The 72,089-nt window shown below is 45.3% G+C and overlaps 1 protein-coding gene across 2 annotated transcripts; it reads right to left on the reverse strand.

Annotated features, from left to right (window-relative positions):
• Nucleotides 1–41,714: 41,714 nt before the first annotated feature.
• Nucleotides 41,715–53,376, reverse strand: LOC125543088 (ABC transporter D family member 1-like). Of its 2 annotated transcripts, XM_048706340.1 has the most exons (26): nucleotides 52,989–53,376; nucleotides 52,893–52,954; nucleotides 52,481–52,772; nucleotides 51,705–51,929; nucleotides 50,745–50,942; nucleotides 50,168–50,622; nucleotides 49,496–49,634; nucleotides 49,335–49,413; nucleotides 48,163–48,401; nucleotides 47,759–48,063; nucleotides 47,562–47,667; nucleotides 47,317–47,478; nucleotides 46,675–46,774; nucleotides 46,492–46,600; nucleotides 46,195–46,285; nucleotides 45,845–45,969; nucleotides 45,596–45,745; nucleotides 45,428–45,500; nucleotides 44,189–44,369; nucleotides 43,943–44,101; nucleotides 43,306–43,452; nucleotides 43,014–43,214; nucleotides 42,703–42,857; nucleotides 42,568–42,620; nucleotides 42,398–42,476; nucleotides 41,715–42,240 (listed from the first exon to the last, which is right to left on the reverse strand). In XM_048706340.1, the coding sequence occupies exons 2-26, from the start codon at nucleotides 52,952–52,954 to the stop codon at nucleotides 42,154–42,156; spliced, it is 3,972 nt and encodes a 1,323-aa protein (XP_048562297.1). In that variant the 5' UTR covers nucleotides 52,989–53,376; the 3' UTR covers nucleotides 41,715–42,153. The 2 variants fall into 2 exon arrangements, with proteins under 2 accessions (XP_048562297.1, XP_048562292.1); XM_048706335.1 differs by having other exon boundaries at nucleotides 52,893–53,376.
• Nucleotides 53,377–72,089: the final 18,713 nt, after the last annotated feature.

Below are 72,089 nucleotides of genomic sequence, written 5' to 3' on the forward strand. Positions count from 1 at the left end.
GTCACGGCAAAAACTAGACGCACTTCGTGTACAAACTGGACAATCTCTTTTGGAGTATCAGGGTTTCGGACGAGAACTCATCTGTTACATGGGCATTTCAATGTTTTTTAAACTTATTTGAACTCCGGACTTCTTTTGCGTTCAGTATGCAGCATTCAAAGCGACGTCATCAGTTTCCAACATGTTCTGACATCATTTGCTATTTTCAGTCATTTACCTAATTGTTTAGAGAGCTAAATGACCGTGAAATTGAAAATCACTACAAAATGAACTGTGAAAATGTTGAAACTTGGCATGGTATCATCATTTCACCCGCATAGCATGTGCGAAAGAGTAGAGAGGGTCACGGCAAAAACTGGACGCACTTCATGTACAAACTGGACAATCTTTTTCGGAGTATCAGGGTTTCGGACGAGAACTCATCTGTTACACGGGCACTTCAATGTTTTTTTAACTTATTTGAACTCCGGACTTCTTTTGCATTCAGTATGCAGCATTCAAAGCGACGTCATCAACTTTCAACCATCAACTTGGCATGGTATATAAAAATAAATGAATAGAAAAAAATAAATAAAGCAGAAAAGAAAAATAGCAGAAAAGAAAAAATAGCAAAAAAGAAAAAAAACTATAGCAGAAAAGAAAAAAACTATATAAAAACTACTTAGAAATAAATAGAAGAAAATAAATATAGCAGAAAAGAAAAAAACTACTCAGAAATAAATAGAAGAAAAAATAAAGCAGAAAAGAAAAAAACTATATAAAAAAAATTTGGGGCGCTGCCCTGTGGGCCTGTTAGACCACGGGCGTGCAATTTCAGGCCCACAAGGCCCAGCAGACTCACAGGGCAGCGCGCCATAGTTAGGCCCAGAAGCCTGCTTTATAGAGGAGTTCGAAAGGGCAGCCACGGCTGGGTTTATAAACCAGTGCGGCTGCCCTTCGCCCGGCGAGGTGGGACTAAACTTTGTGCACCGCGGGTGGCAGCGCACAACCTTTAGTATCGGTTGGTGGCTCCAACCGGTACTAAAGGGTGGTCTTTAGTACCGGTTGGTGGCTCCAATCGGTACTAAAGGGTGCTCTTCCCGCCTCTTGGCCTGGCCAAAGTTGGCTTTTATTACCGGTTGGTGTCTCCAACCGGTACTAAAGGACCATCCTATACAAGAAAACACTTTAAAAAATTCAGTTTCTCATCTGCTTTTTCTCCTCTGTCCCATCGCCCGCCGCCCCCGTCACTGCCCCCGTCGCCGCCCCGTCCCTGTCCCCGTCGTCGCCGCCCCGGCCGTCCCCATCGCCGTCGCCCCAGTCGTCCCCGCCCAGTCCGTCCCCGTCCCCGTGGTCGCCGCCCCGTCCCCATCCCCGTCGTCGCCATCCCCGTCTTCACCATCCCCGTCGGCGCCGCCCGTCGCCTTGCCTCACCGGTGAGATCCTGCCCCGGCCGCCATGTCCACACACACACATTGTTTTTTAGTTTTTTAGTTATAAATTTTAGCTATAGAAATTTTTATGTTTTTTATTTATAGAAATGTTAGAAATTTTTCTGTTTTTAGTTATAGAAATATTAGAAATGTCAGTTATATATAAATGTTATAAAATTGTCTACTTTATATATTTTAGTAAGAAAATTAATAGAACTAGTTTATTTTTAGTAAATTCTTAGTTGAATTAATAGAACTAGTTATTTTTAGTAAGAAAATTTAGGTATATGAGATTTGATGATCTAATCAAAATATTACTATATAGAACTACCTACTTTATTTTAGTAAGAAATTAATAGAACTAGTTTATTTTTAGTAAATTCTTAGTTGAATTAATAGAACTAGTTTATTTAGTTGAATTAATAGAACTAGTAAGTGTTTAATGTTTCACCTATATATGAACATATGTTAGATATTAATGTCAAACGTTAGATGAATTAGATATAAATTATATATTAGATATATATTTAATTTAGTTATATGAGATTTGATTATCTAATTAACATTTTATTATATATAACTAGCTACCTTATTTTTAGTAAGAAAATTAATAGAACTAGTTTAGTTGAATTAGTTGAATTAATTAGTTGAACTAGTTAGTTAAATTAGTTGAGCTACTTTATTTAGGTATATTTTTCCTAAGTGCTTAGTTGAATTAGTTCAATTAATTAGTTGAACTAGTTGATTTACCAGAATTAGTTGAATTAATAGAACTAATAAGTGTTTAATGTTTCACCTATGAACATAGGAATGTCGTCTGACGACGAACACGGTTTCATTATGTGCGAATACTGCAAAGACCAGCGCGGCCTGTGTGGCAGAAATTTTCTAGTTGATGATAGATGCTTCAGCATCAAGCTGGATGAGAACTTCGAAGTGGATACAGTAAGTCATAACGACAAGTTTTTTTTCGTAATTAAGCATGACTTATGCTTCATTTGCTTCAACTTTTAATTTTAATTTTTCACTATTCTACTAGCGTATCCCCCTCCATGCAAGAATTTTTGTCTTGGATAAGATAGGTTTCAGTCGTAACGAAACTATGGAGGTAAAAAGAGTTTACTTGAAGACCGAGCATGGTTATACCTTCAACGTCAAATTATACAATGCAGACACATACACCTATTTTGAATGCAAAACTTGGGAAGCACCATGCAAGGCTTATGCATTTGAGCCTGATATGGTTATCACCTTTGATATTCGTCCGGAAGATGATATTGAAGGTAATAGAGACATCTGGATCGATGTGCAGACGCCTCCAGTTCTACCATTATGTGAGTTTCTCAACCATATTTATGTCTTCGATATGAGATTATTTGAACCAGTTGAATAATTAATGGATCTCAATTTATATTGACAGCTTATTTCCAATCAAGCAAACATGTCCGGCGCTTGGTAGACAGGACCGTCCACTGTCCCGGGGCTGAACTAAACTGCGAGGAGATAAGTCATTATGTTTCATGGCTTGAGGATCTTGATGCTGTCAAGACAAATTTTTTATCTGCACTTAGAAATGTTAGTACTCAAAACGTGCGACCAATAGTGTTCGTACTGAACTACGGTCACATATATTTAGAGAAGATGGTAAGATTTCTACTATTTCTCCTCAGTGCGTCTTTTCATACATTATTTTTTTAAGCTAAACTTCATTGCTAAGTATGTTACTATACGATGTTCTTCAACAGGGACTCCCGATGAATTTTGTGCCTGATTGGATCGAGACTAAAGGTACCATGAATATTGTTAGCTTACGGCCAAGATATCCTACAATGCACTTTAGTGCATTCAGGATTCCTAATAGCGAGGAATGCTTAATAGTAAAAGACTGGAGCAAAATTGTGAACGATCGCATAGAAGTACTAGGGGGCAGCAATCTGAAGCGCAACCCACGATTAGGAGACAGGTTCATCTGCATGCTCCAATATGATGAATCAGGAAAGCTATACATGTTCTATGCTATTTTACCTGAGAGAGAGTAGCAGGAGTGATTAATTAGCTAGCTCATGCTCTTAGTAATTGTCCTCTCATGTCCGTGTTCTTCGTCCTGAACTTAATCTCAAAGAGTGATTTGCTTTTGTGGTGTTATGAACACTTATAATATCATTACCATGTTGAACTCGATGATATTTTGCTTCTGGTACAAGTGAATGTTTCTTCTTTAAGCTAGTGTTGGTGGTGATTAGATAGCGGTAATGACTATATGATGATTAAGTAATGGTAATGAGACGACTATTATATGATGATTTTTAGCTAGCTATGAAAACTGTTGTTGGTGATGATATATATGATGCAAGATTTTTTATATTAATATGATGATGATGATGATGAGTTATTATATCATTTATGAAAGAAACCGCAGATTAGTTTCAACTGGATGGATTCTAGCTAAGTGATCAAGTATATGCCATATCCATATTACCTCGATCACTTAATTAGGTGATCAAGTATATATAATATGGATATGACATATACTTGATGACTTAGCTAGGATCCACATGCATCCAGTCAAACTAATCTGCGGTACATTCACCTAATGATTTAACAACTCATTATAATGTAAAACAATCACTAAATTAAATTGAAAACACAAAATTAAAGTAAAAATAAAAATAAAACCAAAACACACCCAAACATTTAGTACCGGTTGGTGTTACCAACCGGTACTAATGTCCTACGTGCCCACGGAGCTGGCTCGTGCCACGTGGTTGCCCTTTAGCAACGGTTCGTGCTGAACCGGTACTAAAGGGGGGGCCTTTAGTGCCCACACTTTAGTACCGGTTACCGAACCGGCACTAAAGGGCCTTACGAACCGGTGCTATTGCCCGGTTCTGCACTAGTGACTCACCAAGACATCCATTTCATCAAGATCGGCAGCTCCAGTTTGATCTGACAAATTGACTTGGAGTTGCTTCATGTACTTTATTTTATCATCATCGTTCCAGCCGTGGAACAAGCTTGTAGGCTCGTATGCTTCTGACTCTCTTGTGACCATGTTGTTGAACTCGCGAATCATCTCCTCTTCACTCATGACATTGGCTATTGTTCTGTTAGAGATCAACCTAATGGGAGAGGAGACATAGGGTATGAAGATTATCAGTTATTGGATAACTTGCGATTTCTAAATGTTTTAGATTCAACTTGCATACATTGCAAACTCGACCAAATGTAGAAAGATAAAAATTAACTACAGGTCCATTAACTTGCACTGGCGTTAGCTTTAGTCCCTATGGTTACAAATACCCGCAATACGGTCACCAAACTTGCTCTAGGGGGTCATCTATGGTCCAAAATACGATTTTCTATACGTACGCGCTGAGCTGGCTCGAGTCAACGGCTGCCAACGGTGCGCTGACTGCCACATGCGCTTGCTCGCTCGAATACGCAGGCAACTAGGGGGGTTTTGCAAAACTGGCATTTATTAAAAGATCTCCTCCCCACACCTGGTCGCCCACCTGGTCGGATCGAGCCACCTGGTCGGGTCAGACCGAGCCACTCCCTTCCCCAACCCTAGCCCACCCGCCTCCCTCCGTCGCCGCCCTCGCCGCCGCCGCAGCAGCCATTGCCGCCGCCCTCTCTCCACCGCCACAGACATTGCCGCGGCCTCTCTCCTCATGTCATCTTCGAGCTCTGTTCGATCTGGGCTATGTGGCCGCTCCGTTGTGGTTCCTTTGATCCCGTGCCCGGATTGTGGCGAGCAGGTCAAGTTCTACCGCTCTGGCACGGACGAGCACGAGGGGTGGGTCTTCTACAGGTGCAGCAAACACCAGGTCAAGTTCCTCTACCTGTGTGGTAGATCTTTTCTTCACTGGTTCTGCATCAGATTGATGTGTAAGACTGCATTAGGGTTTTGTCAGATTGAACTTAGTTAACTGGCATTAGGTTTGTACTGCAATTGGTTGGTGGTAGTTAAGTGAAATTTGTAGTTAACTGAACTTTATAGTTAACTAAAAATGCTCTGTTTCTCTGTTTTATAGGTCACCTGTGATTTCTGACGTTGGGAGCTAGAATATGTGTAGCATCTTGTTGAACATAGGGTTCTTGTTGGTGATGCTGCTGTGGATGCAATAGGAGCAGCTGAGGATAAAAGGGAGGAGCTTGAGTGGAAGAGGACTGAAGCAATGAACACAAGAAGCATAGCTGGAAGAGGCATGGCTGGGAGAGGTGCTGGCAGAGTTGATTTTGGGTCATTTGGCACCCCTAGTGAGAAGAACTTTGCTACCAAGCAGCAAGTTGCTATGCTGCTTGGATTAGGTAGAGAAATCCTACTGCTGCTGAAGCTGGTGATGGCTGCTGTTATGGTGCTTTGTGTGTTGTGTTTCATAGTAGTCATGAAGAAGTGAGATGTACTGGAATCAGTGAGCATAGCACACTAAGTAGATCAAGTACTTTTTTTGGGTTTGGATGCATGCTTTGATGGTTGTAATGGTTGCATGTTGTGATGGTTGTAATGGATAACTGATCAAATAATATGAAGACTGGAGTTATGTACCAATGTTGTTATGTTACTTCTTTATTTAGACAGCAACACAGCATGTCTCAATTCAATTCTAATCATTTGACAACATATTACAGTTGAAAACCAAATCCATTGCACTTAAAATTCAGTTGACAGGCAAGATAAAATCAGTTGACAACCAAATCCATTTCACAACATAGTTGGTCAAATTAAGTTTACACAGGGACAAGAACAAGATAAGTTCAGTCAAAATCATTCAGCATCCCCTTAAGTTTCTTTATCTTCTCCTTGGTCTCCTCTTTGTGTTTGAATAAGTCACCTATCATGTACTCAAGCTTTCTCTTCTCTTGCTTCAATTGATCCCTCTCCTGCATGACTTGGTCCCTCTCTTTCTCTGCCTTAGCCCTGAATACCTGATGAATGTTTATTACAGATTTGTCAGTGCTCTTCTTCTTCTCAAGCTCTTCCTTCAGATAAGCCAGAGCAATTTGTGTGTTTCCTAATTGACTCATTGCCTTCTCCTTTTCAGCCACCATCTTGGCAAAATCAAGCTTGAAATGTCTCAGCTCATTCTCCATTTTTGTCTTCTCTTCCATGATCTTCAAGTTCTGTTCAGCACTCAACACATTTTCTTGTAGCCTTTGTTTTGTCTCCTCTTCATACATGCTCCATATGGTAGCTATGCTCATCTTCAATGCTTCAAGCCACTAAGGGTCTATCCATTCCACATAGGTGCATTTAGGTACTTCCTATCATCCAAAGAAACATTCAGTTAAGTGACATTATCCAGTTATTTGCAAATCTTCAGATAAAAGCCACTGTCACTGTAAATTGGTGATAAAATGGCATTATTATCTGGATTTGTACAAACCTTGTGTGCACAAGTCAGGAATCTTCTTCCACTGTCAATAGATTGAAAAGCCACATGCTTCTTGTCGTGGTTCTAACTCTGACAGTGATGTAGGGGGGTGAGTATGGAGAGGCGAGATCCTAGCTATTGGGAAGTTGTTACACGCGAGGTTTACGAGTTCAGGCCCTTCTCGGAGGAAGTAATAGGCCTACGTCTCGGAGCCCGGAGGCGGTCGACTGGATTTATACGTGTATGGATTACAGGGGTGCGAACCCTTCCTACTAAGGAGGGGGGTGGCTTATATAGAGTTCGTCGACCCCCTCCTGCCCTCAGTAATGCAGGGTTTAAAGTACATTTAAGATGGGGCGTTACTGGTAACGCCTCTAATAAAGTGCCGTAATGACCATGAAGACTACTTAACAGCTGACCGTTTGCCTACGGAGTGACTGTAGATCTTCTGGTAGTCGAGTGAATAGCTTCATGGTCGAGTGGTAGCTTCTTGGTCGAGTGTTTTGAACCTGTCGAGTGGGATGCCTTTAAGTCGATTGAAAGGTAATTACTCCCAAGGGTGTCCTAGAGTAGGACTCTTCGGTCAGGTCCGTGTCCCTACCCTAGGTACATGTCTTCATCATTAGCCCCCGAATGGATCGAGGTTGGAGTGGGGAAAGAGTTGGAGAACTTTCCGACTGGTTCTTCGGGCTATGTGAGCGCCTCGTTTCGGGACAATCGTCACGGATGGCGTTGCCAACTTTTTTCAGTCGCCTTGATCCATTCTAGGCCTTCCGTCGAGTGAATTTCTTTGTTTGTGCCATACCGAGTGCTGGCGCGATCGGGGTCTTCTGTTTTTTGGCAAGTTGTTCTGCGGCCCGCGGATGTCGCGGGATTTGGATTTTGGGAAGCGCGCGGGACGGGAGCAGCCGCAGTAATCGGAAGCGATAAAGCGGAAGTTCCTCGATCTCCGCGTCGCCTTTTTTGCCACGTACTGCGCGCGCGTCTGTTGCGGGATTTGACTGGATGGCCTGGGCCTACCGGTCAGCCACTCGGGAGCGGCCCCTTATAAGTTGCTGGATCGGGGTTTCCAGGCCGTGCGCTCTCTTCTCCTTCCTTCTTCCTCTCTCCCTCTGCCAGTCTCTCTGCTACCTCCGCTCTCACCCTAGCGCTGCGAGCCCGTGCGAGATTTCTCCGGCGACGATGGTGAAGGGCAATACCACTGCTTTGGAGCGCGCGAAGAAGGCGGCGGCGGCGGGGAAAGGGAAGAGATCTGCTCGGGGCGGATCCTCCTCCAGGACCGCCCTGCCCAAAGGCTGGATCCAGGGCGACTGGATGCCCTCGGTGCTCCGGCAAGACGATCTTGACGACATGGTCGAGGGGGGAGCCATTCCCCACGAAGTTGCGCGTCTTCCGGAGGGAGAGATTGAACCTCAACCCCGTGACGGTGAGTGTGTGCTCCTAGCCACCCACATCGACCGAGGGTTTTCTCCGCCGCCCCATCCTTTCTTCTGGAGTTTCTTGAATTTCTTCGGAGCGCAGCTCCATCACTTTACCCCCAACTCCATAGTCTATCTTGCCGCGTTCATTTCCATGTGCGAGGCCTTCCTGGGTTGCCGTCCGCACTGGGGGCTTTTCAAGCATATCTTCACTTGCCGCTCTCAGTCGGTTAAAAAGGCCAAGTCGAGTGATGAAAAGACGCAAGTGATCCAGCTGTGCAGGGGCCTGGCGATCCAGACGAGGGGGAAGAGCTGTTTTCCCTCTATCACCTTCCCGGAGTCGGTTCGCGGCTGGCAGTCGACCTGGTTCTACTGCCAGGACCAGGCGACCCCCGGACAGTCGACTGGTCTTCCTCCTTTTTCCCTCGACCGAGCCGAGAAGCCTGTCTCTCTGAAAGTCACGCCGGAGGAAAGGGCCCAGGTCAAGGTGTTGGCGGGCCGAGTGGTTGAGCTTGTCCGTGAGGGGGTGACTGGGATGGATCTGTTAGAGGTCTTCCTCCAGAGGCGCATTCAACCGCTCCAGGCGCGAGACCACCCGATGTGGCTGTATTCTGGCCTTGACGACACCACTCGGATCCACCCGGAGGAGGTCACCGATGAGATGCTGGCAGGGTGGCTGTCAAGTATCACGGGGAACAAAGACAACCCCCGAGGAGCCAGAAGGGTGATTCCACTCGACAACTCATATGAAGTGGATCAGGTATGTCTTTGTGTCAGATATCTGGCCTTCTGCGTTAGTCTTCTTTGTATAAGTCGACTGACTTTCGTCCTGTTCGTTGTCCTCCAGGCCACCACTGATATGTACTCGACGCCCAGCGGGGCACAAGGGTCGACCGAGGAAGGTGAGGGGAGCAGAGGCGAGAGCGGGGACGACCAGGTCGAGTGGGAGTCCGACGGCGAGGGAGAGGAGGGCGACGACATCTTCTCCAGTGAGGAGGAGGAGGAGGCTGAACCCTCCCGCCTGGAGGGACGGTCCAAGCTCGCCCACGATCCAGCGCAGGAACGCGGCAAGGCGGCCGCTCCCGTTGGGCAGTCGTCGAAACGCCCTCGGACTTCTTCTCCTCCGCCGACCGGGAAGGCTCCCAAGCACCCACGAACGGCGCCATCTAAGCCGCCCAAGGCCTTGCCCAAAATGAAGATAGCTGTTCCCACCATTTCGGGGTAACAACAATACTTGCTTTCCTTTGTCGACTGTGGATGGATCCTCGGTCGATTCACTGGGCCAACTGACTAACTCTCGAGATTTGCAGTGGTGCAACTTCTGAGGTCTCCGCCAGGAACGACGACCAAGAGATGGAGGACGCTGTCACCTCCAACCCTGGTACGATCACTGCCGACCTGCCTACGAGTCGACTGGAGAAGGTGTTGGTCGATTGAATGTTTTCCTTGCAGCTCCTCCTCATGTTATCGATCTCCCGGACGACGGCGACAACACACCACTGAGGGTGAAGAGGAAGAAGAAGGTGTTGGCTGGCAAGGCTCCGCAATCCACTCCCGCGCCTGAGGCTGCGGTTCAGGATGATGGCGAACCCACTCGGGCTTCCGTGACTTTCGCTGTTCCTTTGACGAGTGTTCAGCCTTCGGCGTCGGCTGCAGATCCGTCTTCGCTTTTTGCTGCGTACCCCGTCCCTGAGGACCAAGCGGCTGCTGCGAAGGAGGCTGTACGCCAGGCTGGAGTCATGATGGAGCAGGTAAAGGTGGCTCGGGAGGCTTGCCAGGCGGCTTACGACGCAAGCTCGGCTCTTCAGAGCAATGTCCAGGTCAGTCGACTTCAACACTTGGTCTGTTTTGGTATGTTCTTTGAAGAATCTCTTTTCCGAAGGTCTTTAAGTTTGTACACCCACTGGGTGTTTTGCCAATTCTTGGATGAGTGGGGGCACGCTAATTGCACCCACTGGGTGTAGTCCCCGAGACTACGGTCGACTGCTGGCAGTCGACTGGAGTCTTTTTAAATTGAGTCGTAGTTGAGTTTCTTCGCTCTGTCTAATCGGGTCGTGCCGAATGGAACCTCGTCGACTGCGGGCAGTCGACGTCTTTTCTCTTCTTTTTACTGTGGGGGCACGCTAAGTGCACCCACTGGGTGTAGCCCCCGAGGCTACTGTCGAATGTTTTGCTTCGGCTGTAGTCTTAGAAACTCTGTTATTGTCTCTTAACTGCTCGGAAGCAGCTTGTCTTGGACTCGACTTTCACGGAACGGTCGAGTGGGATAGGAACCGGTGGGGGCACGCTAAGTGCACCCACTGGGTGTAGTCCCCGAGACTATGGTGGACTGCTGGCAGTCGACCATAGTCTTAGTATTAACTGCCTTTGTTGCTTTTTCCTTTTTACTGAAACTGTAACTCCTCCTCTTTGACTTCAGAAATCTTGTGATCTTGGAACCCGCTTGGCTGACTTGGAGAAGCAGCAAATTCAAATGAACCTTGATCTAGAGCTGGCCAGGACAGAGCTGCAGAATGTCAGAGACGGCGCCGCAGGTAAGACACTTTTGTCGACTGGTTGGTTTTTAGGCTTGAGTATCTTTTCGCTTGCTCCGACTCAATCGTCATTTTTTGCAGAAAAACTGAAAGAAGCTCTGGCGAAGAAGGATCGGGACTTGGCTGCTGCCCGTAAGGAGGCTGATGATAAGACCGCTCTGGCCGCGCAGAAGCTGGCTTCGGTCGACCAATTAGAAGGGGAGAACACCAAGTTGAAGACCGCTCTGAAGGAAGCCAACAGGGAGTGTTCGCGTTGGAAGAAGGAGCACCTCACCCTGAGCGAGAAGCTGGAAGGCCTCGCTCGCGGGAGAAACGACCTGGAGAGCTACTTGGGGAGCCTCGCCAAGAAGTTGTACCTTAAGCTTGAAGGTGCACATTCAGTTCTGACTGGTCTTTGAGTCGACTCATTCTGTGAAAATTGTCTTATCCTTGAATCTTGTATACAGAGCTTTGCCAGAATTTTGAAGAGAAGACCAATCGAGTGGAGCCGAGCTTGGACCCTGTTAACTCTCTTGTGAAGGACGAGGCCGCAATGAACGTGCTCCGTCTGGAGTCTCGTGTTGACGGCGTCGTGGATTACTTAGCTCGACTGAAGGTTGCCATGACGCGGATCGACTCGACACTTTGGCCAGAATCTACCCTCCAGAACGATCTCGAGTCTCTGATGACTCGACTCAATGGAATCTCTGACCGAGTGCAGGAGTGGAAGAAGTCTTCAGCTCGGTGTGGCGCTGACGTGGCTCTGTCCCTGATCCGCGTCCATTGTAAGGAGGTGCAGGAGGAGAAGCTGGCCGCCATCCAAGTCGCTAACACGAGGAAGCACAACTTCCAAGACTTCATGGAGACATTTATTGCTGCTGCCACCCGCATCGCAGATGGGATCGACTTGGATGAGTTCGTGGCCCCTGCCAGTCCTCCTCCTCCTGAGGAATGAAAAAACTTGCCTTGGAATGCCGAGTGTATTTTGTAAACCGTTAAACTCTGCCTTAAATTTGCCTCGGAATGCCGAGTGGAAGTGTAACAGTTAAACTCTGCCGAGCCGGGGGCTTCGAGTACTTTGACCTGAGGTTTCTAGGACCTTTTAGGCTTTATCCGTAATTGGTTTGTCGTTGAATCTCTTTGTGGATGACCCGTCGAGTGGGATTTGATATTCACTCGAAGTAACTTTGTGTCTGTGGTGCAGCTCCGAAGGAGAAGGTGGCAGTCGACCTGCCCCTCGTCGTCCTTGGGACACGAGAAATGTTTTCACACTTAGGCGAGCGCTGGGCTGCAGCTAAGTCTCCGAGCGGGAGGTTTGCTCTCGCTCGGTAGGGTTTTAAACTTAGGCGAGTGCTGACTGCAGCTAAGTCTCTTCGTAGGAGAACTTAGGCGAGTGCTGGACTGCAGCTAAGCCCCCGAGTGGGAGGATCGCTCTCCACTCGGTAGGATTTTTCAAACTTAGGCGAGTGCTGACTGCAGCTAAGTCTCTTCGTAGGAGAACTTAGGCGAGTGCTGGACTGCAGCTAAGCCCCCGAGTGGGAGGTTTGCTCTCCACTCGGTAGGATTTTTCAAACTTAGGCGAGTGCTGACTGCAGCTAAGTCTCTTCGTAGGAGAACTTAGGCGAGTGCTGGACTGCAGCTAAGCCCCTGAGTGGGAGGATCGCTCTCCACTCGGTAGGATTTTTCAAACTTAGGCGAGTGCGGACTGCAGCTAAGTCCCTTCGTAGGAGGCCTTAGGCGAGTGCTGGACTGCAGCTAAGCCCCCAAGTGGGAGGATCGCTCTCCACTCGGTAGGATTTCTCAAACTTAGGCGAGTGCTGACTGCAGCTAAATCTCTTCGTAGGAGAACTTAGGCGAGTGCTGGACTGCAGCTAAGCCCCCGAGTGGGAGGTTTGCTCTCCACTCGGTAGGATTTTTCAAACTTAGGCGAGTGCTCACTGCAGCTAAGTCTCTTCGTAGGAGAACTTAGGCGAGTGCTGGACTGCAGCTAAGCCCCCGGGTGGGAGGTTTGCTCTCCACTCGGTAGGATTTTTCAAACTTAGGCGAGACGGATTCGCAGCTAAGTCACCCACTGGGGGATTTCGTACGTAAACAAAAGTGACAACAATTAATGGAACACTCTTGCCTTCGATAAAAACGAACTGCGGGAATTTTTCTTATTACATCTCGTGCAAGATTGAGCTCAAGTGTAAAAGGGGCGGAGTAGTTCCGCATTCCAAGCTCGAGGCTCGTCGATCTGGCGATCAACATTGAAGAGGTGATACGCTCCATTGTGGAGGACTCTGGTGATGATGAAGGGGCCTTCCCAAGTAGGAGCAAGCTTGTGTGGTTTCTGTTGATCCACTCAGAGGACCAAATCCCCTTCTTGGAAGGCTCGACTCTTCACATGCCGGGCATGGAATCGACGCAATTCTTGCTGATAAATGGTCGATCTGATCATGGCCATCTCTCTTTCTTCTTCCAGGAGGTCTACTGCATCTTGCCGAGCCTGTTCTGCTTCATCTTCGGTGTAAAGCTCGACTCGGGGAGCGTTGTGAAGGAGATCACTTGGCAGAACGGCTTCGGCTCCATAAACAAGAAAGAATGGGGTTCTTCCAGTCGACCGGTTAGGGGTGGTCCTTAATCCCCACAGAACTGACGGAAGTTCATCGACCCAGGCACCTGCTGCGTGTTTGAGATCACGCATTAGCCGAGGCTTTAGTCCTTTGAGGATCAGACCATTTGCTCTTTCAGCTTGTCCATTCGACTGGGGATGGGCGACTGACGCATAGTCGACACGAGTGCCTTGAGAGGCGCAAAAGGCTCTGAACTGGTCTGAATCGAAGTTTGACCCATTGTCAGTGATGATGCTGTGAGGGACTCCATATCTGAATGTTAGTCCTCTGACGAAACTAATAGCAGTGCCAGCATCGAGGTTCTTGATGGGTTTAGCTTCAATCCACTTGGTAAACTTGTCGACTGCCACAAGCACATGGGTGAAACCGCTGACCATGTCCAGTCCCCAGACAGCGAAGGGCCAGACGAGTGGAATGGTCTTCAGGGCTGATGCGGGCTTGTGGGACATGTTGGAGTAGAACTGACACCCCTCACACTTGTCAACTGTCTCCTTTGCCATCTCATTTGCTCTTGGCCAGTAAAATCCCGCCCGGTATGCTTTGGCCACAATGGTTCGGGAGGACGCATGGTGATCGCAGGTCCCTGAATGGATCTCATCAAGGATCATCTGACCTTCTTCCGGAGTTATGCACTTCTGACCGATTCCAGTCGCGCTTTCTCTGTACAACTGCCCCTTTATGATTGTAAAGGCCTTGGATCGGCGGACGATCTGTCGAGCCTCTTCCTCGTCCTCTGGGAACTCTTTCCTTAGGATATATGCGATGTATGGTATCGTCCAGTCGGGAGTGATGGCCAAGACTTCCATGATCAGGTCGACCATAGCGGGAACTTCGACTTCAGTCGGATCTGTGGCACTTTTCGGTTGTGGGGCTTCTTCTGTAAAAGGATCCTCCTGGACTGACGGCGAGCGGATGTGCTCCAAAAACACATTGCTGGGAATGGCTTCTCTCTTGGAGCCTATCTTTGCTAGATCATCGGCTGCTTGATTTTTGAGTCGGGGGATGTGATGAAGCTCTAACCCCTCGAATTTCTTTTCTAGCTTTCTCACTGCATTGCAATAACCAGTCATAGCTGGACTTCTGACGTCCCACTCCTTCATCACCTGATTAACCACCAAATCTGAGTCACCATAGACCATGAGGCGACGGACGCCGAGTGAAATGGCCATGCGCAACCCATACAAAAGTGCTTCATACTCTGCTTCATTGTTGGAGGAATCGAAGTGAATCTGGAGAACATATCTGAGCTTATCTCCTCGGGGGGAGACTAGAACTACCCCAGCACCGGAACCATTCAGCAACTTAGATCCGTCGAAAAACATGGTCCAGTGCTCCGAGTGAACTTGAGTCGGAAGTTGCTGTTCAATCCACTCGGCGATGAAATCTGCGATTGCTTGGGACTTGATGGCCTTCTTTGCTTCGAACTTGATATCTAAGGGAAGGAGTTCAATCGCCCACTTGGCCACTCGACCAGTCGCGTCTCTGTTATGCAGAATCTCTGACAGTGGGGCATCGCTGACGACTGTAATGGAATGGTCAGAGAAGTAGTGTGCAACTTTCTTCGTGGTCATGTAAATCCCATATACAAGCTTCTGGTAGTGAGGGTATCTTTGTTTTGAAGGGGTCAAAACTTCAGACAGATAATAGACTGGGCGCTGAACTCTGAAGGCCTTTCCTTCTTCTTCCCGCTCAACCATGAGTACTGTACTGACAACTTGTCCCGTGGCCGCAATGTACAGCAGCAGAGGCTCTTTGCTGATTGGGGCAGCGAGCACCGGCTGGGTGGAGAGCAGAGCTTTGAGTTCTGCAAACGCTGCGTCAGCTTCTGGAGTCCACTCGAACTTGTCAGACTTCTTCATCAGTCGGTAGAGAGGCAACGCCTTTTCACCGAGACGAGAAATGAATCGACTTAAAGCGGCCAAGCAGCCTGTAAGCTTTTGGACATCGTGCACGCGTACAGGGCGCTTCATCCGGAGTATGGTGCCAATTTTCTTAGGATTGGCGTCGATCCCTCGTTCGGAAATGAGAAAACCGAGTAGCTTTCTGCCTGGAACTCCGAATGTGCACTTTGATGGATTGAGCTTGATATCATACCTCCTGAGGTTGGCAAAGGTTTCGGCAAGGTCAGCTCGCAGGTCGGAACCTTTGCGTGACTTGACCACAATATCATCCATGTATGCCTCCACATTCTGACTGATTTGAGTGAGTAAACACTTCTGAATCATTCTCATGAACGTGGCTCCGGCGTTCTTGAGGCCGAACGGCATAGTGACATAACAAAAGCATCCGAATGGGGTGATGAAAGCTGTTTTGATTTCGTCGGGTCCATACAGACGGATCTGATGGTATCCGGAATAAGCATCTAGAAAAGACAACCTCTCGCACCCCGCAGTTGAGTCGACTATTTGATCGATGCGGGGGAGAGGAAAATGATCCTTTCGGCAGGCCCGATTGATATGTTTGAAATCAATGCACATGCGAAGAGACTTGTCCTTCTTGGGGACCATGACGACATTGGCGAGCCACTCGGAATGGTAAATTTCTCGGATGAACTCTGCTGCTAAAAGCCGAGCCACCTCCTCGCCAATGGCTTGCTTCTTCTGGACGGCGGACCATCGAAGATGTTCCTTCACAGGCTTGAATTTTGGGTCGACCCGTAGACGGTGCTCAGCCAGCCCCCTGGGAACTCCAGGCATGTCGGAGGGTTTCCATGCGAAGATGTCCCAATTCTCACGGAGGAGCTGGATGAGCGTTTCCTCCTATTTGGAGTCGAGCGTCGTTGAGATATGAGTCGGGGCAGCATCAAGGTCGGTCGGGTGAATGTGGACTGTCTTCGTTTCACCAGTCGATTGAAAAGCTGACTCCGAAGCGGGCTTCTTGGCCCGTAGCAATTCACTTCGATCGGCAGTCTTTTGGTACTCTTGCAGCTCGACCACTGCCATCTGAGCATCTGCAATCTTTGAGCCCTTCTGAAAGCACTCTTCCGCCTTCTTCCGATTGCCTGTGACAGTGATCACACCTTTGGGGCCAGGCATCTTCAGTTTGAGGTACACGTAACATGGCCGGGCCATGAAGCGTGCGTAAGCTGGCCTGCCCAAAATGGCGTGATAAGCACTTTGGAAGTCCACGACCTCGAATGTCAACTTTTCCTTGCGGTAATTCTTTGAATCACCGAAAACCACATCAAGAGCGATCTGGCCGAGTGATTGGGCTTTCTTCCCAGGAATGACTCTGTGGAAACTCATGTTACTGGTGCTGAGTCTGGACATCGGAATGCCCATTCCTTTCAATGTTTCAGCATACAGTATGTTCAGGCCACTGCCTCCATCCATCAGGACTTTAGTCAGTCGAGTGCCTTCAACAATTGGGTCGACCACCAAAGCTTGCCTCCCAGGGGTGGCAATGTGCGTCGGGTGATCAGACTGGTCGAATGTGATGGCAGTCTGTGACCACTTCAGGTAACTGGGTGTTGCCGGGGCAACCATGTTCACCTCTCGGTTAATGACTTTCAGTCGACTTTTGCTCTCGACATCGGCAAAAATCATCAGGGTGGAATTGACTTGGGGGTATCCATCGTCGCTGTCTTCCTTGTCCTCGACCCTTTCCGACTCTTTTTCCTTATCCTTGGACTGCTTTCCTTGGAACTGCTGGATCAGGAGTCGGCACTGTCGAGTGGTATGCTTTGGGTAAATAAAATTACCCTCTTCATCCTTCTTGGTGTGGATGTGACATGGCAGATCCAAAACATCATTTCCGTCTTAATCCTTGACTTTTTTGGGCTTCCAGGTGCCCTTGGGTTTTCCCTTGAAGTTTCCCTGGGCTACGGCCAGGGCCTCCCCAGGAGCGGCTGGTTCGGCCTTCCGCTTTTGCTTCCGACTGGAATTGCCTCCAGTTTCCTGGGCGACTGCTTTCTGCTTGCCACTCCGGAGTCGATCTTCGTCTTCTCCGTTAGCATACTTGGTGGCAATCTCCATCATCTGATTCAGAGACATCTCTCCAGTTCGACCGAACTTCAGATTCAACTCTCTGTATTTAACACCTTCCTTGAAGGTACAAACTGCTTGATGGTCCGGCACATTCTCAACCGAGTGATGCAGCGTGATCCACCTCTGGATGTATTCCCTCAGAGTTTCATTCGGCTTCTGCACACAAGACCGTAACTCTGTAAGGCCTGCAGGTCGCTTGCATGTTCCTTCAAAGGTTGTGATAAACACTCGGGAGAGGTCCTCCCAAGTGTAAATGCTGCTGGGTGCCAACTGATTTAGCCATGCTCTGGCCGAGCCCTCTAACATGAGAGGCAAATGCTTCATGGCCACCTCGTCATTGCCACCGCCAATCTGTACAGCCACTCGGTAATCTTCGAGCCAGGTGTCAGGCTTAGATTCACCGGTGAACTTGCCGATTCCGGTCGCCAACCTGAAATTGGGAGGTATCACTGCGGCTCTGATGGCTCGACTGAAACACTCTGGCCCTGATGCATGTACTCTGCTGCTGGCAGGCGCATCTCTGTTGTGGCCTTCCCGATGAGCTCTGTTCCTGTCAACCAAACCTTGAACGAGGATGGATCTCGCATCAAAGCCTGGGTCTCTGGGGTCGACTGGAATCCTCTGCCCAACACTATGAGGGCGTCTGTCATCTTGCCGTCGAGGCGCATATGACCCACTCCTCGGGGGAGGGGTTGGCACTCGACGTCGATCATCACGGTCGAATCGGTGATCATACTGCTCATTCCTCCTGTACTGACCATGCTGGCCACCACGTCCTTCACGCCTCGGGGGCGATCTCGGGCTGTGAGCTGACTCGACTGTATCGGTTGCGACGGACCGACTGTGGATCCTATTCCGCGACTGAGAGACAGCGGAATTCTGGTCTCCCGCCGCCCGGAGCAATGCTCTGATCTGTAACAAGCCCCTGCCAGCCTCCGGCTGGGAGGGCTGAATCGATTCTGCTATACGGGCCGCGGCGGCCAGATTCTGAACTGGGGTTCGATATACCTGCGTCGGCGGGAAGAGCTGGCGTCGACTAGACTCGGGAGCCTGCTGACGCGCTTGCTCGTCGAGTGCTCGCTGGAGATTCTCCAGTCGAGTGCGCTCGGCCAAGTTGGCCAAACGCGCATCCTCCAAGGCCCGGGCCTCGGGGGTCTCTCCGACGATGGGAGTGTGAAGCGCGTCTATGTTCTGGCGGCGAAGCTCCTCTCGCTGCAATTGTTGGAAATATGCCCTAGAGGCAATAATAAATTGATTATTATTATATTTCCTTGTTCATGATAATCGTTTATTATCCATGCTATAATTGTATTGATAGGAAACTCAGATACATGTGTGGATACATAGACAACACCATGTCCCTAGTAAGCCTCTAGTTGACTAGCTCGTTGATCAATAGATGGTTACGGTTTCCTGACCATGGACATTGAATGTCATTGATAACGGGATCACATCATTAGGAGAATGATGTGATGGACAAGACCCAATCCTAAGCATAGCACTAGATCGTGTAGTTTCATATGCTATAGCTTTTCTAATGTCAAGTATCATTTCCTTAGACCATGAGATTGTGCAACTCCCGGATACCGTAGGAATGCTTTGGGTGTATCAAACGTCACAACGTAACTGGGTGACTATAAAGGTGCATTACAGGTATCTCCGAAAGTGTCTGTTGGGTTGGCACGAATCGAGACTGGGATTTGTCACTCCGTGTAAGCGGAGAGGTATCTCTGGGCCCACTCGGTAGGACATCATCATATGCGCAATGTGACCAAGGAGTTGATCACGGGATGATGTGTTACGGAACGAGTAAAGAGACTTGCCGGTAACGAGATTGAACTAGGTATGGTATACCGACGATCGAATCTCGGGCAAGTAACATACCGATAGACAAAGGGAATTGTATACGGGATTGATTAAGTCCTTGACATCGTGGTTCATCCGATGAGATATCGTGGAACATGTGGGAGCCATCATGGGTATCCAGATCCCGCTGTTGGTTATTGACCGGAGAACGTCTCGGTCATGTCTGCATGTCTCCCGAACCCGTAGGGTCTACACACTTAAGGTTCGGTGACGCTAGGGTTATAGAGATATTAGTATGCGGTAACCCGAAAGTTGTTCGGAGTCCCGGATGAGATCCCGGACGTCACGAGGAGTTCCGGAATGGTCCGGAGGTAAAGAATTATATATAGGAAGTGCTATTTCGGCCATCGGGACAAGTTTCGGGGTCATCGGTATTGTACCGGGACCACCGGAAAGGTCCCGGGGGCCCACTGGGTGGGGCCACCTGCCCCGGGGGGGCACATGGGCTGTAGGGGGTGTGACTTGGCCTATATGGGCCAAGGGCACCAGCCCCAAGAGGCCCATGCGCCAAGAGATGGGAAAAGGGGAGAGTCCTATAAGGGGAAGGCACCTCCGAGGTGCCTTGGGGAGGATGGACTCCTCCCCACCCTTGGCCGCACCCTTCCTTGGAGGAAGGGACAAGGGCTGCGCCTCCCCCTCTCCCTTGGCCCTATATATAGTGGGTAAAAAGGAGGAGCAAACCAATCTAAGGCCTGGCGCCTCCCTCTCCCTCCCGTGACACATCTTCCTCCTCCCGCAGCGCTTAGCGAAGCCCTGTTGGAATCCCGCTACTTCCACCACGCCGTCGTGCTGCTGGATCTCCATCAACCTCTCCCTCCTCCTTGCTGGATCAAGGCGTGGGAGACGTCTCCGTTCCGTACGTGTGTTGAACGCGGAGGTGCCGTCCGTTCGGCGCTAGGATCATCGGTGATTTGAATCACGACGAGTACGACTCCATCAACCCCGTTCTCTTGAACGCTTCCGCGCGCGATCTACAAGGGTATGTAGATCCACTCCTCCCTCGTGGCTAGATGACTCCATAGATTGATCTTGGTGAAACGTAGGAAAATTTTGAATTTATGCTACGTTCCCCAACAGTGGCATCATGAGCTAGGTCTATGCGTAGTTTCTATGCACGAGTAGAACACAAAGTAGTTGTGGGCGTTGATTTTGTTCAATATGCTTGCCGTTACTAGTCTTATCTTGATTCGGCGGCATCGTGGGATGAAGCGGCCCGGACCAACCTTACACGTACTCTTATGTGAGACCGGTTCCACCGACAAACATGCACTAGTTGCATAAGGTGGCTGGCGGGTGTCTGTCTCTCCCACTTTAGTCAGATCGGATTCGATGAAAAGGGTCCTTATGAAGGGTAAATAGCAATTGGCATATCACGTTGTGGTCTTTGCGTAGGTAAGAAACGTTCTTGCTAGAAACCCATAGCAGCCACGTAAAACATGCAAACAACAATTAGAGGACGTCTAACTTGTTTTTGCAGGGTATGCTATGTGATGTGATATGGCCAAAGGATGTGATGAATGATATATGTGATGTATGAGATTGATCATGTTCTTGTAATAGGAATCACGACTTGCATGTCGATGAGTATGACAACCGGCAGGAGCCATAGGAGTTGTCTTTATTTATTTATGACTTGCGTGTCAACATAAACGTCATGTAATTACTTTACTTTATTGCTAACCGTTAGCTGTAGTAGTAGAAGTAATAGATGACGTGACAACTTCATGGAGACACGATGATGGAGATCATGATGATGGAGATCATGGTGTCATGCCGGTGACGAGATGATCATGGAGCCCCAAGATGGAGATCAAAGGAGCTATATGATATTGGCCATATCATGTCACTACTATTTGATTGCATGTGATGTTTTTCATGTTTATACATCTTATTTGCTTAGAACGACGGTAGTAAATAAGATGATCCCTTACAACAATTTCAAGAAGTGTTCTCCCCTAACTGTGCACCGTTGCGACAGTTCGCTGTTTCAAAACACCACGTGATGATCGGGTGTTTTATTCAGACGTTCACATACAACGGGTGTTGACGAGCCTAGCATGTACAGACATGGCCTCGGAACACATGCAAAACACTTAGGGTTAACTTGACGAGCCTAGCATGTACAGACATGGCCTCGGAACACAGTAGACCGAAAGGTCGAGCATGAGTCGTATAGAAGATACGATCAACATGAAGATGTTCACCGATGTTGACTAGTCCGTCTCACGTGATGATCGGACACGGCCTAGTTGACTCAGATCATGTAATCACTTAGATGACTAGAGGGATGTCTATCTGAGTGGGAGTTCATAAGATGAACTTAATTATCCTGAACATAGTCAAAAGGATTTTGCAAATTATGTCGTAGCTCGCGCTTTAGTTCTACTGTTTAGATATGTTCCTAGAGAAAATTTAGTTGAAAGTTGATAGTAGCAATTATGCGGACTAGGTCTGTAAACTGAGGATTGTCCTCATTGCTTCATAGAAGGCTTATGTCCTTAATGCACCGCTCAGTGTGCTGAACCTCGAACGTTGTCTGTGAATGTTGCGAACATCTGACATACACGTTTTGATGACTGCATGATAGTTCAGTGCGTAATGCTAAATGATTTAGAATTGAGGCACCAAAGACGTTTTTGAAACATCGCAGAACATATGAGATGTTCCAAGGACTGAAATTGGGATTTCAGGCTCGTGCCCACGTCAAGAGGTATAAGACCTACGACGATTTTCTTAGCCTGCAAACTAAGGAGAAAAGCTCAATTGTTGAGCTTGTGCTCAGATTGTCTGAGTACAACAATCATTTGAATCGAGTGGGAGTTGATCTTCCAGATGAAATAGTGATGGTTCTCCGAAGTCATTACCACCAAGCTGCTTGAGCTTCGTGATGAACTATAACATATCAGGGACATATATGATGATCCTTGAGATATTCGTGATGTTTGACACCACGAAAGTAGAAATCAAGAAGGAGCATCAATTGTTGATGGTCAGTGAGACCACTAGTTTCAAGAAGGGCAAGGGCAAGAAGGGATACTTCATGAAACGGCAATTCAGCTGCTGCTCTAGTGAAGAAACCCAAGGTTGAACCCAAACCCGAGACTAAGTGCTTCTGTAATAAGGGGAACAAACCACTGGAGCAGAATTACCCTAGATACTTGGTAGATGAGAAGGCTGACAAGGTCGATAGAAGTATATTGGATATAATTGTGTTGATGTGTACTTTACTAGTACTCCTAGTAGCACCAGGGTATTAGATACCGGTTCGGTTGCTAAGTGTTAGTAACTCGAAATAAAAGCTACGGAATAAATGGAGACTAGCTAAAGGTGAGCTGACGATATGTGTTGGAAGTGTTTCCAATGTTGATATGATCAAGCATCGCAAGCTCCCTCTACCATCGAGTTTGGTGTTTGCGTTGAGCATAGACATGATTGGATTATGTCTATCGCAATACGGTTATTCATTTAAAGAGAATAATGGTTACTCTGTTTATTTGAATAATACCTTCAATGGTCTTACACCTGAAATGAATGGTTTATCGAATCTCGATCGTAGTGATACACATGTTCATGCCAAAAGATAGTAATGATAGTACCACCTACTTGTGGCACTTCCACGTAAGTCATATCGGTATAAAACGCATGAAGAAGCTCCATGTTGATGGATCTTTGGACTCACTCATTTTTGAAAAGTTTGAGACATGCGAACCATGTCTATTGGTGTGTATGCATGAAGAAAACTCCATGCAAATGGACCGTTTGGACTCACTTGATTTTGAATCACTTGAGGCATGCAAATCATACCACATGGGCAAGATGACTGAAAGCCTCGGTTTCAGTAAAATGGAACTAGAAAGCAACCTGTTGGAAGTAATACATTTTGATGTGTGCAATCCAATGAGTGCTGAGGCATGTAGTGGATATCGTTATGTTTTTACTTCACAGATGATTTGAGTAAATGTTGAGTATATTTACTTGATGAATCACGAGTCTGAATTATTGAAAGGTTCAAGTAATTTCAGTGTGAAGTTGAAAGATCGCCGTGACAAGAGGATAAAAGATCTATGATATGATCATAGAGATGAATATCTGGATTACGAGTTTGGCACAGAATTAAGACATTGTGGAAATTGTTTCACAACTAATACAGCCTGGAACACCATAGTGTGATGGTGTGTCCGAACATCATAACTGCACCCTATGGATATGATGCATACCGTGATGTCTCTTATCGAATTACCACAATAGTTTATGGGTTAAAGCATTAAAGACAACCACATTCACTTTAAATAGGGCACCACGTAATTCCGATGAGATGACACCGTATGAACTATGGTTTAGAGAAACCTAAGCTGTCATTTCTTAAAAGTTTGGGGCTGCGATGCTTATGTGAAAAAGTTTCAGGCTGATAAGCTCGAACCCGAAGCGGATAAATGCATCTTCACAGGACACCCAAAACAGTTGGGTATACCTCCTGTCTCAGATTCGAAAGCAATAAGGGATTGTTTCTAGAATCGGGTCCTTTCTCGAGGAAAAGTTTCTCTTGAAAGAATTGAGTGGGAGGATGGTGGAGACTTGATGAGGTTATTGAACCGTCTCTTCAACTAGTGTATGGCAGGGCACAGGAAGTTGTTCCTGTGGCACCTACACCAATTGAAGTGGAAGCTTATGATATTGATCATGAGACTTCGGATCAAGTCACTCCCAAACCTCGTGGGATGACAAGGATGCATACTACTTCAGAGTGGTACGTAATCCTATCTTGGAAGTCATGTTGCTAGACAACAATGAACCTACGAGCTATGGAGAAGCGATGGTGGGCCTGGATTCCGATAAATGGCTTGAGGCCATATAATCCGAGAGAGGATCCATATATGAAAACAAAGTGTAGACTTTGGAAGAACTACTTGATGGTCGTAAGGCTGTTAGGTACATATGGATTTTAAAAGGAAGACGGACAATGATGGTAAATGTCACCATTAAGAAATCTCGACTTGTCGTTAAGAAGTTTCCGACAAGTTCAAGGAGTTGACTACGGTGAGACTTCCTCACTCGTAGCGATGCTAAGAGTCTGTTGGAATTATATTAGCGATTACTGAATTATTTATGAAATCTTGCAGATAGGATGTCAAAACATTGTTTCCTTGACGATTTTCTTGAGGAAAGGTTGTATGTGATACAACCGAAAGGTTTTGTCAATCCTGAAAAGATGCTAATAAGGATGCAAAGCTCCAGCAATCCTTCTGAGGACTGGAGTAAGCATCTCGGAGTTGGAATGTATGCTTTGATGATGATCAAAGATTTTGGGTTTATACAAAGTTTATGAGAAACTTGTATTTCCAAAGAAGTGAGTGGGAGCACTATAGAATTTCTGATGAGTATATGTTATGGATCAGAAATGACGTAGAATTTCTGGAAAGCATATAGGGTTATTTGGAAAGTGTTTTCAATGGAAAACCGGGATTAAGCTACTTGAGCATTGAGCATCAAGATCTATAAGGATAGATCAAAACGCTTAATGGTACATTCAAATGAGCACATACCTTGACATGATCTTGAAGTTGTTCAAGATGGATGAGTCAAAGAAGGAGTTCTTGCCTGAGTTGTAAGGTATGAAGTTAAGACTTAAAGCTCGACCACGGCAGAATAGAGAGAAAGGACCAAGGTCGGCCCCTATGCTTAAAACATAGGCTCTACAGTATGCTATGCTGTGTACCGCACCTGAAATGTGCCTTGCCATGAGTCAGTCAAGGGGTACAAGAGTGATCCAAGAATGGATCACAGGACAGCGGTCAAAGTTATCCTTAGTAACTAGTGGACTAAGGAATTTTCTCGATTATGGAGGTGGTAAAAGAGTTCGTCGTAAAGGGTTACGTCGATGCAAGCTTAACACCTATCCGGATAGCTCTGAGTAGAGATACCGGATGCATATAATGGAGCAACAATTTAGAATAGCTCCAAGTAGAACAGTTATTTGGAATAGCTCCAAATAGAGCGTGGTAGCTACATCTAGGAGATGACATAGAGATTTGTAAAGCACACACGGATCTGAAAGGTTCGGACCCGTTGACTAAAACCTCTCTCACAAGCAACATGATCAAACCTAAAACTCATTGAGTGTTAATCACATAGTGATGTGAACTAGACTACTGACTCTAGTAAACTCTTGGGTGTTAGTCACATGGCGATGTGACCTGTGAGTGTTCATCACATGGCGATGTGAACTAGATTATTGACTCTAGTGCAAGTGGGAGACTGTTGGAAATATGCCCTAGAGGCAATAATAAATTGATTATTATTATATTTCCTTGTTCATGATAATCGTTTATTATCCATGCTATAATTGTATTGATAGGAAACTCAGATACATGTGTGGATACATAGACAACACCATGTCCCTAGTAAGCCTCTAGTTGACTAGCTCGTTGATCAATAGATGGTTACGGTTTCCTGACCATGGACATTGAATGTCATTGATAACGGGATCACATCATTAGGAGAATGATGTGATGGACAAGACCCAATCCTAAGCATAGCACTAGATCGTGTAGTTCATATGCTATAGCTTTTCTAATGTCAAGTATCATTTCCTTAGACCATGAGATTGTGCAACTCCCGGATACCGTAGGAATGCTTTGGGTGTATCAAATGTCACAACGTAACTGGGTGACTATAAAGGTGCATTACAGGTATCTTTGAAAGTGTCTGTTGGGTTGGCACGAATCAAGACTGGGATTTGTCACTCCGTGTAAGCAGAGAGGTATCTCTGGGCCCACTCGGTAGGACATCATCATATGCGCAATGTGACCAAGGAGTTGATCACGGGATGATGTGTTAGGGAACGAGTAAAGAGACTTGCCGGTAACGAGATTGAACTAGGTATCGGTATACCGACGATCGAATCTCGGGCAAGTAACATACCGATAGACAAAGGGAATTGTATACGGGATTGATTAAGTCCTTGACATCGTGGTTCATCCGATGAGATTATCGTGGAACATGTGGGAGCCAACATGGGTATCCAGATCCCGCTGTTGGTTATTGACCGGAGAACGTCTCGGTCATGTCTGCATGTCTCCCGAACCCGTAGGGTCTACACACTTAAGGTTCGGTGACGCTAGGGTTATAGAGATATTAGTATGCGGTAACCCGAAAGTTGTTCGGAGTCCCGGATGAGATCCCGGACGTCACGAGGAGTTCCGGAATGGTCCGGAGGTAAAGAATTATATATAGGAAGTGCTATTTCGGCCATCGGGACAAGTTTCGGGGTCACCGGTATTGTACCGGGACCACCGGAAGGGTCCCGGGGGTCCACCGGGTGGGGCCACCTGCCCCGGGGGGCCACATGGGCTGTAGGGGGTGTGCCTTGGCCTATATGGGCCAAGGGCACCAGCCCCAAGAGGCCCATGCGCCAAGAGATGGGAAAAGGGGAGAGTCCTATAAGGGGAAGGCACCTCCGAGGTGCCTTGGGGAGGATGGACTCCTCCCCACCCTTGGCCGCACCCTTCCTTGGAGGAAGGGACAAGGGCTGCGCCTCCCCCTCTCCCTTGGCCCTATATATAGTGGGGAAAAAGGAGGAGCAAACCAATCTAAGGCCTGGCGCCTCCCTCTCCCTCCCGTGACACATCTTCCTCCTCCCGCAGCGCTTAGCGAAGCCCTGTTGGAATCCGCTACTTCCACCACGCCGTCGTGCTCCTGGATCTCCATCAACCTCTCCCTCCTCCTTGCTGGATCAAGGCGTGGGAGACGTCTCCGTTCCGTACGTGTGTTGAACGCGGAGGTGCCGTCTGTTCGGCGCTAGGATCATCGGTGATTTGAATCACGACGAGTACGACTCCATCAACCCCGTTCTCTTGAACGCTTCCGCGCGCGATCTACAAGGGTATGTAGATCCACTCCTCCCTCGTTGCTAGATGACTCCATAGATTGATCTTGGTGACACGTAGGAAAATTTTGAATTTATGCTACGTTCCCCAACAGCAATGACGTGAGAGGTTCAGGGAGATACTCGTCGTGGGGATGCGATGGATCGCCCCCACCCGCGCCTCCATTAGTGCGAGGGAAACCAGGGGGACTGTGTGCTCCATCGACCGCCAGAACCTTAGCCGCTGGATCGCTGCTGTCGCACTCGGATGCGGTCTCCACGGAGCCAGTCGACAGGTCGAACAGGCCGTAGAGGGATTCGACGGGCTCGATGGTCGCGACTTGCGGGGCTGCCGATTGGCGGGCCACGGCGTGCCTCACCCACCGCTGAAGTCTCGACCGACCGGAGCGCTTGCGCTGGTGGGAGACAGGGCGGGGAGACGATACGGGGGCCGACCCATATTGGGTCGACGGTTGCTGCAGGAGGACGCCACGAATGCATGCGCGGAAATGTGTCGCACCGCGGGCGGGGAGCGCGTCGATGTCGAGCGGTGCCTCCTGAAGCCAGGCGGAGTCGTCGACGATGAAGGTGAGTGCGCCGAGACGGATCTCGCGGTCCTCCACCAAAACTCCGCAAGAAAACATGATCAAAGGGATCGAGAAAAATCACAACTTCTCCAACTAAGCGCTACGATTCCAGCCCCACGGTGGGCGCCAACTGTCGTGGTTCTAACTCTGACAGTGATGTAGGGGGGTGAGTATGGAGAGGCGAGATCCTAGCTATTGGGAAGTTGTTACACGCGAGGTTTACGAGTTCAGGCCCTTCTCAGAGGAAGTAATAGCCCTACGTCTCGGAGCCCGGAGGCGGTCGACTGGATTTATACGTGTATGGATTACAGGGGTGCGAACCCTTCCTACTGAGGAGGGGGGTGGCTTATATAGAGTTCGCCGACCCCCTCCTGCCCTCAGTAATGCAGGGTTTAAAGTACATTTAAGATGGGGCGTTACTGGTAACGCCTCTAATAAAGTGTCGTAATGACCATGAAGACTACTTAACAGCTGACCGTTTGCCTACGGAGTGACTGTAGATCTTCTGGCAGTCGAGTGAATAGCTTCATGGTCGAGTGGTAGCTTCTTGGTCGAGTGTTTTGAACCTGTCGAGTGGGATGCCTTTAAGTCGATTGAAAGGTAATTACTCCCAAGGGTGTCCTAGAGTAGGACTCTTCGGTCAGGTCCGTGTCCCTACCCTAGGTACATGTCTTCATCACTTCTCACACAAAGATCCATGCTCACATGTAAAGCTAGGCAGATCTGTCGCGAGGCCAGTCCATTCTTTGCAGAAAATTGTTGCTGGAGGCTAAAAAAAGAAAAAAAATTGCATTTGTTAAGTATAAACCCTAGAAGATGTTTAACCCTAGCTGCTGTTTAACCCTAGCTGCGTGGAGGAGAGGACACCATGGTTGCTGGAGACTAACCTTGCTGGTCACTGAGTCATCTTCAGAAGAGGTTGGGAGATCATCCCAGGACACCATGGTTGCTGCTGAAGACCAGGGGAGCAGGAGCAGAGGAGGAGTGGAGGAAGAAGAGGAAGAAGAAGGGGACCTGGTAGTGGATCTGGTGGAAGAGGAGGAAGAAGAAGGGGACCTGGTGGTTGCTCTGGTGGTGGTGGACCTGGTGGTGGATCTGTTGGTGGACCAAAGGTGCATGCATAATACAAGTTACAGGGTGTGCTGTGTTGCCATTTCAAACCAATTGTAGGGTGTGTAGTGTTGCCATTTCAGATAGGTGGCAAAGTTCAGTTAAGCTAACTAAAATTTGTAATTTTGAAAAGATTACTAAATTGAAGTTCAGTTAAGACAAATTTCAGTTAAGACAAAGATAACTGAATTTGTATAGTTAACAAAATTTACAGAGTTGTCTGAATTTAGTTATATGACAAAGTTCAGTTAACTTATAGCAAACAAGACACTTTTGGTAGCTTCTTCTTTTGGATTGTTGCCTTATATAGCAACAAGACACTTTTGGTCTCATTTTGCCTTATATAGCAACAAGTTCAGACAAATTCAGTTAACTTATAGCATCTAGACAGTAGCATCAACAACATCAACTAGACAGCATCAACAACATAGTTCAACAGAGAACATAAAACAACATTAGATTAATAGTTCAACTTCATCAACATCTCAAACAGCATCAACAACATAGTTCAACAACCACTTTAGTTCAACATTGCCAACAGAAATTAGAAATAACTTATGTGCTTAATATGCAAGCACACCTAACAAACTACAGTATTTTATAACTTATATGCTAAAAATTTGTATATTTCAGCATACCTAACTAACTAGAACTGCATCTTCTGCATGTTGGCAACTGCATCTTCTTCATCTTCTTTAGTTCTTCATCTTCTGGAGGCGCTCCGAGCGGCAAACCTCCATGTCAGCTGCCACCTTCCTCTTCTTCATCCTCTTTGGCTGAGCTGCGACGTCCACCTGTGCTTGTAGGGCCAAGACCACCTCCACCTCCTGCTTCACGATGTCAGGAACATCGGGAAGCAGCTGGACATCAATGGGGTGGTGCTTGTCACCCTCCCTGGCGACGGGTGCCACCATCTGGACCTCCGGCTCGGGGACAACGGGTTCCGCCACCTTGACCTCCGACTCATCGTCAGAGAGGACAATCACCTCCGGCTCCTCCCAGCCAATTGACCAGGATGACTCGGCGGCGTAGCCAGAGTCGTCGTCGGAGCTAGAGTCGTACTCCGAGTCGGACGAGATGTACTCGGAGACGTTGTCGCGCCCGAGGAGGTCGGACTGGTAGTGGTCCCAGAAGGTCGTGTTGACAGGCGCGGGGACGGCCAGGTTGACGTTGTGGACGCGCTCCGTTCGCGAGCCAACGCGCAACGGATCCGGCTGCCTCGGCTCGGTGGCGGACCGGTACATCCACCACCGGGCTCGCTGCCCCGGGTTGTCGGAGCGCGTCTCCTGCATAGCGAAGCAGAGGACGAGTGCATAATGGATACCGTTGTGGTCGGGGCAGGCGCGGTCCAGCTCGTCGTCGGTCATGACCTTCAGAGGCCACGCGCGTGGTGACGCAGCATCGCACAGCTGGGGAACCACTCCCCGTTCTCCGTCAGGTCCACGCGCATCGCCTTGTCGTCACCTGCGAGGTCATCGATGACCCTCTTCCAGGCGGGGCAGTTCTCCATGTTCGCGGCGGCGGTGTGGTGGTCGGCGGCGAGGGTTTTCTTGACGGCGGGGGTTTGGTGAGGGGTAACCGAGGCGACGTGGTTTGGTGCGGGGTGGATTGAAGGTGAGTGGAGAGTGGAGCGGTGGGTGGGTGGGCTTAAAAGCAGAGGAGGAAACCGAGGAAACAGAAAATGCATGGGCCACTAGCAACTACTATAGTTAGTTTAGTACCTACCCTTTATCAAAGCACTACCACTTACCCCACTGGCATTGCCCCAAATGTTCAATACCACAGGTCCTGGGTTTGAGACCCAGGCAAAACTTTTTTTGTTTGATTTTTAATTTTTTTTACTTTAAACAAAATTTGGTACATAAAAATTGAGCAATAGCTCTCAAATTCAGTTTGCAGCAAATAGAGCAACATAAATTCAATCATAAAAATTACAACTTGAGCCTCAAATTCGGGTCCTGGGTTCAGTTTGCAGCAAACTGAGCAATACAAGTTCAGTCATAAAAATTCAGTGAGCCTGAAATTCAGCAAAGATGGACACAGAAACAAAATTACAATGCTGCATCAAATTCAGTTTGCATCAAATTACTTATGTCTCACTGAATGAGCTACATTTCAGCTCTATTAGTTTCTTCATTGAATGAACCACATTTGAGCTCAATGAGCATCAATTTACTCAGATTTAAGTTTCTGCCAAAAAATCACTGAGTTACAAGTGCAATAGCACTGATTCATCTGAACTCATCAAACATGTTGACTCTGTTCTTCTTGGGCACACGTCCTCTTCATGTTGGTGCACTTGGGCAAACTGATTCAGCTCTTCTTCTCTTGGCCTCTTCTTGCTGTTTCTTCTTTGCTTCTTGATCTTGTTTTTTCTTCAGTGCAATAGCTCTCTTTGCTTCTTGCTCTTCTCTTCTCTTCATTGTTGCATCTGCCTTAGCTGCAATTGCTTCAATTGCCCTGGCCTCCTTCTCTTCTTGTAATGCTGCTTTTCTTGCTGCCGAAGCTTCCATCTTTGCTGATGTTTCCTCAGCCTTCTTCTCTTTTGTTGCTCTTCTTCTTCTGGCTGCCTTCTCTGCTCTCCTGATAGCAATTTCCTTCCTCTTTGCTTCAGCCTCCTCTGCTCTCCTCTCTGTCATCTCATTCATTGCCTCTAGTGCTTCATCTCTCCTGGCTGCCATCTGCCTTTCTTTGTCTCTTTTCATCTTCAACAACTTCATGGTCAGGTTGCCACCATTTGTAGCTGTTGTTGTATGTGCTCAAGCTTGAGAACTGGATGCCTGTAATATGAATGATGAATCTGGTAGAGTGCCTTCAGTTTCTTCTGTAGGTACAGGCCTAGACTGCTGCATCTTAAAAAGCATTGTATATCCAAAGTCTTGCACCTGTGCACAGCCAATCATCACATGCTATCATCACTGGTGTATCATATTAAATACAACCTAAAAGAAATGGACAAAAAAGATTAGAATTTACCTGAAAAACAACTGGTGTATCATATTCATCCTCTTGTTGCTGCATTGGGCAATCATTATGTGTGGCATTGACATCCTCCTGTGTAAGTTGGTCATCATCTTGTGTGACATGAACCTCCTCCTGTGTGACTTGCTCATCATCTTGTGTGACATGAACCTCCTCCTGTGTGACTTTCCCACCATCTTGTTGTGCCATAACTGGTTCATCATCAGACACATCCTCAGGAATAGCCCTTGGCCCCCTTCTCACTGGTAGTTTTGGCAAAATGCCAGCTTTTCTAGTATCACATCCTTTGATGTTGTGGCCCTGTTCATGGCAGTATGAACATGTTATTGTGCCTCCATGTCTGTTCAGTACCTTTGTGCCATCTTTGTTTTTAATCTCATAAGGCTGCTTTCTCCTACTCTTGTTTGAAGGCCTCCCAACTTTCTTTTCATAGACAGGTGGTTTGATTTCACAAGCATTCATCTTCTACCACTCACTCCTATCTCTGCAAGGCTTGATAATTGGCTTGTATGCTAACTTGAATGCTTCTATACTGTAACAGGAGTGCACCAAACTCTCTGGGTCAATTCTCTCATGTCTACAGCATGCAATTGCATGGTGGCATGGAACTCCACTAAGATCCCACCTTTTGCATGTACAACTCTCTTCCTTGAGGTCAACAATGTATGTCTCGGTCCTGTTGTCAACCTGGAAGATGCCATCACCAGCCCCTGAAACCATGCATGTAGCTGCCAGCTCTATATTCCTTTGAATTCTTTTTTCTTATTTTAGGGCATACAGAACCAGGCCAGTTCTCTGCCTCTTTTCTTTTGTTGTAGAATCTGACCATGAGCTGAGTTTTGATCTTCTCAACCATTGATCTGAGATGCATCTCCCTGGCCTCAATAATATATTTGTTGAAAACCTCACAATTGTTGTTCAGAAGGATATCACACTTGACCAAGTCTCTTTGGAAGCCCCTAACCCAAGTGTTGGGTGGTAGTTGCTCAAGTCATTTGTATGCTTCTATGCTGATGACCTTCATTTCCTCCATGCTTGCAGCCCACAGCTCTGGTGTTGTGCTCCTTGCACACTTCCATAACTGGTTCTTAAGAACATCTCCTTTGTGTGTTTGCTGAAAATTCTGCCATATATGGCTAACACAGTGTATGTGCTCTGCATCAAGAAAGTGCTGCCTCACTCCCTTGATCAGCCCCTTTTGTTTGTCTGACATTATAGTCCATGGCTCTGTGTTCAGAATTCCCAAGTCACTCTTCAGGTTTGACAGAAACCATTTCCATGTGCCAGTGTTCTCTACCTCAACAACAGCAAAAGCTAGAGGGTAAATGCAGTCATTAGGATTCATGCCAACAGCACACGGCATAACACCTCCATACTTTGTCTTTAGGTGGCATCCATCCAAACAAATGGCAGGCCTACATGCTTGCATGAAACCCCTTTTGCAGGAATCCAGAGAGAAATAACAACTTCCAAATATGCCATCATTGACACCTACATAGAAAGAGCTGCCTGGGTTTGATCCTTTGAATTCTGCTGCATAATCCCACATACTGTTATACTGCTCTAATTCATCTCCTTCAATGACTTTCTTCACTAGTCTCCTGGCCCTTCTAAGTTTGCTCCTTGTGGTTGTCATGTTCCAGTCCTTCTGAACAACCCTTGAAAAATTCTTCATGTTCATGTTTTCATCTGCTCTGAATGCATCAAGATACGTCCCTGCCATGAAGGGGGCAGTGAATGACTTGACATTCCATTTCTTTATGCAGGTATGATTTGGGTTATACTTCTTGATCATGAAGCACTTGATTCTCCCATCAAATGATGCATACAAAGACCATGGACACCCATCTTCACAAATGCCTTTAACTCTTTTCCTATCATTTCTGGGGCACTTGATGTCAACCCTTTCATGACAGCTATACTCCTTGATAGCCCTCCTCGGTAACTCAACACTAGCAAATGTCTGGCCCACTTTGAACTCTGGTTTAGCCAGGTCCTCTTCTCTGAAACTTTTGAAATTCAGCTTAACCTTATCTTCATCTGATGAAGGCAAGCACATGTCCACATCTTCAGTAGGATCATCATCTTGGACTGCTTTACCTTTACCTTTTTCACAATCAACATTCTTGTCAAACAAGTCATCATCATATTGCAGATCAATGTCTGAATCAACAAATTGTGGAATGTAATCTTCATCTGAATACTGCATTACTAAACAACCAACTGTGTCTGCTGCATCCATGTTCAAACACCTAGAGGATTTCCTGACCCTAAACCCAAACTGAGATGAAAGGTAAGTTGTTCCTGGCTGAGGTGGACTTGGTATGAAATCATCTTCTTCTGACTCTGCTTCACTTTCTGACTGTGTTTAATCTTGCTCCTGCTCCTGAGCATGCTGAGGCAACTCTTGTTCCACTTGAGGGAGCTCAGCCTGCTCCTGTTCCACTATAGTGAGCTCAGCCTGCTCCTCTTGCTGCTTTTCTTCCTACTCCACTTGCTGCTGGTGTGCCTTCTCCTTCTTTGGCCTAATTCCACTGAACCTGACAATTGGAGGATCCCCATCATCAGAGTGAATAGGAACGGGAGATATAAATGATCTCATGCTCTCATCATGATCAAGGAATATCTGTTGGAAGTGGTTGCCATTCAGAACACAATCCTTCCAACAGATATTCCTTGACAGATCGAGTACAGAAGCTGCTGGCGACGGGGACATACCATAAAGGGGCGGCGAGGCATGCTCGTCACGACGCATCGGTGCGAGAGGGACGTCACGCATGCCCCTCCCAAATGGCGCAGACGGCGGCGGCGGCGCGTCCGACGACGAGCTCATGGTGTCGTCGCCACGCTCGCCCACGCCGGAGACGATGAATCACCTCGGCAACGACGACGAAACAGGGGAGGAGAAGCAGGGGAGGGAGTGGCTCGGTCCGACCCGACCAGGTGGCTTGATCCGACCAGGTGGGAAACCAGGTGTGGGGAGGAGATCTTTTAATAACTGCCAGTTTTGCAAAAAAAACCCTGGTTGCCTGCGTATTCGAGCGAGCAAGTGCATGTGGCAGTCAGCGCACCGTTGGCAGTCGTTGACTCGAGCCAGCTCAGCGCGTACGTATAGAAAATCATATTTTGGACCGTAGATGAACCCCTAGAACAAGTTTGGTGATCGTATTGTGGGTATTTGTAACCACAGGGACTAAAGCTAACGCCAATGCAAGTTAATGGACCTGTAGTGAATTTTTCTCATGTAGAAAACTTACACTGGGGTGCAGTTTGTTCGGGTCGCTGGGGGCTGGAGGTCGAAGACGGAGTGGACGCGGATCCCTGAGCCCGAGTCCGCCGAGAGGCCGACCAGGTGCGGATGTGGCCTGAGGAGGTGCTTCGGCGGGAGGAGCTGCGACGGGGAGAGAGAGCAGCACCACTGCGGGGAGGACGGTCGGCGGGGAGAGTAGCGGCGATCTGGCGCGGCGAGGGAGTTGGGGAAGACGGCGGATCCGGTGCGTGCGACGCCGCAGGGGGGGTGAAGGAAATATGCCCTAGAGGCAATAATAAAGTTATTATTTATTTCCTTATATCATGATAAAGGTTTATTATTCATGCTAGAATTGTATTAACCGGAAACATAATACATGTGTGAATACATAGACAAACAGAGTGTCACTAGTATGCCTCTACTTGACTAGCTCGTTAATCAAAGATGGTTATGTTTCCTAACCATGGACAAAGAGTTGTCATTTGATTAACGGGATCACATCATTAGTTGAATGATCTGATTGACATGACCCATTCCATTAGCTTAGCACCCGATCGTTTAGTATGTTGCTATTGCTTTCTTCATGACTTATACATGTTCCTATGACTATGAGATTATGTAACTCCCGTGTGCCGGAGGAACACTTTGTGTGCTACCAAACGTCACAACGTAACTGGGTGATTATAAAGGTGCTCTACAGGTGTCTCCAAAGGTACATGTTGGATTTACGTATTTCGAGATTAGGATTTGTCACTCCGATCGTCGGAGAGGTATCTCTGGGCCCTCTCGGTAATGCACATCACTTAAGCCTTGCAAGCAATGCAACTAATGAGTTAGTTGCGAGATGATGTATTACGGAACGAGTAAAGAGACTTTCCGGTAACGAGATTGAACTAGGTATTGGATACCGACGATCGAATCTCGGGCAAGTAACATACCGATGACAAAGGGAACAACGTATGTTGTTATGCGGTCTGACCGATAAAGATCTTCGTAGAATATGTAGGAGCCAATATGGGCATCCAGGTCCCGCTATTGGTTATTGACCGGAGACGTGTCTCGGTCATGTCTACATTGTTCTCGAACCCATAGGGTCCGCACGCTTAAGGTTTCGATGACAGTTATATTATGAGTTTATACGTTTTGATGTACCGAAGGTTGTTCGGAGTCCCGTATGTGATCACGGACATGACGAGGAGTCTCGAAATGGTCGAGACATAAAGATTGATATATTGGAAGCCTATGTTTGGATATCGGAAGTGTTCCGGGTGAAATCGGGATTTTACCGGAGTACCGGGAGGTTACCGGAACCCCCCGGGAGCTATATGGGCCTTAGTGGAAAAGAGAAGGGGCAGCCCAAGATGGGCCGCGCGCCCCTCCCCTCCCTTGGTCCGAATCGGACAAGGAGAGGGGGCCGGCCCCCCTCTCTCTTTTTCCCCCTCCGCGAATCCTATTCCAACTAGGATTGGGGGGGGGGATCCTACTCCCAGAGGGAGTAGGACTCCTCCTGGCGCACCTCTCCTAGGCCGGCCGCACCCCCCCCCCTTGATCCTTTATATACGGAGGCAGGGGAACCCCAGAGACACACAAGTTGATCCACGTGATCTTATTCTTAGCCGTGTGCGGCGCCCCCTGCCACCATAGTCCTCGATAATATTGTAGCGGTGTTTAGGCGAAGCCCTGCGACAGTAGTACATCAAGATCGTCACCACGCCGTCGTGCTGACGGAACTCTTCCCCGACACTTTGCTGGATCGGAGTCCGGGGATCGTCATCGAGCTGAACGTGTGCTAAAACTCGGAGGTGCCGTAGTTTCGGTGCTTGATCGGTCGGGCCGTGAAGACGTACGACTACATCAACCAAACGCTTCCGTTGTCGATCTACAAAGGGTACGTAGATCACACTCTCCCCTCGTTGCTATGCATCACCATGATCTTGCGTGTGCGTAGGAAAATTTTTGAAATTACTACGTTCCCCAACAGGGGGGCGGGAACGCGAGCAGCGTGGAGGAGGCAGGTGGGGTGCGACGGCGGCAGGAGGCTCCGAGGCGGTGCGCGGGGTGAGAGGGAGGCAGAGGAGACCGAGGCGGCCGGGCTCCGGGAGTGAATTTTCATCGGCGGTGAGGAGGAGGGTGCTCGCCCTAGCGGCCGGCGACGGGGCGGACTGCTCAGGATGGGGATGGGGAAGCCGTACAGTTGCTCCAGGGATGAAAATTCAGGCGGGAAGCCGTGTGTTTCAATGCGGGTGCCAAAGGCGTAATTTGGTAGGCTTCGAGGGATCATATTGGCATCTATCAAAACAAAATCATAGTACACTCACAATGCTCACATACAAACTTGGCCAAATGATTGCCATGACGTGGTATTTGTGGTGGAAAAAGACGTAAACTTGTGCATAAGGAGATAATTCAAGATGCTAAGCAGATATCTATGGGGATACAAGCTCTTACGACTAATTATGTTATTGCTTCCTCTCCTATGCTTCCATGAAAAGGGGGTTGGAGCCGCCCCCCGGTGGGATTTGTGAAACTTAATGTTAATGCTTCTTTCGATCATGACCTTTTTAAGGGAATGGCTGGAGCGGTTCTCAGCGACGACAAAGAAAATTTTATTGCAGGGGTTGTTCAAGAATTGACTGGTGTGCGGACGTTCTCACGGCGGAAGCTCTAGCGCTTAGATTTGGGCTATCCCTGGCGCGGGCAGGATGTAATCGACTTGTCATCAATTCTGACAACTTAGAGGTCATCGAGACTATGAATAAAGGAGGAAGGTTAGCGTGAGTGGTGGCGGCAATTTTCGATGATTGTTATTTTATTGCTTGTGACTTTTCTATGTCCAAGTTTGAACATTGTAATAGAGAGACAAATAAAGTAGCTCATGAACTTGCTAGTTTGGCTATATTTTCTGATATTGTTGATTGGTTTGAGGAGCCATTGTATGAAATTGTACCCTTCCTCTTAAACGATGTATCGGTTATTTCGATTGAATAAAGTTAGTATGTTTTTTAAAAAAAACTTGGCCAAATGGGCCGGCCCGGCCCGGCCTGGGAGCTGTTTGTTTTGACGCGGGTGCAAAAGGCATAATTTGGTAGGCTTTGAGGGGTCATATTGGCATATATCAAAACAAAATCATAGTACACTCACAATGCCCACATACAAACTTGGCCAAATGGGTCGGCCCGGCCTGACCTGGTAGATGTGTGTTTCGACGCGGGTGTGGAAGGCGTAATTTGGTAGGCTTTGAGGGATCATATTGGCATCTATCAAAACAAAATCATAGTGCACTCACAAATGCCCACATACAAACTTGGCCAAATAGGCCGACCCGGCCCGGCCTGGGTTATATGGGCCAGGCGCGACAAGTACACGGGCTCTCCCTGGCCCAAGCATGGCCCCCTTCTAACACGGGCTGGCATGTTGGGCGGTTTAGCCCGCTGCCCTGTGTGGAATTCAGCCCATTAGGTTATTTTGGGCCTATATTTAGTCTATTATGTTGCATAAAAAACTGAATGGGTCGTGTCATGCCGGCACATGTGCCCAGCCTCGCGGCCCACGCACGGCCCTAGGCGGGCCATGTGCTGGCACGGCCCGACTATAAACATGTCGGGCCAGGAACACGGGCTATCTGACTCAACCATCCAAGCTATGCTCAGTGAGCTGAGAGCTACACTTAGTTTAGAAGCAAAATTGAATGCTTAAATTCTCTTTTGATAAGGAGCTAAAAATGCGGAAACAAAAATGAATGGATCGCCGAAATGAATGCCACACATTCATTAGTCAATTTTTTTCAAAAAAGATTCAGATTTATTATCAAAGTTAGTACAAAACACCTCGGACATAATAAAAATTACATCAAGATCTCTGGATCATTGAAAGACCACTGTTGCCAAAACGATTCACTGATGCACCACTACCGTCACTCCTCTAACGAAGTCGGCTTGACCTTTCCAATGGCAGCCGGACAGTCTTCTAACCGAATAATAACTAGATAAAGATTCTAATAATATACTTCCTTCGGCTGTGTTTATTTTGTTCCCCTCATATTTTGTGTCAAACTTTAACATAAATTTAACCAATAAAATATAAGTTTTATGTGGTAAAAATAATATTACTCTTTCAAATATGATTTTAGTCATATAAATTTCATGATATTTAATTTAAATTTTGCTAGTAATATCTATGGTCAAAATTAATCAAAAAATGCAAAAGGGGGTTATAAACCCGGGCCAAGAAAGTATGTAGTCTAGTTTAAGGTGTTGAAGTTTATATGTGGATTGTCTAGCCCTTTTTATCCATTCAGACTTTTGATTGCATTGACTAATGCATGAAGCTTAACAGGATAGGGTATTAGAGCCTAGGGTCTTGAGTTCAAATCCTGACTTCCGCAATTTATCCAAAAATTACTGTTGCACCAGCCTTTCGCAATTTATCCAATTATTGAGCCAGACTTTTGAATAACTACGAAAGAGCATCTCTAGCCCATCCCCAAAAGTTATATATGGACGATATTTTTGGTTTGAGGAATTAAGCACTAGCTAGCCCATCCCTCAAATTTATAGTTGTTCATCCCAAAATATACACCTCTAGCCCATTTGTCCTCCAAGGACAAGTCTCGGTAAAATGGGGCAAACTATAGCGCATGCGCCGTTGTGCACCTCGTCGCCAGCCATCCCTCGGCCCACCCCGCCGCCCATGACCCCCACCAGCTCGGCTTGCAGATGACAACCCTAAGTTCGGCCTTTAGTTGGCCGCATCAGTATTGACGCACACGTGGCAATTTTTTTCTTGAATGATTTGTCTAGGAGTAGCGCACTTTTTGTTGTTCGGCCTCTCTCCTCAATCAATCTAGACCTACTAATAAAGAAATTAGCGTTTTTTCTCGGTCATCCCGGAATTGCCCTCAAAGTTGCAAAATATTGCCCACCGATGTCACCTATAAGTAGTCCTGGTCATCTCCGGCCCGGCCCTGTCGGCCCACCCAGGCCCGGCCCTAACCAGGGCCTAGGCCCGATGGGCTTGCCCATGGGGCGAGCTTGGGCCTGAGTTTTGAGCCCACTAGCAGGGCCTGGATGGGCTTGGCATATTGGCATTTTAAGGAAGAGGCCCGGCCCATGGCCCTAAGCCCTAAGGGCTTTTTAGGGCTTTTTACTAGATGGGCTGGGCTTGGGCTTGAAAAGTAGGCCCGATGGTAGGGCCTGGGAGGGCCTAGGCCTCAGTTTTCTGCCATGGGATTTTTAAGGCCCAGCCTAAGCCCGGCCCGGCCCGGCCCATGGCCAGGTATACCTATAGGTGACAAAAAAAATTCACACAGGGGAATCCCTCGCCTGGGCTAGCCCATGGAGTAGGGACCTCCTATATGGTGCTCTACGCGTTGTGAGAAGGCGCAGCATGCCTGTTTCGGCCGGCCCATGTGCAGGCGGCTTTTTTTAATTAGGTTTTTATTTTACTTTTATTATTTTTTTCTACTTTAAATAAATTGGAACTTTAAAAAAGTTCCATTTTTAAAACAAATTGGAAATAAAATGTTCAATCAATTATAAATTGTTTGTGGATTCAAAAAATGTTCATAATTTATAAAATAATGTTCACGATTTTATAAAAATGTTAATGAAATTAAAAACTATTCATTATTTTGAAAAATGTATATTTAAAAATGTTAAAAATTGAAAAAAGATTGCCAATTCAAAAAATGTTCCTGAATTTTTTAAAATGTCCTAAAAATTAAATCTGTTCATGAATTACAAAATAGTTTATTGATTCATAAAATATTCGCTGATTCAAAAAATTATGATGCATTTCAGTAAATGTTCGTTTAATCAAAAAAGTATCTGTGAAGTTCAAAAATTGTGCCATCAATTCCCAAAAAATTGTTCGTCAATTTTTTAAAATGTTTTCTGATTTAAAAAATTGTTCACAGTTAATAAAATATTAATGGATTCAAAAAATGTTCATGATTTTTAAAAATAATCACAAATTTGTAAAGACTTCCACGACTTTGGAAAATGTCCATGATTTCAAATATGTCCCCAAGTTTTAAAAAAATGGTCATGATTTTAAAAAATTGTTCATGATTTCAAATAAATATTCGAAAATTCAAAAGGGTGTTCACTAAAAAGTAAAGAAAGGAAAAAGAAAAAACAGAAAAGAAATACGAAAAAGGAAAGAAAAAAAAACAGGCTCAAGGACCTTCCCAAAACCGATGAGAAAGAAATCAGAAAATGGGTCGGCCGGAAACAGGATCGAAGGCAGGAGGGGGTACACGCTAGGTCACTACGCGCCAAATAGGAAACTCCCACACAGTAGCGCATCGAAAAATACGTTTTAGACAGGGGAATCCCCCCACCCCCACCTGGGCCGGCCCACACGGCAGCAGCTGGAAAAGTACGTTTGTGAATCTCCTCACCTGGGTCGGCACGCGCAATGAGAAAGAGTGATATTGTATCTCGTAATGGAGGAAAATGTGATCATAGCCTTTGGCGATTATACAGTCCCTTTTTTCTTCCGTTGCAACATACAGTCCCTTTTGCAAGTTTTATACAACCAAACGCATATCATCCATACACGTGGAGAATGTAAAAGAAACATGCAATTGTAGTTTGGTAATGTCAACAACCAATACCGTATTGCACAGTTTTCTATGTCAACATGCAATTGTAGTTTGGTGATGTCAACAACCAATACCAATTGTAGTTTGCTTCCTTTTGTTTACACAGTTTTTGATGACGATGGCGAACGGAGATGACGGCAACAACAGCCAAATTTATTCCATATGTACTACACTAGCATGGAATCAATCAATAATAGGTTTGATGAATTCACATCAACAGCTGCTCTGAGATTATGTACTGCTGTTCTACACTCTCTTCCTACTTCACTCCACACCTCCAAACCGAAACACCTCCCAATCCTAAGTAACTGATTTACCACCGGCCCCTGCTCGTTCAACTGTTACTAAATTCGGTGTAGCTAGACTATGATTGCAATGTTCTGCGTCGAGTTCCTGAAGCGGATTCTTCTTCTTCTTTTCCGGCCTGCTTCATAGTTGTACAGGCTGCTACAGCTTCCAGACGGTCTGTGAAGGCGACCCGATATGAACAAATCGCTGCAGTAGCAGCAGCAGCATCTCCTGTGTGGCGTAAGTAAGTGAGAGCCGAAAAAACTCTAGCTGGCGGCGTCAATCAGTGTTGGATCTCGCACAGCTCCCAGTTCCCCTCGCCGTCGATGAGCTTCAACTCCACGGAGTGGAAGGGTATAAGAGCAGGCCTCTGCAAACAGAGTGAAAAGGAAGTTTCAGTAAAATACCGTAAATCAAGATTATATGAGAACAACTTTAAAATTCAAATGCAGAGGCTTCAACAAAGAACTGAGCTGGGATCGCAGCAGATACTTTACACAATTAGCGGGAATTGCACGAACACTTACTTGTGATGAAGTGATCACAGTTATGCCCATGTTTGTTGCTAGCCTGTACAGATGCTCTTCAACATCAACACTCGTAGCGCTGCAATGAAGTGCGATTTTTTAGGACCCACAGTAATTGATCAGCGGATGAAAATAAAAATGGTCAAAGAGTGTTGTGGCGCTGCACATACTTTGTGCACTCGTCGAGGATGCCGAATTTTGGATGGTGGAAGAACAAACGAGCCTGGAACAAAACAGTTCGATCAGAAGATATTAAGGGGACAGACACGGCAGTTTGCACAGCTTGCAGTGGAGTTAACACTGACCATCCCAAGCCTCTGCTGTTCTCCCAGCGACAAAACGTCTTCCCAGTTTGGGGTAGAGTCCCAACCTTCTCTCTCTAGAAGGTAGACCAACCGGACATTCACAAGAACCGTCTTCAGGTGGTCATCTAGCAACTCAGGAGCACTAGACCTGTTGCCTACATTAGCACAGCATTTCAGGTTACCAGGAGAAGCAAACATATAATTTACTACTCCATTTTTACAAGCAATTTCATAGTAAAAAGGAAGGATATGCAGTTCAATATATACAGTTTACGGTAATTCAATATGCCCATATTCTGAGTGGCACCTACTATATAATGAAAGAATCTTCATCTCTGCTTCCTCCCTTGACATAGGGTATATGATCTGATCCCGAAGGGTTCCCAAGCTGGTGTATGGACTCTGAGGAACATGGAACATCCCTTCAGAGGGCTTGGTAACTCTCCCAGAAAAGGCAGGCCATAAATCTCTGAGCACCCTAAAAACAGAGCTCTTCCCGGTACCATTGGGGCCTTCAGAAAATCAAGGTAAAAAGGTAAGTCAGCATGATTCACTGCCTTATAAAGATAAATGAAGGTTTCAGAGCACAGACAGGTGACATACCAGTCAAAAGAAGGCTTTTCCCTTGTACCACACTGCATGACAGCTTCCTAGCCAATAGCTTCTGCGATGGTGTTACAATGTCCACTTCATGGAATTCAATAATTTCGTCTGAGGCTGCACTAATGGCACTGGAAGGCACCAGAGCATCTACAGGAAACAATTGAAAAGCTGTGTTTAATTGGCGGAAGACATTGCTGTAACACTTATAAAATGATCATGCCACTAGCTAACTTAGGACATTACTGATATAGAATTATAACACAACCCAGTGTTACAAGTTGCCAACTCTGTGCGGAGCTAATCATCAATGCAAAAGAGTATCAATAACTTAACACAAACTTGCAACTTTTGGCGGAACATCAAATTCCTGCAACCATTCTATGTAGCACTCTATTATGTTTGGCATAGTGAGAAGGCAACCGGTTTTAGATCGAGACATGTGCCAAAGTTCCATCATATATAATATGCTAAACATGATGTGCCATAAGTCCATAACAAGCATGCTGTAGGAAAATGTCACATTTTTAAACCAAACATGATGCATGTCATACAGTAAGATTAGTTATATCCTGCAATACTAGTAGTGCAACCGCACTATTCAGCTGTCCTAGCCAAGCCATAACCAACTGAAACTTACCCTTTTGAGCCGCACGCAGAGTCTCCTCGAGCTCAAAGATCCGGTTAATCCCACCAGAAAGTTCAAGGAATTTTTTGTGCAACTCAAGAATATCGCCAAAGGCTATGAAGCTTTGTGACACCACTGATGCCAAGAACCGCAGAGCATGTGCGAGCTCCCCTGTTGCACAAAAGAGTAAAGGTTTTGCCAAGTTCAAGTTTAAAATAATCTACTCCTGACAACTGAAGCAATTTTATGTTGAGTAACCTTGTGTCGAAGTCAAAGCTCTGTCTCCCTTGTGCTCCAGAGCATATAACAAACTCAGACCCCATGTCACATTGTGCGGGAGTTGCTTTGTCACAAAATCATCAACAATACCATAAAGCCATTGTTTTCTCAACAGAACCTTTGAGTGGTTAAGCAATTTCATGAACTTAGCCTCGACCATCTGATATAAGAGAACAAAACCATAAGGACGGCAGTACGGCACTAATTCATCCCATAACAAAATAAGGCCAGGAAAAGCTATTGAAACCATCTTTTGATTCATAAGAACATAAAGGAATAGGAAATCATAAGCACATATTATAATACTAGTTGGAGTAAGCAAAGATAGCTAACAATGCTAGTAACACGGGGAAAAAGTTCAACAGACAAACAGCAAAATGGACAATTTGTGAATGGCCTCTGCTTATGCTTAAGTGCATTAGTTATATTTTAGCTTGTCCGACAGAGGGGAACGAATGGAACCTAGGGGTAGGTGCACCCATTTTTCAAAAATAAAATAAAATTGTAATTGCAAAATTGGTCAAAAAATCATGAAATTTTTTGACAACAAACTTGCGCAAGCATTACACTGGTAAAAAAAATTGCAAAGAAATGACTTTCATGATATTGTTCGCCAAAAAGACAACATCAGCACTATATTAGAGTTACTATTCACTCTATATTGTCCTTGATTATTCTAAAAAAAATTTGCTCAGATTTTTTAAGGGATTTTTTCTTTGTCGAAATTTTTATACGAGCACGCCAGTAGGTCAAGTTTGTTCAAAAAAAGTTTTGAAGATTTTGACTTTTTCCTGACTTGCTAAAAAAAATCTCGGAATGTTTTTTATCAGGTTCATCTACAACCAGGTGTATCAGCGTATTTTCCCTTGTCGATAACCTTACTTCTGGAGTTTTTTTGGCATAGATGCTTCAAGAAAAAGCAAGTAAATAGAATGCATAACCAACCTTTTTCCATTTTCAACAATATGGATGGATTAAACAGGAAGAAACAAGATCTGGAGCTATATATATACTAAATATCACCATGAGATTGTTTACTTCATACTTAGCAGAGTAGTTATAAAATTATGCAACTAGCATGCAATTACCAGATTTCACATATCGGCGTAGTTCATGATTCGAATAAAAATAGTTGACAAGAATAAAAGGTGAACAGACACTACCAACATATCAGTATATATACTTTAAAATTTTCTCATCCAGGGTTAAGAAACTCACAGCTTTTTCTCTTGAACCACCACCAAAGAAAGCGATTGATTCAGCATGAGTCCGCAGCCTCGAGTGCATGAACCTAGTACACAGTTCACCAGGTTAACCAACACTCCAAAATTCTTAAATCAACAAAAAGTCAGGTCTGACAAGAAACAGCAAGGAATCAAACATTACCTGAATGTTCCTTCAAGTTCTTGTTCCTCACTTGCAAGATGGCCAAAGTCGGGTGATATAGCTCTCAGGAAACCCAATCCTAGTAACATGTAAGCATACAATATACCAACTCCTCTTCGGCCAGACAAAAGCTTCATTCTCCATGTAAACCTAGTGAGTAATATACATTGACATTGTTACGCTGAATTTTACAAGCTAACCAAATATTAAACCGAGTAGATATCAGTGCTGATTCCAAGGATAACTCACCAAAGAATGTCAACTAGTGGTTTTACCATTCCGGTAACCAAGCCAGCAAGGTCAGTGGTCAACTTATCCACATCAAGTGTTAGTCTTTGGTCTGCATCGATACTTTTACCTGACATATTGAATACCTGAAAACATATGCTAGAATAACTTAGCTTCAGTCAAAAGTCGAAATCCATAATGTTAACTCCGATCGACATGCAGTCTTATTTCACAACCAGATCTCATGCACACCAAGAGACATCAACTGAACAAAACCTTGTCCAGACCTCCAAAAGACTTATCCTAACAGACAACCCTTCCCACGCATCACCGAGAGACAACTTGAATACAAGAGCAGATACAGGATATACCTTGTAGAATGCATTTCTTCTCAAATAATATTGAAGCAAATGGTTGGTCAAGCGAATTCGCCATCCAAGGGCAAGTCTTGAAGTAAGGGTTCTGTGAAGACATAAATTATCAAAACCATGAAGTTAGACATACACGGAAATAATCATCAACCGACCAAGCTTAAATTTGCATGCCCAGAAGAACAGTCTGCCAAGCACCAACCAAAAGCAGCAGGTTATTCATTTAAACCAACTTAGAAAATGATTATGCATGATCCCATGTCAAGAGAGTCTACTGAGTGCACGTAAACCAGTTACCTCAGAGATGGTGCGACGAAAGAATTTGCAGCACTCTGCAGAACACTGACGCCAACCAACCGAACGAAAGCAGCTTTATCCTGCTCCAAGACAAACTTCACAGTAGTCCCTGAAGATGAGATGAATCAGACAAGAATTTCATGTATAGCTCTTCCGATAATAGAAGATATTGAAGAAACCAACCATTCAGTGAAGCAATACGATCCGAGATCACGGTGCGAGAGAAAATAAGTAGAGCAACAGAAAGCAACTGCCCTCCTTGTTTGTCCAGTAATTTAGGAACCTGGGAAGCAAGATGAGAACATATTAACATCTGATATAAGTTTACTTGAGATAATTTCATATGCTTCATCCCATATAAGTAATGTCAGGTTCTTCCTTAGTACTCCCTCCTTCCCAAAATGTAAGGCGCGCTTGATTTTACACGGCCTTTGATGCACAATTTTGATCATTAATATATATCAACGTAGATGAACTGAATGTGTATAAATGGTATCGTCGTATTTGTCTTGCAAAACAATTTTACTTCATATGTCTTTATACTAATGTTGTAGGCACAGAATAAGTAAAAATTATAGTCAAAGTTATGCCATGAAGACCAGAAAAAGTCAAGCGCCTTATATTATGGGAAGGAGGGAGTACATGTATTGCCTCAGTATACTCGAATTCTCAAATTGCTATCACCTGCTGATGTAAAATCTCAAAATTCTAACATCTCAGATACAAGAGTGACTAACTATTAACAAGATGCAGTATCCAGAGAAACTATTGACTCATTGGAACAAAAATCAAAGAGAACAAGTTTAAGCATGAAACAGAACATACCAATATTTTGAGCATTGCAGCTGCTCTCAGAGGGAGAGGCCTTGGGGAGCATTGCAAATGTGGGATTACAGGTGTTCGTACTGTTTGCCCTGTTTCCAACTTGGGGGAATTTGCTATGACCTTTGTAGAGTAGGAATCCTTGGATCTTAATGAAGCATTGCTCTAGTAAAGAGAATACATAGAACTGTGTCACAGCCAAGATTCGATTAATAATAATGGAATAGACATACCAGGTAATTATATACCTTTGCCCTGTTCATAAAAGCCCTTTGAACAGTTAGGGCATCCGATTTACGTTCAGTTTCCAGTGATGTAAGTTCAGACTCTTCAGTGTAAAAGGATGAGTCATCCCTGCAAAAACAAGTGTGATATTAAACTTACCGTGAATTAATTTTGGACAAATAAACATTCAGTGAATTAGTTCAGGATGTATACCGTATACCTTCTGTGCTGAACATCCCACCCTCCTTCACCGTCCAATGACAAAACAATATTATGAAATGCAACTAACGCTGGGCGATGAGATATTGTTATGCATGATGTTCCCATCGCTCGAACCTTTTTGCAAAAACGTTCTTCCATATCAATTGTCACAGCACTAGTACACTCATCAAGAATAGCAAACTTTGGCTTATGGTAGAACAGCCTGGCCATTCCTAATCTTTGTTGCTCGCCAAGGGATAGCTCATCGCCCCAGTTAACTTCCTTGTCAAGAGGATAACGTTCTAGCAAGTATTCCAGATCAACCTGTAAAAGGAGCATAATTACGAATTCCAGCAGGTTATGAGACATAACTCAAGAGGCCATGATGTAAAATACAAATAGCATATCGATACGAAGACTTACATTCTTTAGAAGGTCCACCATGCCATCATAGCTAAGTGGTTCAGTCTCCTGATCTGCTGTGAGAGGATAGATTAGCTGTTCGCGAAGTGTGCCAACAGCTGTGTATGGTCTTTGTGGGACATAAAAGATTTCCTTGTTAAGATCGGAACCAACACCAGGTTTGACAATATGGCCAGATACTAGCGGCCATAGGCCCCCAAGGACCCGAAAAAGGGAGCTTTTTCCACTACCATTGGGACCTGAAATAATAACAAAATGTCAGTGTCAACACTTCACTTATATGGAATTTCATGCAAACATGCATGGATTATGAACAGTTGGACACTGAGAGTTTGGTTGTACTAGATAAGTTTAAGAATATAAGCCTCCTTTCAAGTAGATGCACTTAAACAGCATATGCATGACTTTTGCGTCGCCTACTGTTGCAGAATCCAATCCTTTTCCAGACTTAAAACCCGGAGTGGTAACTCCTACTACCTCTCTATCAAAATATAAGACGTCTTTTAGGCTAAACTAGCCTACAAAAACGTCTTATATTTTGATATGGAGGGAGTAGTAAGTAGTAACTGAGCAGATTACCAAATGATTGCCTTCAATACAACATTAATCTGATTGATGAATCCAAAATTGCAAACTTGCAAATGCTATATTATCCAACTTTGTTTCATTGTTTTTAATTAATCTTCTTTCAGGAAGTAGTGTTCAAATGTATGAAGCTGCGTGTTTTCAAATTACTACAGAACCTAACATATCCTTGTATTTACGCCCAAAGGGTGTATAATGGTAAAAGCAGCAGCCTATGAGCTCCATAAATATCTGAAAACAAAATAGCAAAAAAGAAATGCCATCATAGATAATTACAAGATCAGTTTGCAGTTTGATACGGAAAAGACTTATTTTGCTAGTAAAATGTAAGTTCTCTTTAACTTCTAGTTTTATCAGATTACTTAAGGCTATAAGAGCTTGAAACAGAGAGGCCAGACATGAAACTACTTCGACATATCCTGTTTCATGGTTCATTACTGCAGGCAGTCTGATATCTGGATATGATTTACAGATGCTCTAGAACATGTAAAAGAAAAATGTGCATGATGCTACATACATTCTCATAAGTACTGAGCATTGCAATAGTTAAGCCAATAGTCCAAATTCATTTGGTAGGAGAGGATTACCGGTGATTAAAAGATTAGATCCAGTTTCTACTCGGAGAGTTAAATCGTCAACCAAAACATTCCCAGCGGGTGTCACCACCTGTAATCATTTCATATCAGAATGATGGAATTATGTATGGAAACAGAAAGCAAATGTGCTCCTCCAACCATGCTATTACTACCTTAACACCGGAAAATTCTATATGGTTTGCTTCGCTGATGTAATTCCCGATAGAAGAGCTGTGATTCAACGATCTATCACGGACCCCAGACAGCTCACGTGAAACATCTAGTAACTCACGAATCCGGTCTGCATAGCCACTGTCAAATTACAGTGAAAGTCCATTGTCAATCATGTCACAAAAAATATCAGAACTCGAAGACAGCAGAATAGCATCAGAGACAGTAGGTCACAGGACCACAAAGTTTGCCCTGCAAAATTACGACCATAGTTGCATATATAGGCCACAGTTGTCTAGATATACAAACTATAAAGAAGATAACCCATTCAAATAATCCTAAATACGGAAGGTCCCAGTGCAAAACTTTAATGGCTCTGCCAGTTCTCATACACTACAAGATGCAAAAGGTTATTAAATCCAACAATAGGTAACAGGTCAGACTGAACAAAACACTACCATAAATTGTGTTGTTTCAAAGAACTCTTAAAATATGTACAAGGATGACAAAGAAAAACATAAGCTCGCAATATATCAGCAAGTACTTAAACATTTTCACTTCTATCAAATGTCTATACTTCTGAAAGATGCAAGCAATGTATCCTAAAATAACAGGATTGGAAATGAAATGAAACTATTCAGTGCTATGAATAGTATTCGCGCAGATGGATTTACCTCAGGATATTCAAACGCCTAGAGCTGATAGAGAGGGTCCCGAGAGACTGAAATAGTGCTATGATCACGCTCGTGTGGTATCGAAGGTTACTCAACATATCAGCCCTTCCTAGTGTAGATGAATCAGGTCTAAGGTCGCCGGAGAAGAACGGTTCGATAATAAGAACAACTGCTACAGTGGCACCGAAGTACTTCAGAAAGAAATCTTGAATCATGCCGAACCACCAGTTTTCATGGAGTACATGCTTCAAGTGCCCAACAAGAGCTCGGAATCGGTGCATAATATGATATTCTTCTCTCTTCTCACCACCATAAAATGCTACACTCTCAGCATGAGTTCTTAAGCGTGAATGAAGTTGACGATACTCCCCTTCTAAGTGCTGCTCTGTAGATTTCATCTTTCCAAAAGCAGGAGAGAAATTTCTAATTGCTCCACCAGCAACTAGTATATATCCCTGAAAGCAGTTTGTCTATTAATACATTATAGGAAAACCAAGGAAGCAAAACATATAAAAATTGAGCATTGCTCCTCATTGGTAGGGGTATTATCGTGTATTAAAATAATATCAATAATTACCAGAATCCAAAGCATGTATTTTGGGCTAGCATAAGAACAGAGACGCCAGGTATATATCAACCCTTCTGCAACTGCAGCCAGATCATCCTGTACAAGTTCACTAAGTTCAGAACAGAACTTTGGTATATCACTCGCAATCCTTTGCTCCGGGTTTGATATTCGATGATCCACATGAGAGATCTTGTAGTAAACCATATTCTGGACATACAGAAGAAAAAGCAGCAAGATATTAACACTGTATTCCAAAAGATCAAACTATTGATTAACCTGTATTCTAAAAGTACGTGCATGCACCATATGAATCTTCTGTATTTTTATAACAATTCTTCAGAAAGAAGAACATGAACTGATATGGCCACTACTTCAACATCAAATCAGAAAGAAAAGATATGACTTGACATGGCAACACAAACACAATTGACACCATCTCCAATAAACTAATAGAGAAAGCAAATTCAGCTAGCATAGAAAAAATGCTACTAAAGGAAGAGGGAAAGGAAGCAAAATAGAAGAAACAGTAAATAGATTGCTTCATGAACAACCTAGAAGAAACAGCTAAATATCACATAAATGAGACTGCTCATATTAAATTGAAAAGGAATGGCACATGAAAACTAGATCAGTAATCCCCCAGTACTCTATAGTTTTGGGTTTGGGGTTTTGGGTTTGTAAGTTTATATTCAGCTAGCAACAAGGTGCATGTATGTTATTCTTTCATCAGCTTGTTACATTTGCAACACTGGCAATACTTTTAAGCCACTGGTTATTATAACCCATGACATAATCCTCCCGAGCATACTGACTCGGAACAATATGAGTCCATTTTGCTTCTTATTTTGCAAGAAACCATAAGTCCACTGATAGACAGAAACTTGGAAATAAACATTAACATATTCTGGAGACGAACACAAGTGAGGAATGTTCAACCACTACATAAGCAAAATTGATCAACTGGTGTACCTGGAAATAATCGGCATGGACAAGGTCTGTTAAAATTTTCTTGAAGCGCAAATTCAGAGACCCAGTTAAGTATTTTGAGGTCTGGTATACTGCTGATTGGAGAAAGCATAAGATCAGATTTTCTATAATTAGGCGTGTAAAGGTTGGAACCCGCCGAAGAAATGCCGCTTTAAACAGAAAGCCTTGAACTTTTGCTAATCTATGCCCAACAGCAGTACGCAGCACCTGAAAAGAAAACATACCAAAAGTAATGTCTCCGATCATTAAATACGTAGTATGCTTCAAATGCCATCTTAAAATACAACAGAACGCAGTAGTATCACTGCTTTTCCTATATTGTCGCATCTGTGTACTACATCATATTGAGAACGTTCAATATAGGACAACAGGAGTGAACTTAGCCATTTCAAATATCACCAATCAAACATATGAAACGTGTATTCGCTTAAACTGTGCCACTGGGGCACTGCAGAAGTAACAAAAATGGGTCTTCTCCAACTTGCTATATATTTGCCTGCTCTATTAAGGAAGTAGAATAGGTGTCACAGATCCAAGCAGTATGCTCTACGATGTCCTTACTATTAGCAGGACCAGCATGATTGCAGGCCAGATCAACGGTTACAAAAGTCCTTGTTTTTTGTACGCATACCAAAAAAGGGAGCTTAATTATTGTGCAAAATTTAAACTCAAACCTAGCTGTTCGCTTCTTCGGGCATGGTAAAAACATGACATTGCTTATGAAGAACTACCAATTCTGCAAAATTCTCTGAACTTACAGCTGTCAGCATCAAGCCAAGAAGGTATCGCGTGCCATTCGGGCCAATCTTCTTGAGCAGGATAGCGGCCAAGAAATGCAAGGACTTGAGCGCGCTCTTCCTCCGCTTCGACGTCCCGGCCAACCGGCCATCCGTGCCGTTGTGACCCGGCCTTTCCCCATTCCTGGCCAATGCATCATCACCATCGTTGGCGGCTTCCGGACGGCCTCTCCTCCTTTGGCCTCGGCCCGACCGCGCGTACGCCAACGCCCCGCCAGCGACCAGCGCGCCGGAGACAACCGCCAGCGTCCTCCTGCTTCCACCCAAAATTGACAAGATTCAAGATTCCCCCCCAAAAAAATTCAGATACCAATCAGGGGAACATGGTAAGGGTTGAAAAAGGACAGGACTTTGGAGCTGAGCACGCACGCACCTCCGGGACGCCAGGAGCCCCCGCCCGCGCTCGGTGAGCTGCAGCAACTGCAGGGACGGCATCTCCCCGGAGCAGCAGCAGGCCGCGAGGCGCGACCTCCCCGGAGCAGCAGGCCGGGCGCGCCGCCGGAGGGGGGGAAGATCTTGCTATCTACGGCAGCGGCGCGTGAGCCGCCGTGGAGCCGAGCCGCGCCTCCCTTCCTCGCAGCGCATCGTCGCTGGCCCTGCCTGACTTCGTCCGCCGGAACCGGGACGGGACCAGAGAAGGGGCGGGTCAGCCGCCTCCGAGGAGATCACCGCGGGAGGGCGCGCAACCGGTGGAGGGGAATCTTGAGTGGTGGTGACCTCGATCTCGGCGGAGAGATCCCCGGCGGTGGGGGGTGGTAGATGCCGGGAAGCAAGGGAGGCGGGTAGAGGAACAGAGGAGAGGAGATTGGGGGAGTAAAAAAATGGTGAGTACGAGAGACAAGTTGATGAGATTCAAGAGAGAGGGTGTGACAGCGATGGAGAGAGAGAGAGATTTGGAGGAGAAGACTCTTCGCAACTGCATCTGCTGCAATTTGCAAAAGCATCCTAATCATTTTTCTTGTTTTTCCTCTCTCTTTATGTGCTTTTTGTGTGTCAACTGTGCTGTGTTTTCTATTTTATTTGAGTTATTTCCGTAATTTAGAATTTCTACATAATAATATGTATAACTCAAAGTCGAAACCTGGGTTCAGAATTAGTAAGGTTGCGTCGATGCGAGAAGAAGGTATTAGTGACGAGACATGGTGTTTGACTTTTGACTAGGTCCTTTGAATCTATGAGCCCAAAGAGTGAAGTATATATCAATACTCCGAATGGTATCGCGGAATACTTTGGCATTTCTTGGATTTAAAACCTTTCATAGAACGGTGAGAGCCGCAGTTGGCCAGGTGAGTAGATGGCAGCTCGAGTGATTGTACATGTCCCAAACCCGTTCTACCGAGTTTGGGGAAAAAACCATAGCAGACTCCGCACCTGGGTAGGAGTCTGGCGAAGATGGAGAGATGGTCGTCATCTTCGTAGAGAGAGGTGGGCGTCCTAAGCGTTTTTCTTGTTTTTCTCAATCTTATGTGCTTTTATTGTGTCAAGTGTGTTATGTTTTTCCATTTTTGATGAATTATCTCCATAACTTAATGCTTTATAATAACTTGTATATATAACTCGAAGCTGAAACCCAGGTTCAAAACTATAAGGTTGCGTTGATGCGAGAAGAAGGTATTAGTGGCGAGACATACTGTTTCACTTTTGACTAGGTCCTTTGAATCTATGAGTCCAAAGAGTGAAGTATATAACAATATACCAACTGGTATCACGGAATACTTTGGCATTCCTTGAATTTAAAACCTTTCCTAGGATAGGGCGATGAGAGTCACGGTTGGCCAGGTGAGCAGATCGCGGCTCGAGTGATTATAGACGTCCCAAACCCATTCTGTTGAGTTTGGGGGGATGAACCATAGCAGACTCCGCACCTGGGTAGGAGCTGGACAAAGATGGAGAGGTGGTCATCGTCTTCGTAGAGGGAGAGGGAGGGTCCCTATAGAGATTTAAGAGAGTGTGTGTGTGGCGGTGGTAGACAGAGATTTGGAGAAACCTCTTTGCAACTGCATTGCTACAATTTGCAAAAGCATCTTAATACGTCTCCAACGTATCTATAATTTTTGATTATTCCATGCTATTATATTTATCTGTTTTGGATGTTTAATGGGCTTTAATATACCTTTTATGTTATTTTTGGGACTAACTTACTAACCAAAGGCCCAGTGCAAATTGCTGTTTTTTGCCTACTTCAGTGTTTCGCAGAAAAGGAATATCAAACGGGATCCAAACGGAATGAAACCTTAGGGAGAGTTATTTTTTGAATAAACGCAATCCAGGAGACTTGGAGTGGACGTCAAGGAAGCCACGAGGCAGGAGGGCGCGTCCCCACCCTCGTGGGCCCCTCGTGGCTCCGCTGACCTACTTTTTTGCCTATATATACTCATATACCCCGAAAACATTCGAGAGCACCACGAAACCCTATTTCCACCGCCGCAACCTTCTGTACTCATGAGATCCCATCTTGGGGCCTTTTCCGGCGCTCCGCCGGAGGGGGAATCGATCACGGAGGGCTTCTACATCAACACCATAGCCTCTCCGATGATGTGTGAGTAGTTTACCACAGATCTGAGGCACCCCAGGTTTTAGCTTTATGGCTTCTTCTCTCTCTTTGGATCTCAATACAAAGTTCTCCTCGATTCTCTTGGAGATCTATTCGATGTAATTCTTTTTGCGGTGTGTTTGTCGAGATCCGATGAATTGTGGGTTTATGATCAAGATTATCTATGAACAATATTTGATTCTTCTCTCGAATTCTTTTATGCATGATTTAATATCTTTGCAAGTCTCTTCGAATTATCAGTTTGGTTTGGCCTACTAGATTGATCTTTCTTGCAATGGGAGAAGTGTTTAGCTTTGGGTTCAATCTTGCGGTGTCTTTTCCCAATGACAGCAGGGGCAGCCAGGCACGTATTGTATTGTTGCCATCGAGGATAAAAATATGGGGTTTATATCATATTGCTTGAGTTTATCCATCTACATCATGTCATCTTGCCTAATGCGTTACTCTGTTCTTATGAACTTAATACTGTAGATGCATGTTGGATAGCGGTCGATGTGTGGAGTAATAGTAGTACATGCAGAATCGTTCCGGTCTACTTGTCGCGGACGTGATGCCTATATACATGATCATGCCTAGATATTCTCATAACTATGCGCTTTTCTATCAATTGCTCGACAGTAATTTGTTTACCCACCATAAAATTTGCTATCTTGAGAGAAGCCACTAGTGAAACCTATGGCCCCGGGGTCTATCTTCCATCATAATATTTTCCTATCTACTTTCTATTTCTATCGTTGTTTATTTTGCAATCTTTATTTTCCAATCTATACAATAAAAATACCAAAAATATTTATCTGATTATCTTTATCAGATCTCACTTTCGTAAGTGATCGTGAAGGGATTGACAACCCCTTTATCGCGTTGGTTGCGAGGTTTTTGTTTGTTTGTGCAGGTACTAGGGACTTGCGTGTTACCTTCTACTTGATTGATACCTTGATTCTCAGAAACTGAGAGAAATACTTACGCTACTTTGCTGCATCACCTTTTCCTCTTCAAGAAAAAACCAACGCATGCTCAAGAGGTACCACATCCTAAGCATTTTTCTTGTTTTTCTCTATCCTATGTGCCTTGTGTCAAAATTGTGTTATGTTTTCCATTGATGAATTATTTCCATAACTTAATGTTCTTTTATAATAACTCGTATATATAACTCGAAGCTGAAACCCACATCAGAATTATAAGGCTGGGTCGATGCAAGAGAAAAAGTATTGATGAAGAGATTATATTTGCCTTTTGAGTATGTCCTTTAAACCTACTAGTCCAAAGAGTGAAATCCACAACAGTATTCCTAATGGTATTGTCTAGTGCTTTGGTATTTCCTCAATTTCAAAACTTTCATAGGACGGTGAGAGCCACGGCTGGCCAGGTGAGCGGATCACAGCTTGAGAGGTCGTAGATGTTCCGAACTCTTTCTATCGAGTTTGGAGGAATGAACCCTTGTAGGCTCCTTGCCTAGGTAGAAGATGAAGATATGATCATCATCTTCGTAGAGTGCTTGACTGCGTGCGCAAGCACTAGTTTGACCAATGTGCTTGCGAAGTAGATTGTCTTTGGTGTTTAGCTTGTCCTTGTACAGAAGCCAACAAAAACAACACTTTGATGGGGACCCCTGTAGTTCTAAATTGGACCGACATTGAGGTTCTCGGTGCTACATATATTCCAGAACTGATAGATTGTACTTCCGAAAAGTAGAGGTGAACATGTATTTTCCAAGATAAAGGGTTACAGAAGATTATTTGGGATATTACCACTCTCGAGCTCTCCCGGATATTGGAATACCGTAGTAAAAACTTCACGTGGCTTCTTGATGGAGGTCCTTGTTCTTCTTAAGAAATTGCTCATGATGTGTCATAGCAGCATGCAAACAAATTGATGAGATTCAAGAGAAAAGGGAAGTAACGACGAGACAGATAGAAATTTAGAGTGAGGAATCAAAACCTATTGTACTCAGAACAAATTCATGCAACCTCATTGCTAATGTACCCTATTTGCAAGAGCATCCTGGGCCTTTTTCTATATTCTTTTCTCTTTCAATTGTGCTTATCTCGACTGTTTGATGCTTATATATTTATGTTGGATTTATTTATTTATTTAATGTTGGAGCACACAAGTAAATAGTATGCATTGGAAATATATATTAAAGGTGTGGAACTTTTTATGTGTGGTCTCTAAGACAAAAGGCGAAGATGATTAACATTTGAGAGAAATAACTTTGCACTTATCATCCGTCCCTATATACCAGAACATTGAGGTACCGGCTCCTCTATGGCGGGTTCTTGCTCTTTAGTGCATTGATGGAGCATTCTTGCTCTGCTTGTGGACTTGCTTATGTTGCATCCTAGAGCATGCAAACAAGTTGACGATATTTATTTAAGATAGAGATAATGATGGCGAGAAAGAGGGAGTTTGGCTAAAATCTACTGTCTAGCATGAACGCACACAACTGTGTTGCTTACTTTGCTCATTTGCAAGAGCATCCTATACGTATTGTTTGTTTCTTTTCATTTTTAGTTGCGCTTGTGTCATGCCTGATACTTCTCTATTTTGATGAAATTACTATGGTTTAATATTTGACTACACATGTAATCAATGAGCATTGAAGAAATTAAAGATGCATAACTTTTTCTGTTATTTCTAAGACAAAGGGTGCATAGATGATAGCTTATATTTGAGATATTTACATTTCTTGATCTCATCGTGTTCTCCTGAATGAAAGAACGCTAAGATAGCAGCTCCTCGATGGAACATTATTGCATTTTAGCTCCTTGACGAAGCATTCTCTCCTTTTCTTATGAAATTATTCATGTTATGTCGTAGTGAATGCCTGACAAGTTGTTGAGATTTAAGCCAAAGAGAGAGTGGCAACGAGAAAGAGAGAAATTTGGAGAGAAGGACTAAGAAATACTATAATTGGCATGAACTCGCGCAACTTGTAGCACAATTGGCTCATTTCCAAAAGCATCATTTTTTCTTTTTTCTTGGTTCTTTAATCTTTTACTCATGCTTGTGTCAACGGACTGGTGCTTCCCTATTTTGTTTGAATGTCTATACTTTTAATGGTTTTTTGACGAAACTATGCTTTTAATATTTCACTAAATGCATTATAGATAATGCTCTTTTGATAAACTCAACCTAGAGAACAATCCTTTGTGGTTTCCAATAAGAAAACTTGCCAAGAAGATGTAATAGTACATTTGATTAATGATTATATTTCTCTAGAGCTTATCGTGTTGTACTAAATAAAGAAACATTGTAATGACTAATGATATATCTATCGTCTCTCTAGATATCAGCATGTTCTCCTGCATAAAAAGCACTGGCAAATGATGGCATTTTTTTTATCATAAGATGGTGCATTCGAGCGAATCAGTTATTGGCCCGGTGACTAGTTCTTGCTTTGCAGATGGAATATGTTTGAGTTCTTCACTTTCGAGCTTTATATATCATGTTTTCCTAGAAACTGAACATTGCTGCCTCATAACCTTCATATGGAACATTATTGCTCTTCTTACAAAATTGTTCATGTTCCATGGACTGCATCATGCTAAGCTTGGTTTTTTCTCTTTAGAGAGAAAATATGCCTTAGGCGAGGAAAAATATGTGCCCTCTCATGATCTACCTAGTTTTCAATCTATTGTCATAAGATATTTAAGGTCGTTTCCATCCAAAATCATGCGAATTAAGCCAACCAAGTAGGCGGCGATAATTACGCAAAACAAAAGCCAATTAATGTTTCTATGAAGAGGGCAAAGTAGCAAATGGTTGGAACAAATCTGGCCAATCAATGTCACAACAGAGAAATTTGGAGCGCCACAATTTTTTTCACATGGATCATGTGTATAGATTGTATAAAACTAAAATAGTGTGGATACACATACATTGTTTCTAAATCCCTATGGTAGGTGCACATGAATCCTCCTCATCAAAGACTTTATAAATGTGCTCCTAGCTTGTGGGTCCTTACATTTTGAGATTCCCCACATGGCAAAACCGTTATTTTTTTATCAATCATATGGAAAACTCGACACCTGTCCACTTGTGGAGCAGGATACCCCATTAGTAGAAACAAAAAAGATCCCACAATAAAGGGAAACAAAAAAAAAATTCAAATTACTCTACATGTGATCTAGGAAGTGCATGCAACGTTAACGTGTCCGCGAAAAAACATAAAGAAGTGCATACACGGGATCTACCTAGTTTTCAATCTACTGTCATAAAAAAATAATGTTGTTTTCATCCAAAATTGGGTAAATTAAGCCATCCAAGTAGGCGGCGATAATTACATAAGAATAAACCTTCTATGAGGGGGTAAAATAGCAAATGGTTCAGAACAAATCCAGTCAATCAATGTCACAACAGAGCAATTTGGAAGCACCACATCTTTTTTCACATGGATCATGTGTATATTTTTTTCTTGCGAGGAACATGAATCATGTGTATAGACCGTATAAAACCGAAGGAGTATGTATACATATACATTGTTACTTGCACATGAAACACTTAAACAAAAAATCCCACAATAAATGGAATAAAAAAATTAAATGATTATACATATATATAATCCAGGAGTGCATGCAACGTGTCTGAAAAAAAAACGTACAGAAGTTACAAAAGTATGTAAAGAAGAGAGAGGAAAAACAAAGGTGCGTGCAAAAACAATAGAGAATTTGCTTAAGGGCCGGTTTGGAAGTGTGCCACATGTACCGTCGGTTGGGGCGTCGATTTTAATTTGATGATGGACCCCTTTCCCCCCCCCCCCCCCCCCCCCCCCCCCCCCCCCCCCCCCCCCCCCTCTCTCTCTCTCTCTCTCTCTCTCTCAGCTTCCATGTACAGTGACCACACGCACCCTTCAGCGACGATGGAGCTTAGACGGCAAGCGCCCAACAGAACCCATGGAGAAGAAATTAAGGGGACGCAACGCGGCAACAGCAACGTGTGTCGTGCTGGGCACTTCACCTCGCTTATGTCGTGAGCTTCCATGCACGCATGCATCTCCTTGTTCCTCCTCCTCGGCGACCAAATTAAAATTGGTGGATCGCTTCTAGAATCTATCCAGCTAGGCTCCGGCGATTTACCCCACGGTAAGATCGATGTGACGTTGCAGATTTAGTAAGCTCCAGCTGCTTTTACCTCATCCTTTGACAGTTTTAAAGTTAATTACACAATTTATAACCGTTTTCTCATCCGGATTATCTGATGATCATGTGGCAAAAGTTTTGCCATATTTAAGCTTTCAAGAGTGGTCTGCTAGGTGGATCACGGTCGTCATATACATACGGCGAGCCACGTGTGATTTTCCTCCTTTTATTTTGATTTTTTAGTCTGGACTGTTTTTCTTTTTGCGGGGTAGTCTGGAGTCTGGACTGGTTCGTGTTCATGAGCCAGACACATCCCACGCTCTCCCCTAAACTGTTTAGCAAAACCAACTGCAAGATATGATGCGTATGTACATCTGACGGCCGTTAACAACAATGCGTCCAAGTAAGTTAACAGCAATGCGTCCAAGTAAGTCAGTCGATCTATTCATGCGTAGAAAAAAAGTAGAAAGAAAACTGCGACATAGCACGCTACGTGTACCGGATGACCGAGACTCATTGTTAGATCATCTACTATATCTAAATAGTTAGCCCCTTCATTACTAGGAATTCTCTTGCTTCTTCTTAAGCCACACCATTCAAATTAGTCATTGAATACTAGATGAGTCCACAATAGCCATCCGATCTGCACATTAGAAGTTGCTGGACCTACCACATGTAGTAACTGACGCACGCATGCATGCAAATGCATGTGGTAATTGCCGTCTCCATAGTGGGAAGAAACTTCGACTAGTAACATGCATATGTTACTAGTCCATGTTACTACCTTCACAGTGGGAAGTAACTTCGATCAGTAACATGCATATGTTACTAGTCCATGTTACTATCTTCATAGTGAGGAGTAACATATATGTAGTGTCACGCAACACTTTATTTATTAGGTTGTAGACTCATCTTATCTTGATATATGTGATGTTACTCATCTTATCTTAATATATGTGATGTTACTCATACTCCCTCTATTTCTTTTTAGTTCCCATATAAGGTTTGGTCAAAGTCAAGCTTTGTAGAGTTTGACTAACTTTATATTAAAAATATAAACATTCACAATACGAAATTAATATTATCAGATGCACCATGAGACGTATATTCATACTATATAGTTTTAGTATTGTAGATGTTCATATTTTTTTAATATAAATTTGGTCAAACTTTATGCAGTTTGACTTTCACCAAATCTTATATGCGGAGTAAAAAGAAACGGCTATCCACTATGACTAGTAAAAAATTTCTTGGAATGCGCTATGTTACTATCACTCCGACTATGACTAGCCTATTAACTAGCTATGTTACCGCATGACTCTCTTTATTTATTTATTACTTGCCACATCATCTACTTTGCATGGATATGTGTGATATTACCATCTATGTCACTTTCAGTGTGGGTAGTCTAAATAGTGTTTTGATCAAGACAAAAATTGACGCATGCATGCATCTCATGCTCCAGTGATATACTTTTGGTGAACTTTTATAATGGATGAACTTTTAGAACAACTCCAACAGGGCGACCCAAACGGACGCGCGCTTTGTCCGTTTTTTGTCCGTTTGGGTCGGCCAGGCGGACGTGCGCGTCCGCATTTTAAAATGGATCGGCTTGACCGCTCAATGGTGAGGCCGACCCAAATGTGCCGTCGTGGAAAAAATGCACGAAATAAACATAATTAAACATAATGTGGCCGGTCAAACGCCGGCCAAAGTCCACCTAAATCTAATAAACATTAAATAGAACATTTAGAAAAGTCCGCGACCGCCTGCTGCCGCCCCGCACGCTGCCCTAGACGTCGCCGGCCTTGCTCTTGCCCTTGCCGTCGACGACGCCGTCCTCGGTGAGGTCGATGAAGACCGGAGCAGGGCAGCCCACCCGAACGCCGCCTGGCATGCTGCCAGGGCAACCTCCTCCAGCGTCTGCTGGGGCGGCAGCATTGCGGCAAGCCGCACGCGCTCCTCCTCCTCCTCCTCGAGTCGGAGCACCTCCGCGCCGCGTTGGAGCATGGCCTCGTAGCGCATCTGCTCCTCGCCGTCGGCCTGCTCCTGGCGGAACCAGTGCTCCTTTCATCGCTCGAGGTGGGCCACCTCATCCTCCGGCGTCGCGGCGAACTGGATGGGAGGCACGCTCACCCGCTCGCGGTACTGGCCCGTCCACGAGAGGCCTCCTCCGGCCAAGTGGGTGGAGGCGGGGAGCGCTTACGCGTCGGCTCCGGCTTCGGCTCCGGCTTGGGCTGGACGGGCGACGACGGTGGTGGTGGCAGTACGAAGAGCGGGTTGTGGACGGAGTGCCCCGTCGCCGACAGGGCAAGGGCTTGCTCCAGCCCATCCCAGTGCACGCCCTCCTCGAGGCGGCTAGCCTCCAGCGCGTGCTGCAGGGCCTCCTTGAGGGCGGCTTGGTACTCCGCCTCCGCCTCCATGTCCTCCGGCTCTACCTGCGGGGGCGGCGGTGGGAACGGCGGCAGGACGGCGTCGACACCCGAGCGTCGTTGCTCCTCGTGTTCGAGGGCGAACCACGCCTCCCAGTTGGTGGAATCGGCGGCGTACTCTGGCAGCCGACGCTGCTCCGGCGTGAGCTGCGCGCGGCGCCTGCGCACCTCGTCGTCGTGCGCCCGCTGGGTACGCGGAACCGTCGGCACCGGGATCCGCTGCGGATCCAGATGCCAACGATGCGGCAGCGTGACATCGGGGTACGACAATGGCTGCCTGTACTCTCAGTGCCACCGCGCTTGGTGCACCGGGATGTGCAGGCGCCGGCGACCAGGGCGGAAACGCGTCGCCGCCGAAGGAGGAGGGGGAAGGGGAGCACGGGAGGACGAGGCGCCGGGGTGCCCTTGCCCTTGCTGCTGCCAAAGAGGCCCATGGGCGCGCTAGGGTTTGCGGTCGCCGGCGAGGAAGCAAAGAGAGTGGTGGGGGGCCAGATGTGGACGGGAGAAGTGGATGAAGCCGACCCCGCCGCACGTGTGGTTGAAAAAGGACGCTTCCACTGGTTGACGCTTGGGCCCGCTGTCGGTGGTCGTCATAAATAAGACGACCGGTGGCGGTTGGGTGGCCGCTAGGTGAGGACGCGGCGGACGGCGTGAAGACGTGCGGCGCGTCCACTTCGCGTCCGCGCCGACGCATTCCAGACGCAATTTTGGATCGGAAATGGGTCGGCGCAGACGCCAGGCGGACACGATTTAAATTTGAATCGATGCGTTAGGCCGTCACTTTTGTCTACACCGACCCAAACAGACACGAGCAGACGAAATGGGTCACCCCATTAGAGTTGCTCTTACTACATATCAAATGCAAGCTCTTTTATATTTAGGAACGGCAAGCCCCGGCATGTACGTACACGTCGGTTCTGTCGTGCACGGGCCGGGTGCGGGGCCGCCATTGCCGCTGAGAAGAAGCTCCATGCATGATCTGGCACAGCACGTCCCTCTCGTCACATGCTGAGCGGACAACAACCTCCACTGTACGCTAGCATCGTAACGTGTCCGTACGTCATGCGTGCATGATGCATGATGCATATGGTATGGTACCACCAACCTAGCTCTAGCTCTAGCTTGTGGGTAGATTCACCGGTGACAAGGATGTGCACGTGGCTACCTCCACGGTGAAATCAAAGCAAGGTCGTAGAGATCTTCGTTCACAACCACGTGGCAGGGTTTGGTAGTACTCCGTCTCATAATGTAAGACATTTTTAAACGCTAACGCAGTGTTAAAAAAACGTCTTATATTATAAGACGAAAGGAGTAGCTAATTACTGTACTTAACATCTATCTTACCTCGGACTCTTGGATATGATGAGAGAAGTCGTTGGTACCCAAGCTTATAGCAAAGAAGAAAGAGGGAGCTATGGCCTATGGCTATCCACTAGACGCACGCTTTGCCACGCCGCGCCTTTTTCTCTTTAATGTTTTGACGTTGGTCATATTTGTTTTTTAGGTTTGACTTTTCTATGGTTTGTTGAATTCGTTCATTGCGGGTTTTAATTCCGCTGCTTCTTTGCGAATCAGTCTGTGGTTGAATTGGTTAGGTGAACAGTGGTATTCTTAACCCACCAGGGTTTAAATTCTGGTGCTCGCATTATTTCTGGATTTATTTCAGAATTTCCAGCGATGTGCTTTCAATGGAAGGAGACGTTCCCGTCGACGACGAGGCGCCTACGGTGACTTCGTAAATCTCAAGATGATATGCCGGCTCAGTCTCTCGGAGGTGCTCATAGGGGTAGGGTGTGCGTGTGTGCGTTCATAGGGGTGAGTGTATGCGCGTGTATATGAGCGCTTGTGTCTGTACTGATGCTCAAACAAAAAAATTCCGCTCTTTCTTTGCGAAATCACTAATTAAGGAGTACTCGTTGTAAAGAACACTCCACTTTCACAGGTCGTGACAAGTGGCGCACATGCAGTGCATCACTTGTCGCAACCTGAGAGTTTTTCCTTTTTTTCGTAGATTCGTTTATTCAAAACGTTTTATCTTTTAAACCGTGCGTCCAAATCTCAAACTGTTTTCACCATTGGATTCCTCGCGTCGATATCTTTAAAACTAGATCCCATGTTGTTAGGTTTTGACGATTTTTTTCATGAAAAAAACCGGACAAAAAAACCGTATCGGGAGCACAGTTTTTTTCCCTTTCCGAAAAAGGCACGCCCGTGCCTCTCGCGACATCACACCCGTGCCTCTCGTAGAAGCAAAACCGTGACTCGTGGAAGGAAAAAAAAATAGAAAACACGTTTTTTTCCGTTTCCGAGAGGCACGGCCGTGACACTCGCGAAAGCACACTGTGCCTCTCACAGAAGCAAAATCGTGACTCTCGCGAAAGAAAAAAAGACATAAAACGTGTTTGTTTCCCTTTCTGAGAGGCACGGCCGTGACTCTTGCGAAATCACAACCGCGCCTCTCGCGGAAGCAAAACCATGACTCTCGCGAAAGAAAAAAAACAGAAAACACGTTTTTTCCCTTTTCGAGAGGCACGGCCGTGACTCTCGCGGAAGCAAAACCATGACTCTCGCGAAAGAAAAAAGAAACAAAAAACGCGTTTTTTTTCGTTTTCGAAAGGCACGACCGTGACTCTCACGGAAAAAACCATGACTTTCGCGAAAGGAAAAAAAAGAAAACGCGTTTTTTCGCGCAATTTTTTTTGGTCGAAAAGCTACGGAAGACAGTGGAAAACCAAAACGTCGAAAAACCCCGTCTAAAAAAGCCGAAAACGCGTGCGAAAAAATAAAAAAATAAAATCCGAAGAAAGCGTCCAGAACGAGACACGTGGTGAATGGCTGAAAGCACGACAAATGGCGCTGATCGTTACAAGGCTCCCGAAGGAGCGCTCGTTAACTAGTTGCTCCCGCTTCTTTGGTTTGAATGTAGTGCAAGGTCCACAAGAGGGGCCTATGCCTTTTTTTACTTATTTGAAAGTTGAAACGCAACGTTTTATAAGAAGGGTTATAAGGAGCCTGTTTTAAAAGGGAAAACTCCCATATATATATATAGTGTTACTATTCATCACCCAGGGTGCAGAATAAGTTATTCTTCATCCGAGGTAATCTTACGATCATTTCATAATTAAATTATGTTTTGAATTCAAATAGTTACATTTCTATTGATTCACTATGTAAAATTTGACATAAGAAAATAAAAATATATGTCATAAGACAAAAAAATTGTAGTTTATGTGTATTTTAGACTATATTTTTACGTTTGTAATTTTACATAACATAAAATATATTTTTACGACGATTATATATTTTCTTACGGTCTCTTTTTGCGTCGAAAATAAGACAAAACTTACGGAACGTAAAATTACGGTGCATTGATGATAAAATAGAGGGGGGATGAAGAATAACTATTCCTCACTCAGGGTGATATATATATATCAAAATAAATGTTAGTTTTTACAAATACACATGCATGTTCTCTAAGTATCTGTAAAGTTTTATTAAATAATATGATTATTTACGGACTACACAAAAAGGAAAATTTTGACTCAAATATAACAAAGAAAAATGCCATTTTAATCTATGTATTTTATATTTTGTACATCACATGTGAACATACATGTTTATGAAATTTCATACATACATACATATATGCTTATTTGTATTTCTTTTCATATTATTTTGGAATATGGAAACTGTATTTCGTTGAAACAAGAACGAGCTCTCTTGAGCCCGGCCACCATATGTACTTTCTCTGCTCGTTTCTACTTCCTTCATCCCACAATGTAAGATATTTTTGTAAGCAAAACAAGTTTGCAAAATTGTCTTACATTATAGGATGAAAGGAGTGACTGCTTGAAGTGTGTGTGGTGGAGGGGGGGGGGGGGTTCCATTTTCAAGTGGTATTGTTTTCTTTAACACTGTACAAACATAGACACTTATACATGCGCACATACACTCACCTCTATAAACGCACACACACATAACTTACTTTTGTGAGCACGTCTGAGAGACTAAGTCGACACATTATTTTGAGATTGATGAAGTCGCTACCGACGTCTTCGTATTCAACGGAAACGTTTTCTCCCACTAAATGCCTATCGCTAAAAGGCCTAAAATAAATCTAGGAAAATACGAGCATCTGATCTAGGACTTGAACCTGATGGGTTGGAAGTATCACTATTCTCCTAACCATCCACCACAACTTTACACCGGATCTACCACTATAACCTTCCTGATGAAACAAAAAAAACATAATGAGTTTTGCCAAGTGTAAGTGAACCATTTAATTAGCGGAACATGGCACTCTGTTATGAGGTAATTTTTTAATACAATACAGGCGCAGACACTCATACATATGCACGTACACTCATTCCTATAAACGCACGTAAGCATGTGACACATCATCTTGAGATTGACGAAGTTGACACATACGCCTTCGTAATCGATGGAAACGCCTCTTCCCACTAAACACACATCGTCGGAAGGCTTGAAATAAAACCAGGAAAATGTGAGCACCAGTGTCAAGTCTAGGACTTAAACTCTGACGGGGTGTGCCTCCTAACCATCCAATCACAGGTTGATTCGCACGAGCTAAATATGTCATCTTCATTGATTAATTTTGTTTGTTAAGAAAGCTAGAGATTAACTAAATCATGCACTTGTCAATTTGAAAGTTTACATGTAGGGTTTAAAAAAGTTTGAGCTCCATGGCCTATTCAACTTTGACTCGATTTTGCCACAGTTTGAGCCCGTCTTCGGCCCTGAACAAGCTGAGATAAAGTCTGAATATATAGTTTAGTAAGCACATTTCGATACATATATCTCGGGCCCGTGGGACTGGGGTTACCCAGGCCCGTCTGCCTACAGCCCAGTACGCGGCGCCACCAGGAGGACCAAGGCAGGCCCACCGCCAGAGCCTCACGAGCAGGACCCTTGCGAGGACCTTACCTCGCGAGGGGTGCATCATCAGGTGCCATCAAGAGCCTCGCGAGGTGGCTTCCCAAGGCTGCCTCTCGAGGCCCCTCGTGGACGCGTACAAGCCAAGGATCATGCTGCAGAATCGCGCGGCCCTGCGTCTTCACGTGGGTGACGCACGCAGCGACAAGCGAAGCTAGGAGAGCGTCAACGAGCGCGGATACGGAGGTTCTCCTCTTTTGTGCTAAGGGAGCAAGGGCAGGCACCGGTTCCCGAAGCAATCCCCAAGGCTTACCCATTTGGTGCAAGAAGGCCAAGACGGCGGGCTCGCCAGGACGGAAGTCATCACCGAGCCCACCGACGCGTCATGGCAGGAGGCTTTTGCAGACGAAGACCACCTTTAGTCAACATAAGCTAGTTGTACTCCTGCCCCCCTTCAAACTGGCCGTTGTGGCAACCCTTTCCGCCGAGTGTTTTCAGGGGAAGAGGACCATGGCCAGTATAAGTAAGGGCAGGGTGCCACCGTAGAGAGGGATTGATTACGAGATCCCTCCGGAGGCAACTCACTCCCCTTGTATTCTCATACTCATCCTCCCTCGCGAGGCAATCCAACCACAAAGCAGGAGTAGAGTCTTACACCGCAAGATGGCCCGAACCTGGGTGAACTGCCGTGTCTACTCTCCTTCTTCTTTAGCTCGAGCACGTCAAAGCGTCGCCGTGAGACAGTGGGTTGCGAGACAGTGGCGGTGCCAGAAGTTCAAGTATATGTGATGTCAATTTAAACTTGTGATGTCAAATACATGTGTATTTACAAATTTTCTACCATCTTCTGCATAATTTTTACTTGTAGTTAAGAGTTTCACCAAAATGTTGTGTGGTCAAGTGACCACACCGCTTGAACGTGGCTTCGCCACTGTTGCGAGACAGGGCTTAGCGAAGGTAGCGGGTATACCCCAGTGTTCAAACCTTCTTGGGTCCCGAGAGCCCTGATTCCGACAATATACCTATATGATTTTGTCTAGCCGAGCCAGAGCCTGATTACCCAAATCACACAAAGGATTGTTCATGGAACTGCTGTCAAAATTATTCAGACCGATCCTTCATGAGCTTTGCCAAGTGCAGCCCGATCCTTCATGAGTTTCTTCTAATCCAAGGTCAAGCATAACATCAAGTTCAAAGACTAATTTATAACCCTACGCGTGCGTACGTATACATAGGATTAATTATTTTGCAGCCGTGCAGTTGCATGCCCGGTCAGGTCACCATACGTGCATACCCGATGGACGTACGTATGTGCGCGTAGACGTGGGCTGGAGCTGCCTGTCAACCAGAAAATTAATGCGTGGCAAGCGTGCAAGTGCTTATTGCATGACAGTGGCAACACATGCATGCGTGCACGGTTGCCGTACGTGCTAGCTACGTACAATTGAGTACACAGACAGATGCCGTCTATACTATGGAATGATGAAGGGAGCAGTGGCGGAGCTTGGGCAAGAATCATGGGAGGCCACTGGCTTTGGGGGGGGGGGGGGGGACTTATAGGTTGATTTTTGGTGTAAAAATAGGCCTGAAACTAAGATATATACATGTATTTTCCTGTGAGCTGGGGGGCCACCGCCCAGGTTGGCCCCCATGAAGCTCCGCCACTGGAAGGGAGTACTCCCTCCCTTCTGGTTTGTAGGACTCCTTGTATTTTGGTTCAAATTTTAACCATCCATATGACGAGCAAAACGTAAGTACATGTTACAAAAGGTATATTCTTGGATTTGTATCCGAAAGAGGTTTCTCATGGTAGAATTTTTGTCAGATCTGACTTATATTGTATTAGTTAAAATTAATGGTCAAATTTTGATCCAAAATAAGAGGAGTCTAATAAGCCCGGACGGGAGGAGTATATATATTGCAAGTCCATAAGGTGAGACCATGAGAGAAGGGGGTTTCACTGTATGTGTGTGAAGCCACACCATCTTATTGCTGTCATGGTTCCCCGCTCTCATGGATCATCTCCACCGTGGAACCCATAGATGGTGGTGGCATCAGGTGGCAGTCATGTCTTATCGTCGTCGGAGTTGGTTCATTGTTGCTCCCGGATGGCCACCCTCGAGAACTGAAAAAGGCGGTTGCGAACCATTCGGTAGCCCAAAATGCTAAAACACACAAGCCATGTCACCATGCAAGGGACACTAAAACACACATTTGGGCCGGCTCAACTAGTGGGTTGTGTGTGCTCCTCTATCACAGGAAAGAGAACGAAATCATAGTTAAGCGGTATCCTTGTAAGGTCATTCTAAACTTCGCTGGTGGCGACAAGTGGAGATGCACACGTGCGTCATTTGCCACCATCATGGGGTTTTAGTGGGTTTTCTCTTAGTCGTGGAAGGGATGAGAGGGCTGGTATGTTTTTTTTTTCTAAATCTGTTTTAAAAACTACAATATCTCCTAAACAGTATGTCGAAATTACAAACAATTTCCACCATTGTGCTCTTTTCGTTTATAGTTTTCAACAAACTTTTTTACAAGCGCAGGTTGTACCCCCAACTGTAGTATAGTTCGCACTAACCTATGAGAACTAACATGTGCATCAAACTAGTATTAATTTGTGCTCTGAACGTGACCTAAGTTGTTCAACACACTTGTACCCAGCGTGGAAGCAACTTCCACATGGGTGCACAACTGCATGCACCGCGAGACCACACATACAGTGGAGCAAACATATGAGTAGTACATACAATGTAACATGTACTTCCACATTTTGCCTGTACATGCAAAAAACAAGAAATACGCATAAAATGGGAAAAACCTCATGTTTGCTCCCCTTGCCATGTGGTAGCCCTAGCGTGGGCAGGAAGTACCCTCTATGGAAGCCCCCCAAGGGGCACCCACCGAGTTGTTCTCAAAAGAGAATATGCTATTAGGAAGAAACGATCGAAAAAAGGCACTCCTGCCTCCGAGAAAAACTGGCCACGGGGTTTTTTGACATTCACAAAAATGTATTGTGAAAAAGTGTTTATACTTTTTAAAAAATTAGATGGATTTCTTAAATCTTGTGTTATCATTTTTAGCGGATTAAAAAGTGTTATCTGATTTAGAAAAATGTACACATCTTTAATTTTTTATTTTAAAATTGTACACAATTTTTTAAAACAACAAATTTTATATATGCTAAGATATTATAAATTAGTCATAAATATATAAAAAAAATCATGTTTATTAATCTTTTGATATTTTTTATGAAATCTTATATGTTTAAAATTTAGAACAAGATAAAAAGACAACAGAAAACAGGGACAGAATAAAAATTTATATAAATAATTGGAAACAAAATAAATATCATAAAGGAGACCATACAAAAGAAGGAAAGCAGTAGCGCCAGAGAATGGAAAGAAATACAAACCGGATGAGAATCCGGAAAAGAAAACCAATGGGTAAACCCTCGCTCATAATCTGAATGGTTGCATGGCCGTGAGACAAACGAATAGAGCGTCCAAGGCCAACCAGACGCGTGTTGTTGGGTGCTCCTATGTTTCGCTTACTGCGAGACAGAGGGAAAGCTCTCGCGTAGGAGGATCTACAGATGGACCGGCCCAGCCACGCGGGAGGCTACTGCCATGTTTCCTTGTTTCTTTTTTCATCTTTTTGATTTTTTTTTGAAGCTACCCAGCATAGCTGGTTTTCATTTGATTTAGCAGAGAGAGGTGTTACAAAGGGTGATCAAGCGATCAAAGTTGCAAGAGAGAGATCCAGAAAGATAGATGCATCCAAGCACTAGTGCTCGGTTGCCCTACCCAGCATACTATGTTTTTATCTCACGGTTCTTCCCCGAATGGGCTCTCCACACATCTTGCACCAGCAAGCCTCCATTGCTCCAGGTCTCTTCTGCAGCCATCAATGATGTTTTTCACGCACGCCTGCTTGCGTCTGAAGACGCAGCCATTTCGCTCGAGCCAAATGTGCCAGACGACCAGAGCTAACATGGACTTGATGCCTTTTCTGCTTTCGGGGGTGGTGGAGCTGATGATACTCTGGATTGTCGCCGTGGTGGAGTTGGATGGGGGCCAAGATGTGTGATCTAGGGCGCCACACCCTCTCCACCTTGCTGCAGTGCTCCAAACCCTGAGTGAGACCGAGCACTCCCAGAAAAGATGCACCGAGGTTTCTAGGTTTCGCGTACAGAGATGGCAGAAGTAGCTGTTCTCCCATCCTCTCCTTTGCAGTCTGTCATTGCACCATAGACGGTCCAAGTGCAGCAACCAGAGGAACATTTTGATCTTTCCCGGAGCCCAGATCTTCCAGATCATCTCCCGGAATTCGCTGGGCCTTGTACTTTCAAACTGGGCATTATAGGCTGTCTTGACGCTGAACTGTCCAGAGCCGCCCCGCGTCCATCTGATGCTGTCGGCTGTGCCTGCCTGGATGGTGATCCGAGCCTGCCTAATGAATCGGGCCATCTGCACGATTTGTGGCAGGATGCCTTCGAAGCTACCATGTCTGAGATCATGGAGCCATCTGTCTTCATGAAGTGCGTCGCAAACTAATCTGTTCTTGCGCCTGGACCATGTAAAAACCTCAGGGTATTCCTGCCGTAGAATCCTGCC

Source organism: Triticum urartu, chromosome 1 (assembly GCF_003073215.2).
Source record: "Triticum urartu cultivar G1812 chromosome 1, Tu2.1, whole genome shotgun sequence".
Classification (NCBI taxonomy): Eukaryota; Viridiplantae; Streptophyta; class Magnoliopsida; order Poales; family Poaceae; genus Triticum; species Triticum urartu.

Bases quoted from the DNA above. Each gene is read 5' to 3' on its own strand.
- LOC125543088 (XM_048706340.1), bottom strand. From the start codon at position 52,954: ATGCCGTCCCTGCAGTTGCTGCAGCTCACCGAGCGCGGGCGGGGGCTC. The intron at 48,402-49,334 runs GTAATCCTCTCC...TTATTATTTCAG, and splicing joins ATCTAATCTTTTAATCACCG to GTCCCAATGGTAGTGGAAAA. The intron at 45,970-46,194 runs GTATATCCTGTA...ATATGTTTTCAG, and splicing joins GAAGAAATGCATTCTACAAG to GTATTCAATATGTCAGGTAA.